The 70265-nt window shown below is 37.0% G+C and overlaps 8 protein-coding genes, 1 long non-coding RNA gene and 1 pseudogene across 30 annotated transcripts; 3 read left to right on the top strand and 7 right to left on the bottom strand.

Annotated features, from left to right (window-relative positions):
- Positions 1-648: 648 nt before the first annotated feature.
- LOC126802234 (uncharacterized) lies at positions 649-3030 on the bottom strand. 6 transcript variants are annotated; one of them, XM_050529828.1, is made up of 7 exons: positions 2969-3030; positions 1896-2440; positions 1619-1796; positions 1453-1539; positions 1312-1351; positions 1040-1120; positions 649-967 (listed from the first exon to the last, which is right to left on the bottom strand). In XM_050529828.1, the coding sequence occupies exons 2-7, from the start codon at positions 1975-1977 to the stop codon at positions 923-925; spliced, it is 513 nt and encodes a 170-aa protein (XP_050385785.1). In that variant the 5' UTR covers positions 1978-2440; positions 2969-3030; the 3' UTR covers positions 649-922. The 6 variants fall into 6 exon arrangements, 3 of the variants coding, with proteins under 3 accessions (XP_050385785.1, XP_050385786.1, XP_050385789.1); XM_050529829.1 differs by lacking the exon at positions 2969-3030 and having other exon boundaries at positions 1896-2025; positions 2323-2938; XR_007672914.1 differs by lacking the exon at positions 2969-3030 and having other exon boundaries at positions 1040-1141; positions 1896-2938.
- Positions 3031-3671: 641 nt separating this feature from the next.
- On the top strand, positions 3672-6076 carry LOC126802233 (caffeoylshikimate esterase-like). Its single transcript, XM_050529827.1, has 6 exons — positions 3672-3790; positions 3941-3973; positions 4065-4194; positions 4307-4453; positions 4569-4699; positions 5286-6076. Exons 1-6 carry the CDS (start codon positions 3788-3790, stop codon positions 5784-5786), a joined length of 945 nt encoding a protein of 314 aa, XP_050385784.1. The 5' UTR covers positions 3672-3787; the 3' UTR covers positions 5787-6076.
- Positions 6077-16079: 10003 nt separating this feature from the next.
- LOC126802527 (uncharacterized) lies at positions 16080-25305 on the bottom strand. Of its 16 annotated transcripts, none has more exons than XR_007672971.1 (13): positions 25121-25305; positions 24941-25015; positions 24179-24245; positions 23657-23840; positions 22507-22560; positions 22218-22290; positions 21633-21720; positions 21012-21062; positions 18918-20898; positions 18723-18780; positions 17541-18047; positions 17206-17299; positions 16080-16435 (listed from the first exon to the last, which is right to left on the bottom strand). It is a non-coding gene; the product is annotated as an uncharacterized LOC126802527 (long non-coding RNA). The 16 variants fall into 16 exon arrangements; XR_007672974.1 differs by lacking the exons at positions 16080-16435; positions 17206-17299 and adding an exon at positions 16464-17167 and having other exon boundaries at positions 17541-17640; positions 17990-18047; XR_007672973.1 differs by lacking the exon at positions 16080-16435 and adding an exon at positions 16464-17167 and having other exon boundaries at positions 17276-17299.
- Positions 25306-25542: 237 nt separating this feature from the next.
- LOC126803714 (spliceosome-associated protein 130 A-like) lies at positions 25543-29985 on the bottom strand (annotated as a pseudogene).
- Positions 29986-31377: 1392 nt separating this feature from the next.
- Positions 31378-32719, top strand: LOC126802760 (dirigent protein 24-like). Its single transcript, XM_050530454.1, has one exon. It carries the CDS (start codon positions 31422-31424, stop codon positions 32616-32618), a length of 1197 nt encoding a protein of 398 aa, XP_050386411.1. The 5' UTR covers positions 31378-31421; the 3' UTR covers positions 32619-32719.
- A 5029-nt stretch (positions 32720-37748) lies between these two features.
- LOC126802977 (dirigent protein 25-like) lies at positions 37749-42992 on the bottom strand. The gene is given in 5 exon segments (XM_050530702.1): positions 37749-37935; positions 37937-37966; positions 37968-38122; positions 41652-41659; positions 42716-42992. Coding segments are annotated over 5 exon segments (657 nt in total).
- Positions 42993-43900: 908 nt separating this feature from the next.
- LOC126802663 (uncharacterized) lies at positions 43901-47356 on the bottom strand. 2 transcript variants are annotated; one of them, XM_050530315.1, is made up of 4 exons: positions 46946-47356; positions 45039-46309; positions 44730-44913; positions 43901-44597 (listed from the first exon to the last, which is right to left on the bottom strand). In XM_050530315.1, the coding sequence occupies exons 2-4, from the start codon at positions 46251-46253 to the stop codon at positions 43975-43977; spliced, it is 2022 nt and encodes a 673-aa protein (XP_050386272.1). In that variant the 5' UTR covers positions 46254-46309; positions 46946-47356; the 3' UTR covers positions 43901-43974. The 2 variants fall into 2 exon arrangements, with proteins under 2 accessions (XP_050386272.1, XP_050386273.1); XM_050530316.1 differs by lacking the exon at positions 46946-47356 and having other exon boundaries at positions 45039-46312.
- Positions 47357-49342: 1986 nt separating this feature from the next.
- On the bottom strand, positions 49343-50610 carry LOC126803715 (protein PSK SIMULATOR 1-like). Its single transcript, XM_050531468.1, has 2 exons — positions 50258-50610; positions 49343-50168 (listed from the first exon to the last, which is right to left on the bottom strand). The coding sequence occupies exons 1-2, from the start codon at positions 50608-50610 to the stop codon at positions 49343-49345; spliced, it is 1179 nt and encodes a 392-aa protein (XP_050387425.1).
- A 4500-nt stretch (positions 50611-55110) lies between these two features.
- Positions 55111-56633, bottom strand: LOC126803111 (uncharacterized). The gene is made up of 3 exons (XM_050530866.1): positions 56444-56633; positions 56184-56289; positions 55111-55565 (listed from the first exon to the last, which is right to left on the bottom strand). The coding sequence occupies exons 1-3, from the start codon at positions 56477-56479 to the stop codon at positions 55420-55422; spliced, it is 288 nt and encodes a 95-aa protein (XP_050386823.1). The 5' UTR covers positions 56480-56633; the 3' UTR covers positions 55111-55419.
- Positions 56634-64566: 7933 nt separating this feature from the next.
- LOC126803716 (disease resistance protein RPV1-like) lies at positions 64567-68597 on the top strand. The gene is made up of 5 exons (XM_050531469.1): positions 64567-65060; positions 65330-66431; positions 66611-66886; positions 67028-67891; positions 67947-68597. The coding sequence occupies exons 1-5, from the start codon at positions 64567-64569 to the stop codon at positions 68595-68597; spliced, it is 3387 nt and encodes a 1128-aa protein (XP_050387426.1).
- Positions 68598-70265: the final 1668 nt, after the last annotated feature.

Below are 70265 nucleotides of genomic sequence, written 5' to 3' on the forward strand. Positions count from 1 at the left end.
GATTATATCCAATAACCAAGAGTAACACATAGAAAACCTTCAAAGAGAAACCATAACAATGAAACACCCAAAATCAATAGAAAATAGAATCACAAAATGACTCAAAATCATATGTTCAGTCTCACCTTAAGTGATTGAGTGATCATTGACTGTGATGTTCTTTTTCCCAGTTTCTTTTTCCCACTGAGTGTGATGTCCTTAGCTTTTCTTCTTTCATATGAACTGCAAATTGAGACGGGTGAATTTTGATGAAAAAAATAATATGTACACCTATTGTATCCCACGTCATAGCTTGAGGTCGTGCACCAAACCGACAGTTGTTCGTCCTCTTCATATGGAGATCGTGGGACATTTGTTTCCTCTACTCTCTTTTGTTCCTTTTGAAATGTACTTGCATGCGGAACTTAACACACAAAAAAAAGATTATTTTTTAGGTGTTTCCCCATCAGGCTATTGATTATTTATTGGCAAGTTTATCTTCAAAACTGTTGGTTTCAACAGTGAAAGTAAATTGGTAAGTCATGTCCATTCCTTAATTCATTTTAAGATGATTTAGTTGTAATTTTTTTTTCGTCAGAAAATATTTCATTTATGCTGAAAGCATGAACAGAAATCCCCAAATACAAAGGTAGAAGCTACAGAGGAAGAAACTGCAATATGCTACTATATACAAACCAATTTAACACCACAAACATCTAGGTAGTAGACACTGAAGTTATCCAAGGTCATGCTAGCAAGACTAATGAAAGATGGTATAATGAAATTTTGAAAGGTTAAAGTAACTAAGACAAACAGTATACTGCTGTAACATGTTTTACTTTTTTTCCTATACACATAAGTTGTAAATGTCCTCCAGCAGCCAACTGTATCCATGCCAGGTTCCTTTTTGTTTTTGAAGCATATGAAGTCCAAAACGTTTTCATTAAGTCCACTTTAGCCATCCGTTTTCTTGCACTCGATCTTCAATCTACAATTGATTGTAGGAATATAAGATTGGTACTGATTAAATAACTAACTGAGATAAACTTTGAAAACGTACCAGCACATTTGACATTTTTTTTATTGCAACAGCCTTGCTCCAATTGTTGCTTAAATTCTGAACAGTCCGTTGCATGTAGAACTATAACATCAATGACCAGAGCTTCAAAATGGCAATAGGTTGATATGGAACCAAATGCAAATCAGGTTTCATTAAAAAGTGTGAATTCAACAGGCATAAGGAACCAAATGCAATTTAGGTTACATTAAAAAGTGTGAATTAGGTTTCATCAAAATTTCAGGGTTTAATAGTTTGGTTTAATAGCTTAATACCTTATCGAGGAAAGATGTATTCATACACTGCATTTTTCTCCTGGTGGTACACGTTAACATTATTATTCGGTATAACAAATCGGAAAAATAAGATAAAGATGTAATTTTCTTGATACATTAAATAAGGCACGACAATGATACCTAATTCGTTGTACTTTTCTCTTTGTTCGTCTAATGTAAGAAATCGAATGAGACATCAACTCTTGATGTGCATTTTCATACTGATAACTGTGGGAATCACGTATAAATAATGTTAAATACCTTTTTCTTTAGTAAATTTAATGTAAGAGAGAATAATAAAACTTACTGCTCTTCTTTCTTCTTGTTCCATTCTTTCAAAATCACTTTCCTAAGATCATGACTGTTCATCTTTATTGATATTCCCATTGGCCAAGCAGGTGCACGAATTGAGATAGATTTCTGTTTTTCATATATTGTCCTGCGCCACCCGATTGAATACAACGAAACACTTTTGTTTATGTGTCCTACAAACCAATGAAAATGAGCACCATTAAACACGTAGCTCCAAATGAAATTAAGGTTCTAAGTAGAAAATTTTAAAGTTTTGAATTCTATCTCCATACTTTTAGTGCTCTCTTTCCTCTGTGCTTGATAATGTGCATATCTTCTTGCCAAAATTTGTCTTCGTTGTAAGTATGCCATCATTAGTTGAGTGGATTACATATCATTTTTCATTGCTTGTAAAAACTAAAACTAAAAAATGAAACAACAAAAATAAATTTCAAATTTGTAAACAGTAGGAAGCATCTTAACAAATACGCAGATATAGAAGTTAGCTCTCACACGATAAAAATATAAATGGAAAAGGAATGAAATGAATGTAAATCATATTGTTGGTGGCATGAAAAGTAGATGAACAATTACATATAATCTCTTTTAAACATGAAATGGAATGATGGGATTGGATATATCAGGTTGATTCAATGCTAACAAACACACACAAATTCAGATAATCTTTTTCATACTGATATTCTGCCCTGAGTGACTTACTGAAGGTGTAAAGCCATCAAATGAATTCATGGATTCCTTTTGAATCTGCTAATAGTTCTCTAGCAATTTTGATGTATGATGCCAAACCACATGGATAGATTGAATTGAACCGAGCCACCTGTAATGAATTTTCATTTGATTGAATATTGCATAGATAACTGTGTAACAAAATCAATCTAAGAGAGTGATGTTATGTAGCATAAATGGAAATTCAATCTTCATATCCAATCCCAGCATCCCAAATACGTGCAGCAAACATAGAGCTTATCTTTATCAATTTGCTAAGAACTGAAAAATAATTAGTGCTAGACATGTACCTAGAAACAGTTGAAGATCAATAATCATGTCTACTCAAATTACAATAAAGATCAAATCTCACATTAAACTACGCTATAGAAGCCTAAAAATGCCAAAAGTTACAACATAAGCATCTCATTCATCAAGAAACATACCAAAGGATTTGAGAGAAGCCAAAAACAGAGTTGTTTTTTCTTTAGAAGTAAATTTATTAAGGCTTGATGACCTGCTATGGCAAAGGCCTCCCTACACATTCCCTGTGATCATCAAGATTACATAATACAAACTACTGAAGATTTTACTTTAAAATTGAACCATACAATTTACAAACTAAGGAGTGATCAGAAACCTCCACAGTTGCTCCACCGTGCCAATTCAAACTACCCCAGAATCAAACGAAGGTTAATAGTCTGAAATTATAAAAAGAGAGGAAAAGATTTAGTGCGGAGATCAAGAAGCACTTACGAATCAAATTGAATATGAGATAAAAGAAATTACAATTACATTAGGGATTTGAAATAGAAATCGGCAGCCAGACCCGCAGACAATTGCTTTCCCTAAGAAATTGAAAGAAAACCCAGAATATCATACATCAAGAACCAAATCGATAGATATTAAATACTTATTTCTCGAATAGAACTCGGCAGCCTCACCTTAGTAAAAGTGATTCTGAATTTGGTTGATTCTTTGTTCGGTGCCTCCTTTTAAAGGAACCCATATCAATTCCGATAACCTCCGACATCGTGCCATTCCTTTCGCCTCCCTCGTTCTCTGTTGATGTGTGGCAGTTTTTCATTTATGCACCAAGCTCTCAGAGTTGAAATTAGTATCCCACAATCCCACGTCCCCATTACAATTCTCTGATCTGATATATTTTCACTTTACTGCGTATTTTACCATACTACCCCATTATGTGTTTTTGTTTGCATGTTTTTTCTTGTCTGGACATGGGTATTATAAGGAGTTTGAAAATTTGGTGAAGCTGTTGACACCAAAAGATGGCTTCCAATTATAGTAGTGGAGATGTAAAACCTCACCACTTTCCTACACACAAAAAAAACCATCCACTTCTACAAGAACTTGTATTCCTATATATAGTCTTCAATCTCTATCTTTCTCTGCACTAATTCTCTCACTCATTCACTTCTTCGGTTCTTCCTGATATATTATGGTACCCTTCTCTCTCTCTCTCTCTCTCTCTCTCTCTCTCTCTCTCTCTCTTTCTCTCTCTCTCTCTGTCTCTCTCAATATTATGTTGATTTTTATGTGTTTGTTTGTTTTCTGATTTGTTTGCATGTGTTCTGGTTATGATTTTCTGCAGGACATTGATACGGGGAATGTCAAATATGAAGAGGTTAGCCCAACTTCTGATTCGAGGTCTTATTTCTTTTCCGAAATATTGCTGTCTGTCTGATTCTAATGGTTCGATCATCGTTGTATTGCAGGAGTTTATCTTGAACTCTAGAGGATTGAAGCTTTTCACATGCAAATGGCTCCCAGAAAACAACAAGCCCCCGAAAGCCTTGATCTTCATCTGTCATGGATATGCCATGGAGTGCAGCATCACCATGAACAGTGAGTACTACTTATTTGGATCAACTACATACACTCCTTCAAATTCTGATTTCCCCATGCCATCAATATTATCTAAACTCACGATCGATCATATCTATGGTTATGTATATAGGTACTGCAATCAGACTAGCCAAAGCAGGCTTTGCCATATATGGTATAGACTATGAAGGCCACGGAAAATCCGCAGGCCTTCAAGGCTACGTCCAAAGCTTTGATGATGTTGTCGATGACTGCACCTCTCACTTCACAAACATTTGTGGTTAGTAAAATTCTCATTCTCAGCAGCTAAATAGAACAAGAAACAAGCACTACCCTATTTCTTGGTGGATATTATGTTTGTGTTGGATATTCATGGTTGAATTTTCACTGATCAGAGAGCAAAGAGAACAAAGGGAAGATGAGGTATCTGTTGGGAGAGTCAATGGGAGGAGCTGTGGCTCTGCTTGTTCATAGGAAAAAGCCAGAATATTGGGATGGTGCGGTCTTAGTTGCCCCCATGTGTAAGGTAAAGAGCACTCACCCTAATAATGCCTAAAATCATTTCGCTTCTTTTTGTTCGTCTCCTACCCCTCCTTTCTTGTTCCCACACGTTTTAATTGGATTTGTTGTTGTTGGAGTTTTCTCTGATTAAAAAAATAGTGGCCGGGTGAATGGATGTTTAGGTACAGTCCCTCGCGGATAGATGTTTTCCGGGTTAGATTGTCCTTGTCACTTGGAGTCTAGCATATTTTCACTGAACCAATCTCACTAGGTTCTTTAGAGTTCGGGATTGCAGGTTTTGAGTAGCTTTTAGGTTAACGGTCGTACATACACCAAAAATACACGGTCATGTTATATTACTTAGTTTTGAAAAAATGTATTTGTTGACCAGATTCATATGTTAATCACAAAAACAAATGGTATCTTGTCGATAATTGTTGTCAAATCTGGTTTAATTTAGTATAATAAGCATGGTCCAGCAAATAGTTTGAATCAGTCCACAAAAGCATACGCAGCATACAGTCAAATTTTAGTTCAAGGTTTGTTTGTTTGTTCTTGAATTCCTTCAAATTTCTAACGGAAACTAATTTAATCTTTTTTTGTAAGAACAGATTGCAGATGAAATGAGGCCTTCTCCTATTGTGGTCACTGTTTTGACACAGCTCTGTAGGGTTATTCCAACTTGGAAGTTAATCCCTACAAATGATGTCATCGATTTTGCTTTCAAAGTACCCGAGATCAGACAACAGGTTAGGGAAAACCCCTACTGTTACAAAGGCCGGCCTCGTCTGCAGACCGGCACTGAACTCTTGAGGATCAGCACAGACCTTGAGCAAAGGCTTCAAGAGGTCACATTGCCGTTCCTAATCCTCCATGGCGAAGATGATAAAGTCACCGACAAATCGGCTAGTAAACAACTCTACGAGGTTGCGTCGAGTTATGATAAGACATTGAAGTTGTACCCGGAAATGTGGCATGGTTTACTCTATGGAGAGCCATTGGAGAACATTGAGGTTGTGTTTTCGGACATAATCAGCTGGTTAGACAAGAGATGTTCCATGGCAAATTCAAGGTTGGAAGGAGAGTTGAAGATGGAGAATGACAAACAATAAAAACAAACCTTGTTAGAAGTTTATAGCAAATACATACTCGGCAAGAAGTAAACGATATTATATTTGTTTATTGGATTTGTTTTTCTGTTTCCTTGTATTTCGGGAATTACTTTGTGAAAGGTTTTACAGAAAGTACAAAACACCACCAGTATAATTCATTACACAAATGATGAAAGACATGGTGCTCCACACTCCCCATTGTGAAACTAGATCAAAACCAGGCAGTGTGTTTTAGTCGACACTGGATCCAGTATTTTCAATAACGATTCTCTTTCACCAACTCAGTTGTACCCAAGCGCTATTCATATAACCCGGTCTATATTGTGAAGCACAGAAAGAACAATAAAGAAAAACTTAAATGGATACATGGGGCAAAGATGCAAGTTACTTATGTAGTTCTTTTATTCATTCATTGGCCAATAGTATCTCAATACAAGCTCTTTCAAAACGAGGAAAAGACTTGTGTAACTAAGATGATCAGCAAAAATCCATGCAAAACTGACCCTGTGAAGCTGCACAAATGAAAGTTTATCAAGCATCCATTTGATAAATATAATGACATTCCTTCAGGAACCAATGCCAAATTCACAATGTATGACAAATATCAGGAGGATGATGACCCATACATAATGTTAAACAGGAAGAACGGGAACGAAAAAGAAAACTGATTACCAGAAATTATAACATAAAAAGGTGTCTACAAGATGCACATCTTCTTTTGATAACATTTCTGGTTGATCCAAACATTTATTTGCCATATGCGTCTCAAAATTGACCTGCAAAAAAAAAAAACCGAATTCTCATCAGTATCGAACATCTGTTTGACCACCACCAAAATTGATGTAGGGATGTTAAATGCACTAGATAAAAGCCCCGCGCGTTGCCGCGGGTGATAAGTTGATGTTTCTAATCTAGAAGACACTTAGGTTATTTCTATATCTTTAGATTATGCAAACTTAAAGTTGATTGATAAGTATATCATTTGAGATAATTGTTAGTTCATTGGACTACATTGCTCCAACCTTTGCGTCTGGTAAAAAATCTAATAAGGAGATAAAAGAGATAACCACTTTAATCCCTTTTGGTTTCTTGTGCTCCCTCATTTCTCTTATTCTTTCCCCTGAATTCCCTTTCTAGAAAGCAGCATCTGATTCCTATAGTTATTAATAAAAAATAGAGGCTCGGTTTCAAATTCCTGCTCCCTGACTCAATTATAAAGAGACTAAACCATACATGTGAAACTCTTCATCACACTTTGCCTGCCATGTTGCTCATCAAAAATAGATCAGAACTTATAATGTGCACATAATATGAGCATTATTTATAAACTCAATACTAAATATCCAACCCTCACTAAAACCGATTTCCCCAGTCATTAAATATTAACAATAAGATTTGTTGGACTAAAATCTAATGCAAATATAATTTCATCAACATGGTGGTATTCAATCATATTTGGTAATAGTAAGAATAAAAAGGCTTACAAATCTTACAGTTCATGGTTTTAAATTAAATTAGCTTGCTCAGACTTGAATATAGCTAAACCCTAAAAATGATATTTTTTTATGCTTCTATTTTATCAGTTGTTAAAAAAGGGAACTCTAAATTTAAGAGCGTAGTTTCATTGTAATCCTACTCAAAATTAAAAAAAAATGGCTCACCTCATAGTTACACAGATATCAAGTATGTTGAACTCCTAACAATACTTAATGTCAGTCATATATTTTCCATCAAACAACTATTGTTCACATCCCTGCCTAACCTATGCAATTCCACACAAATCAAGTGATACGTGTAATTCAGCTTTGTTTATTTATAGTTAATATTGGTTTAGTTAGTATGATGGACTTCTAGATATACTTGTAACACAACCATTCAAATTCCTTGTTGCGGCTGAAATTCATTACATGATCTTCTAAATATAGCAGCTTTAGAGATCTTAACAATTTGCAACATACCCGTCCACCGCCTCTGACGAAAACGTAACAACAATTTGAAGATTTTAACAACTTGCAAACCAAGAAAATACCAATTGATACAAATTTCAAGTTAAAAATCAACAATAGCTGAATTTACCACCTCAAATAGTAAATTAAGAACATACAACAATTTATTCTATTCATAACAGTAAGACACACTATTCCCACACATAAACCCAAAAAAATCAAAGATCATATGCGATTGTTAAACCCAAATTGACCTCAACCTCATAGCAAAAAGATCAAATTACTCCTTAATGACATAAGCTTTGGGATCCAGGGAGGGTTGATTCTTTTCTACCCCTGATAGAAAATAAATGGCTGACAATAAGTATTGTTAGGAGTTCATCAACTTGAAATCTGTGTAATTATGAGATGAGCCTTTTTTTTATTTTGAATATGATCACAATGAAACTACTCTCTTAAATCCAGAGTTCCATTTTGTAGTAACTGATAACATAAGCATAAAAAATCTTTTTTAGGGTTTAGCTATATTCAAGTTTAGGCAAGCTAATTTAATTAAAAACCTGAACTGTAAGATTTGTAAGCCTTTTTATTTCTTACTAATTACCAAATATGAATCCCACAATCTTGATGAAATTATTTTTGCGTTAGATTTTGTCCAACAAATCTTATTGTTGTTATTTAACTACAGGAAAATCGGTTTTTGATGAGGGTTAGATATTCAGTATTGAGGTTATAGTGCTCATATTATGTCCACATTATAAGTTTTGTTCTATTTTTCCTCGGCAACAGGGCTGGGAAAGAGTGATGTTAATTATTGACATTAAGGAAGTTGAAGGTGAACATAAATAAGAGTACTGACAAAATTTGTTCTACCCCAAGCTATTGTCACCAATAGTTTCGAAGTTGACTGAGAACTTTAAGCTGTTTTTGAATAAAACACAGGTTTACCTTACAACTAAACATTTCACAAAACATTTCACAATAGATGCAACCAAAGATGTGGCAGACCATATATTTTGAATAAAACCCAAGTTTACCTTACAACTAAACATTTCACAAAACATACAAACTATAAGAGAATGCAATATCATAGGAAGTTATACATTGACATGACAAAAAGCAACACACTATGAAAATCATACCTTGAACTCAATTGATTATCCTTTTTCCAATACCTCTGCCATCAAATGAGAACCATCTTAATAAGTAAGGGCAACAAACATCTAAACAAACACTACGTATAACTAAGTTGTAGACAAAACTTTGCCTCTGAATTGTCTAAAACTAATGTCATTGATGGTAATGAAGATAATGGCTTTTTAAAATAAACTCATCTCAATAATATCGATAAACACCCTAAATCTTAAGCCCTAAACCAACAATCCCAAGAATAAAAACAGTCTCAATAACCAAAACTAAATAATAAATATAACACAAATAATTTTTAAAAGAAAAATGTGTTACAAAGAAAGCAGAAGAAGAAACACACCCCGTCATGAAAGATGCAATCATCTTGTTACGATTAGTGACTATGATCATGCCCTGATGACAGTGAGCAAAAGAAGCCACTTATGTCCAAATTTGAGATCTGCAAATTTCATACACCTATTATTTGGTAATCTCTATCGTTGAGAGTTCTCCTTCTGAGAATTATGATGTTCATTCTTGGTCTCAGTTGTCATCACTTGTTTCACTACAAAGCTAATCAAAAGCCTCATTTACTCTACAAAGAGCATTTAGAGTTGACAAATCAAGGTAGAAGACTTAAGGAAGAATAAAGAGTAAGTCTCAAGTGTAAGAGGAGACAATATCATAGTAAGTTATACATTGACATGACAATCAACGCATGGAAGAGTAACCCAAAAAACAGACTGCAACAAAAAGCAACACACCATGAAAATCATACCGTGAACTCAATTGATTATTATTCTTCTAACACCTTTGTCATCAAAAGGAGAACCATCTTAATAAGTAATGGCAACAAACATATAAACAAATACTACGTATAACAAAACTGTAGAGAAGACGATTGTGTGCCTACAAATTGGAGCAAAAGGGAAAAAGATCACTCTGCCTCTAAATTGCTTAAAACTAATGTCACTGATAGTAACGAAGACGATGGCATCTTTGAATACTCATCTTAGTTATATCGAAAAACACCCTAAACCTTAAACCCTAAACCAACAATCCCAGAAATAAAAAGTAGTCTTAATAACAAAAATCAAATAATAAACATAACACAAACAATTCTTAAAAGCAAAATGTGTTACAAATAAAACATAAGAAGGAACACACCTCATCATGAAAGAAGCAATCTTCTTGTTACGATTATTAACTCCGATCATGCCCCGATGACAGCAAGCCAAAGAAGCAACTTATGTTCAAATTTGAGATCTGTAAATTTCTTACACCTACTATTTGGTAATCTTTATCATTTGATGATGAAGTGCAAATCAAATAAAAATCGACCATATATATAGTTTTCCAGTTGCAGGGATTCAGACAAAAGCAGTACATATGAAATATGAAGCTGCACATTCATTGAAATATTGAAGACCTTCAGTTTCATTTCATACTTTCATTCTAGGCTAATAGCTACGTCTAATACCATATGGAAGTACCAATTGTTTCTAAGGTTAGAACAAATTTTACATATTATTAAACTGTCATGGTTGTTTCTAAAATCGAGATAAACTATCGACAAAGATGTACACTGTTTTTGTGTTTTTGTTTTCAAAGCATTTGTATGGTATGACATACTTGATTACTCAGGAGTCAGGAGTAAATTTAAGGTACACAATACTATTTCCATTGCGCTGCTCTAACTTATGGCCAATCCAATGCTCTAAATTATATTTAAGTGTTCGGTTTTCTTCTAGCAAAAGAGCTTAGTGATGCCTGCTGATTGCTGTGATGTTAGAATCATAGAATAAAATTATGATTCAGATGATTAAGTATATATATATATATATATTATAATTTTAAATTAATTGGTTAAATAATTTTATTTTTAAAACGTAAGCCACACCAACTAAATAAAGATACCAATTAATTGTATATTATTGTTCTTCAAATGACAATCTATTTATCGCGACAATTGTGGTTGTGTATAATTCCATGTAACGACTGGTTTCGTTCTGATTTTTTGGACGATGAACTGGGTTCCAAATAACTATTTTAAAAAAAAGAGTTCTAAGACTACAAAAGAACCACAGAAATATCAACAACAAAATATGAACACAAAAACATCTTAGAACACAAATTATTTCAATCCTAACGTCTTTTAGGTACTTCAATCACATAAATATCAACAACAAAATAATACAAATTCAAACACTGTTAACTGTCATACTTCAAGTATTAATGATACATAATATCCATTTTCTCTATATATTAGAAGTTGGTCCAAAACTACTTCAATCCTAACGTCTTTTAGGTGATTATTCTTATAGCTCACTTAATGTATAAACTATAAAATTAGTATCTCATGCCCCTTCAATAGGGAAGCTTTTTTTTTCTAGAAGCTGACATAGGAACTAACAGTATCTTAAAGATCTCATTTTCTGTAAAGACTACAAAAGAACCACATAAATATGAGTTCTACTACTGAGCTAACTGTGATTTTCCTCGAAGCCCAATGCAATAATTAAATTATGTACTGGAAATGCCCTGTCAAGTTTGATGGACCGAGGCATAAAAGTAGTTGTGCAGGTACATTGGCTCCCTATTTGTTAGTGTGCGCATAAGACTCTACTCATGTATAGCCTCATTTTAACATATTGGGCTCCGATAACTATCATCTTCAGTAATATTGTGGTGTCAGGACAAACAGTCGCACAACATCCATATCTACCTTCAACATGAACTCTTTTTGTACAATCATGGTAGTAAGTATATAAAACCTACTACCAACACCAATAGCTAATTAAAATGCACTAATAAACAAATTAACAATAATCTTATTAACAATCCAGACATGCTACTTCAAAGAGGTAAACTAAAATCTGGAAAAAAATAAAGAAACATAAATAAAAACAAAATTTGATAAAATCCTTCATAATAAAGTAGGACCTTAAAAAAAGATCAGTCATTAGTATAAATCATAAGTAAGGGATTGTGCAACATGACATGGAATCATACCCTGATCACAATCAATGACCCTTCTTTCTACACCAGTGCCATCAAAGGGAGAACCATCTTCATTAAGGCAACATACATGTAAACAAACACGACGTATAACTAACCTGGGGTTATAGAGAAGAAGATTGTGTGCCTACCAATCAGAGCGAGAGGGCAATAGATCACTCGTCACTGAATTGTTTTAAAACTCACGCCGCTAATAATAATAGTTTCAAATACACTCATCTTAGTATTATTGATAAATACATGAACCAACAATTTCACCATTAAAAAAGAGTCACAATAACTGAAATTAAAGAATAAAAGTAACCCAAACAAATCCTAAAAGAAAAAGAGCTACAAAGAAAACAAAATGAGAACATATCCCTTCATAAAAGAGGTAATCCTCTTTGTTACTATTACTGAATTTGGTCATGCCCTAGAAACAACAAACCAAAGAAGCTGACTTCTCCAAATTGAGTAACCTACTACTCAGTGCCAATCTATATTACTGGTAGTCCCCCACATGAGATTTTTGATCTTGTTCACTCCCCTCCCTCTTGGTTTAAGCCGTGATCATTTGTTTCACTACAAAGGTGAACAAAAGCATTATCTAACCTACAAAGTAGGGGTGGACACGGGTCCATTCGGTTCGGTTTTGGACAAAACCCATAACCCAACCCAAATTTTAAATTCGGTTCGGTTCGGTTCGGTTTTTCTATTTTAGAGACTGTGACCCACAACCCAACCCAACCCGTACGGTTCGGTTCGGTTCGGTTTTTTTTCGGTTTTACCCGTATGTAAAATACGTAATATTATATATTCATTTTAAAAGTACAAAATTTAACATAAAGATGAAAAACTAATAGTCTAACGATTATTTCATACCTAATTGACTTATGCCTCATCATTTAGCCCGTTGATCTGAAAAGCTCATCGAGGCCCGCAAGCCCGATGGGTTTTTACCCGAAAACAACACTATTATGTCATAAGGGAAGACCCATTACCAATATGCGAACACTAAAAGTCGTTTGCATATATGAAATCACCTAATTTTTGTCACCGATTGTGTGCGGTCGCACCAAAAAATTCCATTTGGTAAAGCCCCGGTCAATGAGGATTTTAATGTCAAAACACCTTTTTTCTTGACCATAAGTATGGACGATCAATCAATATCCAAATCGGACAAAATTTTTACGGGTTCCCTAAATATATATACTGATCACATCTGCTGGTGTCGATCGACCATATATCGAACTGGAGTTATCGATTGCTGAAGTGTCCACTAATGTATCATACCTTTATATTAGATTTATAATAAAACTATCGCATTATGAAGCGACTATATGAAGTAAACTTTTAGGGATCGATCGACACCATCCGATGTGATCAGTATATATATTTAGTGACCATGTAAAAATTTCATCCAATTCGGACCTAGTTTGACCGTCAGAAATTCCGGTAAACTGAAAACACCACTAATTTGTCCTAAAGGAGAATCCATTACAAAGATGCGAGCGCCGAAAGCCGTTTGCATATCTGAAGTCACCTAATTTTTGTTACTTATCATGCGGGGTCGCACTGAAGAAATCTATTTGGCAAAGCCCCGGTCAATGAGGTTTTATTATGTGAAAACGCCTCTTTTTTGGTTGACCGTAGATACGAACGGTCAAACCATGTCCAAAATGGACGAAATTTTTACGGGGTCCCTAAATATATATACCAATCACATCTGCTGGTGTCGATCGACCATATTTCGAATTAGAGTTGACGATCACCTAAGTGTCAACTAATGTATCATAACCTTTATATTAGGTTTAAAATAAAACTATCGCATTATGAAGCGACTATATGAAGGAAACTTCTAGGGATCGATCGACACCAGCCGATGTGATCGTTATATATATTTAGTGACCCTATAAAAATTTCATCCAATTCGGACCTTATTTAACCGTCGGAATTTTTAGTAAATCGAAAACATCACTATTATGCCATAAGGGAGAACCTATTACAAATATGCGAACGCCGAAAGCCGTTTGCATATATGAAATCACCTAATTTTTGTTACTTATCATGCGGGGTCGCACTGAAAAAATCTATTTGGCAAAGCCCCGGTCAATGAAGTTTTATTATGTGAAAACGCCTCTTTTTTGGTTGACCGTAGGTACGAACGGTCAAACCATGTCCAAAATTGATGAAATTTTTACGGGGTCCCTAAATATATATACCAATTACATCTGCTGGTGTCGATCGACCATATTTCGAATTAGAGTTGACGATCACCTAAGTGTCAACTAATGTATCATAATCTTTATATTAGGTTTAAAATAAAACTATCGCATTATGAAGCGACTATATGAAGGAAACTTCTAGGGATCGATCGACACCAGCCGATGTGATCGTTATATATATTTAGTGACCCTATAAAAATTTCATCCAATTCGGACCTTATTTAACCGTCGGAATTTTTAGTAAATCGAAAACAGCACTATTATGCCATAAGGGAGAACCTATTACAAATATGCGAACGCCGAAAGCCGTTTGCATATATGAAATCACCTAATTTTTGTTACTTATCATGCGGGGTCGCACTGAAAAAATCTATTTGGCAAAGCCCCGGTCAATGAGGTTTTATTATGTGAAAACGCCTCTTTTTTGGTTGACCGTAGGTACGAACGGTCAAACCATGTCCAAAATTGATGAAATTTTTACGGGGTCCCTAAATATATATACCAATTACATCTGCTGGTGTCGATCGACCATATTTCGAATTAGAGTTGACGATCACCTAAGTGTCAACTAATGTATCATAATCTTTATATTAGGTTTAAAATAAAACTATCGCATTATGAAGCGACTATATGAAGGAAACTTATAGGGATCGATCGATACCAGCCGATGTAATCTTTATATATATTTAGTGACCCTATAAAAATTTCATCCAATTCGGACCTCATTTAACCGTTGGAATTTTTGGTAAATCGAAAACATCACTATTATGCCATAAGGGAGGACCTATTACAAATATGCGAACGCCGAAAGCCATTTGCATATCTGAAATCAACTAATTTTTGTTACTTATCATGCGCGGTCGCACTAAAGGAATATATTTGGCAAAGCCCCGGTCAATGGGGTTTCAATATGTGAAAACGCCTCTTTTTTAGTTAACCGTAGGTATGAACGGTCAAACCATGTCCAAAATGGACGAAATTTTTACGGGGTCCCTAAATATATATACCAATCACATCTGCTGGTGTCGATCGACCATATTTTGTATTAGAGTTGACGATCACCTAAGTGTCAACTAATGTATCATAACCTTTATATTAGGTTTAAAATAAAACTATCGCATTATGAAGCGACTATATGAAGGAAAATTCTAAGGATCGATCGACACCAGCCGATGTAATCGGTATATATATTTAGTGACCCTATAAAAATTTCATCCAATTCGGACCTCATTTAACCGTCAGAATTTTTGGTAAATCGAAAACACCACTATTATGCCATAAGGGAGGACCTATTACAAATATGCGAACGCCGAAAGCCGTTTGCATATCTGAAATCACCTAATTTTTGTTATCTATCATGCGTGGTCGCACTAAAGAAATATATTTGGCAAAGCCCCGGTCAATATGGTTTCAATATGTGAAAACGCCTCTTTTTTAGTTAACCGTAGGTACGAACGGTCAAACCATGTCCAAAACGGACGAAATTTTGACGGGGTCCCTAAATATATATACCAATCACATCTGCTGGTGTCGATCGATCATATTTCGAATTAGAGTTGGCGATTTCCTAAGTGTCAACTAATGTATCATAACATTTATATTAGGTTTCAAATAAAACTATCGCATTATGAAGGAAGCAAGACGGCTAAATAATGCGCCTCTTATACATTAGGTCAATTAGGTTAGAAATTATGTGCGGCTGTGAGGCCGACCACACTATTTTTTTTATTAAAATAATAATAATAATGTAAAATTATAAATATGACAAAATGATGTCGTTTTGTAACGTTGACCATTGACTTCGGGTTGTTCGGGTTGTTCGGGTCGGTTCGGTTTCTAAGGGACTGAACCCATAACCCAACCCAAATAGAATCGGTTCGGTTCGGTTTTTTTATTTTCGGTTCGGTTTGATTCGGGTTTCGGTTTGTTCGGATTCGGTTTGGGTTCGGGTCCGGTTTTTTTCGGTTTTCGGGTCAGTTTGTCCACCCCTACTACAAAGAGCATCCTTAATTGAAAAATTAAAGCAGAAGTCTCAGGATAGGATAAAGAGTACATTACGTTTGATATAAGTCTCAAGTGTCACATAACATGCCCTACAACGAAAAAAAAAACAATCTTCTTGGTTACTATTAGAAACTTTGGTCAAACCTTGACGGCTTGACATCAGCAAGCCAAAAGGCCTACTTATGTCCCGACTGCAGTCTGCAAATTTGTCCCGACTGCAGTCTGCAAATTTCTCGAGCTTACAATTCGGTGCTGCTTTATATCTTTGTTAGTCCTCTTTATCTTTGAGATTTTCTAATTTTATTTTCCATCAAGGGAAACTTTGGTCCGGCTTTGTTAGCTTGTCTCACTACAAACGAAAACAAAAGCATTAGCATCCTTGATCAAAACCAAGAAAGAAGCATCAAGAGAAAATAAAAATTTGAATAATGTATGTCTCAAGTCTTATGGAGCAATAACTACATCAATCTTTTAGATGTGATGCATCAATCTTTTAAAGTAGCAGCACCCATGCTAATGAAAATGTTAATGAAAAATCGATTTGCAATAGCTCTTTTGCCTTCTTCTACGACACATCCTCCCCTCAAAACACCACCCATTATATGAGGCCAAAGACTTTTTGTTATTAGACATCTCAATTAAACTAAAAAACGATTACTAAGGGAAAAAAAGAATTAAAATCCAAATACCTAGATCCTTAACACCAAACTACAAATTGCAGTATTCAACTTAAAAGATTCAAGCTATTAGTAAGTAATATAGTGATCTTTGTTTTTGTTACTCCCCATTCGTTTTATTGTGGTTTTAGTCTCAAAAGATAGATCATAACCGAAACTTTTAGAGACAAAGCATTCAACTTCATGATATTCATGTATTATAGAGGCACAATCAAACGATATTCTTAGCAAAGAAGATAAACAAAAACCAGAATGATGATCAGAATGAGGAGAGGGCAAATTTGTAGATGATTACAGACAAAAACAAAAGAAAAAAAATAAAAGGCTGGTATCATTAATTCATCGTAGCTATAATTTGGCAATCACAATGAGTTCGCTGCTATGCTTCTTGTTTTTCTGCAAACCTGAAAACAAAAAAAGCAATCAAAAGCACTATCATCACCTAAAGATCGTCCAAGAACCCATATGCACACCACATCATCAAACACCCATAGATACAAAACCCAAGTAACCTTAGTTCTTATGATTCTTTGCAGCTGCGGAAAGAACAAACAACAAACGTGATGTGTCAATAACCCAAAGTCCCAAAGCATAGAAGCCAATCTAGGAAAGAGCAAATATTAATTCCATACAAAGAATATAAAAACCTCATAATGTAGACTATCTTGCCTGTGTTATCTAACTAAAGACCAATAGTTGATAAAAGAACACAAACTAAAAACATGATGGACCATGATCGAGGCCACCAATTGAAAGATAGCAGGAGAAGAGAAGTACCTCAATCTTACTTGACTGAGCTTCTGCTTGTCCACCGTCGAGGTTGACCCAAGCCTTAACTCCTGCAATATGGTTTGCTTTTTTTTTTTGACAACAAAACCTGAATATAGATCAATGTGAAAAGAAGTATATCCAATAATCGCTGGTCATGTTTGTACAAACTAAACATGCATAAACCTCCAAATGTAATCAATAGATTAGCAACACATAGAGTAAATTTGAAGTGTAAATCGATATTGCTACTTTCCAATTTCCAATTTTCAATATCCAATAAGTATTTACTTATACAACTGGTGTTCCATCGAGCAACGATAAATCGTTGATATACGCCTCTGCTACAACAATAATCTATCTTAAATTTAATATTATTGATTGTTATTCCAATCAAATGATCATCTTATAATGCAAGAAAATCACCCATAGAAAAGAAATAAAAGAAAAGAACAAACCTGATGTATCTTTCCTTTTGACCACTGACATATTTCCAATTTAACAGGTTCCGCAAACCTGGAAAGAAAATTAAAATGCCGTAAGATCAAAAACACAAATATAAAATTAAACCAGTAAAATGTAACCACAACTAAACATTGAGGCATGTTGCGGTTGTCTTCCATTGTTCCAAGAAAGTCCAATGAATAAAGAAGAAAAACTTTGTTTAGAGTAGCACTTGATTCATTTTTTTTCAGAATTATATTTGTATTTGGTTTCATTCTTCCTGTTAATCTTTATACATGATCTTCATATTTGTTTATTCAAATAGATATTGCTGAAAACAGATAAGAGGAATATACAATTTTAGTTTGTTAACTAAAAATATGACGGTAAAGAAATCATTGGAGGATAAAAAAGAAGAGAGAGTGATCTCAGCAAACCCCAAAAGCCTCATTATTTGCAGAAGCTTTCGTGTTCGGCTTGTTTTTCTTATAAAACAAAATGAATTTGCAAAAGCTTTCGTGTAAAGCTAAAAAATTTGCGAGCAAACTATACATTTTCTCAGCTTAACGAAAACCCTTGCCTATTTCAGAATTCATTCTAAAAACCAATGATTAACCCAAAATCAATTGACATGCACAACAAAACGCATTACCATTTAATCCTACAACGGGAAGAGGAAGTATACATGTATTAAGCCAAAGGGAACAGATGAAGGCAATGACCTAGTAATTCCCTACTTTCACTTACCATTCTCCCAGTGTTCATCCAAGTAAGCGTATAACATGTCATATTTCACTGACCATTGCTGAGATATACACACAAATAATCAGTCAATAAGTATTAAGAATAAAAGAGGAGGGTAGTTCAAATAAATAACTTCCAAACTTGGTTAAAAATATTCAGCAGCCATTCCTGTTCAGGTAATAGCAATTCCACACGCACCCGCCGTCTTGCATTAGTGAGAGTTGGTTGGTGTCGTTGGTCTATTTGAATTTGGGGTACTTGATTGACTTATTCTTGTAGTTGTTGGCCTACTTGCAAGAGCTAGATCCAGACCGTAAAAGTGAAAACCGATGAGGTGAAACTGTTAGCATATCTGCCAATAGCAAACACATCATAATCAGATTGTCACATAGGGAATTCATTATAAAGGTGTCAATTTCATAATGTCCAAGATGGGAACTCACCTAATTCTTTCTCGGGCATGCTAGATGTAAATGAAAATGGTTCCAGAATATAGTTTCATTGATTCAAGCTTTCATAATATCTAAGGTTCATTTTCACTAAGAATTTGTAACTCATAAACACTTACCAAGTTAACTCCTATCATGCATTCATGTGTTTGGCAAATGCAATTTATCTTCGACTATGACAAACCTATCTATTTGGATCGTATCACAGTACTGTCATTAAGTTACGAATCAAGAGTATGAATTTCCAACTAACAACTCAGCAACAATTCTAGTAGAAATAAAATAAATAAGGGCAAAAAGAAAATTGCACTACACGGTATCAATTACAACCAAACAAAAAGAAATCCAATCTCTGCTTCATTAGAAGCTCAATTATATCTATACCCACATAGGCACATACATATATAGATACTGAAACTATAAGATTCTCCTCACCTGAATGAAACAGAAACAGAATTCCCGTGCTTGTAGAGAATTTTCAATGTCAGCCATAAAATTAGAGAATCATCTCCATACTTAAGAGCCAATAAGAGCATAACAAAATTAAAATGGATGATCGTTTAATAGATGCAAGAAAAAATACCTCAAGTTGCAAACACATTACAAAAAATACAAAAAGTTACCATTCGAACAACCAATCTGATGATGCCTAACTCAGGGAATAATACACACCTTGAAGTAGAGTATTTGCAGAAGCTTAACGAAACAAACAATATCAAGCTCTTATCATTCATATAACTACCATTCAAGTGACAAAAAATATTGACCATTTCCATTTCAAATACCTCACAGAAATCATCCCTCTGAAATTCAGAGTTCATCAGAAAAAAGGAGAAACATATTTACATTTCAGTACCTTAGTGAAAATTAATATTGAAAGCAAAAATAAAAGAAAGCTTGGATAAGCTCCATTTGTAGTTCTTAAGAACACAAAACCTGAATTATCAGTTCTTTAATTTCATCTTTTTTAGGTTCTTCTCACGTTTGATTTTATGTCAAAGTGGTATTTCACCTGCCATTGTTTTGTTGTCAGATTTGTTCCAAAAATGTCAATTGCATTTCATCGAACACCTTTACGTATTCATACTGGGCTAGAAATTCCCAATAGCAATTTGTTGAACACTTCTCATACAGTATTTTGATATACATATATTTATATACCTGACCTTATTCACTTATTCTCTACTATATATCCAATGTCTCTACTCTTGGAGCAGTAGGTGGGGGATGCTAAAGGCGTACTATATCCTTTACTATTTCGTCCTTGGTCTTATAAGAAAATCTTAGCAGCATTTCATCGAACACTTTAAAGGTGATAGTCATTTGCACTCCACATTTTAACTCTCTCTAAATCCAGAGAGTCATGCGCATCTTTCTTATAAGTCAATTTTATTTTTCTTATGTTAATTGACCCATAATACTATTGTTTACCAAATTTTTACCGAAAAAAAAAACCTGACATGAATATAACTTCACTAATCTATGCATTCTAACCTTTTCTAGGGGAGGGTTGTCTTTGACGCACCCACATGAAACCTGCCAACATATGAATATTAGAAACTTTCAATAGGCTATGTAATCTAAACTTCTAAAAGGGAAAAATGGAGGAGAAAAGTTGACGAACAGAAACAAATAGTATTTTAATATATACATTTATCAATTTTAAATTAACTTATAAATACAATTACAAACCTTCAATTCATAAACAAATGACCTACGCCCTTCACAACCTACACAAATAAAAACCATGATAAAAAATCATAAGTTCCAATTCCCATTCACAATGTTATTGCATACTATCAATTGCATGTGTATTTCTTAAAGAATTAATCAAAGCACCTACCAGTATCAAATTGTTACTCCAAGATTCCAATTTCCGCTATTATTTCACTACCTAAAACAAAAACAAAATAGCATTAAAATCAGAAGCCCAATTGAAAAAAAAAAAACAAAAGATGCAAACACGTCAACACCCCAACACTAATAGACTTACCATTATTTTTAAATAGTAGAACAGTGGAGGGCAGAGATGTCTAGAAACCGAAATATGAGGGCACACATAAGTTCACAATATCTATGAACAGTGCAGGAAGTGTTGAGCTTTAATTTTGAAAAATTAACCTCATTAATTGATTTCAGTTAAACAAATATCAGCTAATAGATCAAATCCCCACCAATAACTTAGATTACTTGGGCTACCCTTTTTGATCCCAAGGGACGGAAGAGGCTAAGTTTGTCAAAATATGGTTGTCAGTTCACTACCCTAAAAAATTAAATATAAAATAAAAAGCCATTGCAGTGCTTTTAAGTTATTAAACTTAAAATCAATCCTAAAACATCAAGGTTAAATTTAAAAAACAACATGATCATTATGTCAATAAAATCTTAAGAAACAACATAACTAACCCAACATATTATAATAGTGTTTTTGATTACATTTTAACCCCAGTCAACCAAAGCTCACCTATTGTGTTCAGCAGTCCATTATTATCCACTGGATCACAAACTCAACGGTTTCATATCTAGTGATTTTGGCCTGTACCCGGCTGTTCCTGTACAAATAAAAATGATGCCACTGTCAGTTCTAAAAGATTGAAAAAATTAGATAACCATAAAACACAAATTTGATTGTTTAAATTAGTATAACCAAGGGACGAACGGTATAATGAACATCAACCGATTTTTCATAAGCCAAGCATATATATTGGATCAAAATATGTATCAAGAAATAATAACAGCAGTCAACATAAAAATACTGCACCATTGTATAATCCAATAATAACCCGCACCAGGTTAACCAAAAGTGGTAGCGTTCACTTATTACTTGGATTACTCCTGAATTATTACCTATTATTGAAGCACCTCCATGGTACTGGGTTGCTTCATGGATTGTAAATTATTATTCCAAGTAAAGTAGTGCCATGATCTCTGTAGACTGAAAAATATTCTAAATTAATGACAAAACTATATGTTTATCCACAAACCACCAATCCATTTTAAACACAAAACTATGAAAAACTGGAAATCCGTATAATTTTAAACGGCGTACCTCCAGTATCATCAAATAAGTATCAGTGACATTCTGATGAACAACTTCCATGAGTCGTCCTCACCTTTGCAACCTAAAACATAAGGAACATGACGCAGGGGTTAATCTCAAGTGATAGAAATAGATTCAAATAAGTCCAAATTTCTTAAATATAAAAACCATCCAAAACTTTCATTAGCATCTCACTAAATACTTTGAAAAAAATCAATACCATAATCAAAGTGGAAGCTAAACAAAGCTACAAAAAATGAAATTCCCACTAACACACTGGTAAGTGATAACTGATTACCGGGATCGGTTTGTCCTGAAATTCTATCTCACGTCTCTGATTCTGCTATTAATTCTGAAAATAACATTTATTTGGCTAAATTTAGACCAAGTTAAAGAAAAACACACCTAAATTAAACCACAGAAAATAATACAAATATATGTATCATGCATTGTCTGTGTAAAATGAATATTAAAATAAATACTACAGATGACCAAAGAGAAATTGAAATGATCTACACATTGATTTATAGCTATTGTTTATTCCTTATGGGTCAATTCATTCTCTAAGATTATTCTATCAACCCCAACCCTGGAGAAGAAAAACATGTAATTATCAAAATCTATGATAGACTAACTCCAAAAAAGGGCTAAAAAAAAAAGCTAAAAGTAAAATAAAATTCCTACAGGGAATACCTAATAGCAAAAACACAATGACACAGATGGGTCGGAAGGGATTGACGACGGTGATCCCAGGGGAGGTATGAAGCAGAGAAAGAGAAAACTGAATCAATCTTACAATTCAAGGACTCAAAAGATGGCAAATTTGGAAATGAAGAGAGTGATGAATTTACCACACGCAAGCAAAGGAGCCCGAACATTAGGAGCCCGGTCAGACCTTCGACAATTGCCAGAAAAGTTCAAGAACACCATGTACGACTGGTCTCTCCCTCCAATTTTGTAGAAATCCGACTTGCATGTAGGATTTCAGGGTTAGGCAGAAGAAAGAGGAGAGATTAGCGAGGAGGACCAACTAATTACAACTTCTGGATTTGGGGCTAAGATCTTGTCTCTGAAAACCCTCGTCTCTGTATCCCCTCTATCTAAACCAAAATAATCGATACCCAAAGACACACCCCAATAGAAGACACGATGTGCTTACATGGAGACACGGAAACTGCATAGAGACACTGATCTAAATCAATGCTAAGCTAAAAACCTTGGTGTTGGTTATATCCAAAATTTGTGCTATATTTTTAAGAGCGTAGCCACAAACTGAATTGATTAATCAATACTTAAGCTTGAATTTGATTGTTTGTAAGGCTAGGATGCTTATCGACTTGTCATAAAAGACCATCCTACCCCAAAACCAATCCTACCAGATCTCATCGATCTCAAATTACACTCACCAATCTCCATAATGGCAAAAAAAAATTACATTCAACACATACCTTCCTATTCTTCCATGAGCAAAATATCAAAACATATTTTCTTCATCAATAAGCAATCTGAAACAAAACCAAACTCCCTAATGAATGCCCATAACAAACCACAGCAAATCAAACTCACCGTGCCAGTCAAATGATCTAAACAGCTGCAGCAACACAACACACTTGCTTTTATACTCTGCATACACTTGAAAATCCAAAAAATAAAATTTATCAGCAAATGAACAAAATCCACCTATCAAAAATAAATTTAAACATGAGGAAACTTGTAATTTATGGGAGAAAAAGAAACCTCTGGCCAATAAAAAGTCAAAACAACATCTGATGCGAAAAATAACCCTAAACATTTTAATTTAATTAGATCATGATAAAGGAGTCTTCTTACATAAAGAAGAAATATATCCACACAGTAAACCAGCAGCAAAATAACCCATCAATCAAAATTGAAGAATAAACAAAAATTCAAAAAATCTATAAATTTTTCTTCACTTAAACACAATGAATAAGAGAAAGGGGAAAAATTACCTATCAACTGCTTCCGAAATGTCTACAAAACCACTCCCATGAACATTAGTCCCAGCTTTCCTCCCTCCTGCACAGGATTGAGGAATATGAGATGATTGATGGACATAACTTATATAAAAGAAACCAATCAATTAAGATAATACAATTAACCATTTTAGTTAATCAACATGTGCCAGCATATGTATCTCATGATGAATAAATGACCTGATAATTTAGAGTGAAAGGAAAAGGAAAAGTAATTTAGAGTAAAATACAAAAGAAAGAGAGGAAACCCACCATTTTTGTTTTGTTTGAAAAAGAGAAAGAGAATATGAGAGTTTGCTCAATATCGTCAAGAACTAAAACGCATGCATGCATTTGATTTGTTCCCCCCATTTTTTGAGATAACCCACATAGTAATAGAGAAATGTACAGAAACTCTAGACTATAATCGAGTAGGTCAAAGAATACGAATTCTCTGAGCTCAAGCAATACAAAGAATTATAGTTTCTTTCTAAAGGGCTCATATTTCTCATCTGGTTTAAATAACAACAGAAAAGCCAGACGACCATCTAAGGACCAAACTGAACAAAAAATGGTAGCAGATCGATCACAGATGCTGAATCTACAGAAACGTTTATCTTACCCCAAGTTGTAATCCATGCAGCTACCAAAACAAAGCAAAAAACAAAATTTATTGAAATAAATTCAATCATGAACATACTCAGACAATTCAGTGCAAACAACACCGAACAAAGACCAGAAGTCCTGAACAATATTTACCTCAAATAAAAAGCTGAATTCAAACCAAATCCATTGTTGTGAGCTGAAGGAACGGGGCAGACCTCGAACATAAAACTAAACCCAGCAAAAAACCAAGATGATAAATCAGAAAAAAAACCCAATCAAAATAAAAAAAGATAACATCAAAATACCAAATGCGATGACCAAGAACCGTAATACCTGTTTGTAAAACCGCGCCGCCTCTACCATTTCTTCCTCTCCGTCCGTCACAATTCAGGTGAAGTCTCTTTAGTGAAGGGTGGGAAGAGGAGATCGAGCAGGAGGACTGAGAGAGAGAAGAGCCCAGCAAACATAATAAAACCTCAAACTATTTACACCCAAGCAACCGCTGGATCAAGGGATAATTAAACGACGACACGCATGCATTCGCTAGAACCACCACATCACACGCGTCCGAAACACACACGAAATCAAAAACGAAAATAACCGAAGACATAAGGTCAAAAGAGTCCGAAAAACCCAACAAAAGGGTCCTGTGGTACTTACACCAAAACAATGAACAGTGCAGGAGCTGTTCTGCTTTAGTATATAGAATAAGGTATGAAAAAGAACCAGGAGAATCCTGTCGAGCTTATTCTTTCTTAAATGATCTTATTTCGAATATCCTCAAGTTTCTTTAGTATCTCTCCCGGAGTCCTATCCTCGCAATTTTTCTCTGTACATCCATAGGCAGTGTTGGGTATTGCTCGCAAAGATCTCCATCAATTACATTCTTGACCGGGAAATAAGCTGATCTATAAGCCATGTGATCTCTCCCACACAAGGGTGGATGTTTCTGTCTCATATACATCTCCAGGTGAGAAAAGAAGTCGATGTCATCATGGGAAGTGAATGCACACAATGCACCCAAGCTACCCATCACTGTCCCATAAATGATGCACTCAGCACCACCTGGAACCAGAGACGCCTTCTGCAAGCAGCTGACTACATCATCAACATGAAACTGAACTATCTCATCTACTTTGTTTGGGGCACCATTCAACTTACCCTGCTTCCATTTTATCATCCCCCCAGTTGGATCTTCTTCTATCTCATATGAAACATCATGTGGTAACCATACAAAGTACACATTCCCAAACTTGTCTGCACCTGCCATGGTGTCAAAATCAATATGAAATGATGTTGTCAGCCATCTTGGAACTCGATCATCAGCAAATATATACAGCTGATTCTCATCCCGCCTACTCTTGCAGTAGTGGAATGACTCTTGAATGTCACCTACATATATTCGATCACAATAGGCGTGAATGGATATGATATCGTTGGGAAACAGCTTATTCTCACATTTCCTGAGCAATCGTTTCCTCCCCGAATCATAGTCTGAGAACTAGTCCTATTCCTGCTAGTAATCTTCCCTGGAACTGGCATAAAGCAAGAGGAATACCATATACTTCTGTCTTGTGCAAAAGTTCAAGGGACTTTCCATCTTCAAGAAATCGATATATATGAATATATCCGCTAGTTATACTTTTCTTGGGCCAAAATTGAAGTCCCCTTGTGGTTCCGACCGCCAAAAGCATACCGGCATTGTCATTAAAGTTCACTGTACATACACTGATTGCAGATTCATTATCAATCTCCAACAAACAAGTTGTGGTTGCTGTCTTTGGGATAACAATTCTAATGCAAGAAACCCATTTGTCAGACTCTGCCTTGGGGTAGCCATACTGCTCATCAGAGAGGCGATCATCCTCATTATCATCAATTTCCATCTGCTCCACATTACCATTTCCTTTTTCACCCATCTCTGCAGCCTCAGAGTATTGTTTTGGTGGAGAGAGATCTTCACCACCATTGTTACTACCCTTTGTACGCTTCATTGCTGGAGAGACATCTTGATCTACATCCTTTCTAGTTTTTCTTTTTGCAGCTTCACGCTCTTCTGCGGTGAATGCTCCTTTATCACTTTCGATAATAACCAAAAGCTTTTGTTGCGTTTGCACTGCAATCTTTCTAGGGGTATACCTCAGAGGAATCACAGTTTCATTAAATGTTTCTCCTAGTCTTTCAATAGTAAGAATCCTTAAGGACCTGACAGAAACAGCAATTACACCTTCCTCACAATAAGCAGATGAGAATGAGGCAGCATATTCAAGAGTCTCATAAGATAAGGGTGCTAATAGAAAATTTCCTTGATAAATATAACCAAGCCAGGGGTGACTTGATAAACAGAGCATAGCATGCTTGCCTCTTATATTAATAGAAAATAGCTCCGGAGCTCTCAGTCCAAATAATCTGTAACGGGAATCAGAAAGCTGACCTGTCACCATATCCACCACTGTTCTGAACAAAATCCCAGTTTGTAAACCAGCATTGAGGAATAGGTAGGCAGAATGATTGACACAATCCACACCACCAACTGATGCCTGAATCTCGAGAAATAGGAGAGATTCTGGAACTGAACAGACACTCTGAACACTCAGAACCTGCATACAATCATCAGGATCCAATGACAATACACGAATAGTATTGTCATACGAGCCAACTGCAAGGAAATGAGATCCCTGTCTCCCTTAAAGTATTGGGGCAATGTCCAGACAAGCTACTTCTCCAGACAATTCATACCTCTCAACCACCACCAGTTGACCAGTCATATCAACCTCAAAGTATATAAGTTCTCCTCCGCTCAATGCAATAACCACCTGAAGTCTATTAGTGCTGACCAATAGAATCTCTCTCTTCCCAGGAGTCTTCCATTCAATGAAACGTCCACCTTCCCTAATATGACTAATGCCATTTGGGTGAACTTGCATGAGAGCATCATTACCTATCAAAGACATGGCAAGTGAACGGGTGGTATCAAGAAATCCACTGTCATTAACTTCTTCGACTGTCTCACCAATCGACAAGACAATAGCAGCACTTGCAAAAGACACCACAATGTATGCATCAGACTCATCACTCACCTTCTTTTTCACTGTCCAGACAGCTCTCAGTGCTTCAGGAAGATCTGACACAGTCATCTCAGTGATAGACAGGCCAGGTATTAGTATCCTGCGAGATGAACGAGGACCCCGCCCGCAAAGCATGAATATTTGAGGTGTTTCTTCTTTTTCAAACAGATTACAAACCTTCATGTCCATCATCGGCATCAAGCTCCCAACCTGATCAATCCACACAAGGTTTTTGAGTTTCCTAGGCAGGAAACCCTCTTCACTTTCCATCATCGAACCCGAGGACTCCACATCAGGATCTTCACCTATTGTATGCAACTGATACAAAGCATGATCCCCAAACTCCGAAGCAGCAAACAACAACCGCGATTTCAACACACACATTGAGCTGGTAACCGGAATTGTATCAAAGTACTTGATTTTCAATCCTGAGACAACATTCTTATCATGCTCCAAACTCACCTTAAAGACATCCCCATACTCAGTCTGCACAAGAAAAAGAACATAGACTTCATCCTATAAGTAGCTGCCGAAACTATAAGCGTCCCACGCTCCCTAGGCAAATCAGCAAGCCTTGGAATCACAGCCCTCACCTCTCCCCCTGGCCCTGATTCTTATAAATCACAAAATTCTCAGCAAAAACTAACACTCCACCCGGCCCATCGCCACCTCCTGGAACAATACGTAGACACGAGAAATTTAATAAAGTAAATCATTTTTATGAAATGATTAAATCGACTAAGAACCCGACAAAATTGCACATGTGGCCCAAAAGTCAACAAAGTTGTGCGGATCCGAATAAAACTCGTGTCAGCACATAAACGGATGATCGTAATTGAAGCTACGTGATTCTGAATTGCATCGGAAAATTGAATGTCATTGACGATTCGAAATGGTAATCGGACATTTGATTAAATTAATAAATTTCGTAACGGTCATAATTAAGTCAATTATTTTCTGTTTAATTTAGTTATGAGAATAACTAATTTTAAATTAATCAGAAAATACATATTGATTTAATTATACAATTAAAGAAATTTATTATTTTAGTGTCATTAAAATATTCTACAAAATAGAAACCTTGACACTATAAATACCCCCTTCAACATGAAGGAAGGGGAAATTGGAGAAGAAGAGAGAAAATCATTTGAGCAAGATCACTCTCGACAAATCCCGAAGTCTCTTAAGTCCACGAAGATCATCAAATCCACAAAGAATCGTCAAGTGGCCAAATCGTTCGTTCTTCATCAAATCCAAATCCGAACTCAAGTCCACGAAGAATCGTCAAGCCACCAAATCGCTCGTTCTTCATTAAATCCAAATCCAAATCAAACTCAAATTCTCAAGATCAAGTGTACGTCACCCTTGAGCCAAGTCATATACGGAGATAGAATCAGAGGAGTTCACAAAGATTGTAACCTCGCGCTTGATATTCAATAAATCACATTTTTATTTGTACACGTGTCTGCATTCTTCTTTGTTTTCAGATAATCGTTCTACACAACAACCAGTAAATTCACGCCGATATGTTAAGCCCCAAATCAAGCTCATAAAATGTCAAAACACTTTCGAGCATTGCGACTCGAATCCAAATCGGAATAATCAACCTCAATAGCAGCAAATACAGGATTATCAAAACCACAATCAAGTCCACAAATCGAAAACACTATAGTATGAGACTTATGAGCCTCCAAAGGCGACGATATCGTCAACCTATTAGCAACATCCCTATTCAAAACGTACATCAGCTTTTGTTTCTCCGTGGCTCCAATCATGACCGCCCACCCTTTCGGACCCTTTCGAGTCGACGGCCAAGTACTGACCCAGAACAATCCGGCGATAACCAAATTTTCCGAAAGTCTCCTGGTGAATTATTAAAGACATTTCTATCCTTGTTGTATTCGAGGATTATGATTCAGCCGGAATCGGGGCCGACAACAATGTAGTCTTTTAGGGAGCCGGTGAGCCTAAACGGAGATAAAGACCTAATGGCGCCGAAGATTTCGGCGGAGAGGAGAGTGTGGATCTTACCGGTGTGGGGGTCGGGGCGGAGAAGGTCGAGGATTTTTGATTCTCAGGTTGTATTATGTTTTCAGTTATACATAGCCACATAGGAATGATGTTACTCATAATTGGTTCACACTCCAGACACCAAAAGCTTCATGAATTTAACTACACAAAATTGGAAACAGGCTTCTTTTCAATTATGATACCTAATTAATGAAGTAAAGATAACGTACGGTTTACTTAAAGCATCTCCAACAGTTTTGATATTTTAGAAAAAAAAAAGAGAAATTTTAGATGATATTGAGTTTTCACTCCAACAGATTATGCATCTCATTCTCTAAAATAGAGAAATGTAAATTCTCCAAATTTGCAGCAACCTGCATTTTTTTTTTTACAGAAACAAGAGCATTAAATGTTACATTTTCTCCAATAACTCAAGTTTTAATAACAATCAATCAAAACAATTAAATGATTATATAATATTTTATTCACTTGTAATAAATACATAAATATGTAAAATGAAGAAACTGTTGGAGTTTAAGTATAATGTTTTTATAGATTTTAGCATTTATTTTTCCATTTTAGAGAAATTTTGTCAAAACGGTTAGAAATGCTTTTAGCCACCTAAATTTATCTTGGCCCGTAGATTGATATGCATATGTGTCGATGAGAATTAAACTCACAATTATGATTATGAAAACTGAAGCAAGGTAACTTTTGTGCATAAAATAAAACATTCCACCGCAAGATGCTATATCCTTCTGCAGTTTTTGTTCAAGTTTGACACCAATTAGAGTGAAACATTATTAGGACAGCTCCACTATACGAGTTGTTGGAACTTGGTAAATGACTACTAAATAGTGATGACTGCCAACTTGGGTTTAAATCCACTGTGACTTTATAGAACTTGATCACTAATTATCACATAATGGGGTTGATATAGTCTTTTCTGGTTCCAAGAATCACTTGGTCACCAGTATGCAGAGAGCTCCGAATGATTTCTTTTGCTTACCTGATGCTAGGAAGATAGAACTCAAAATCTAAAGGTATGGAAAGACCGAAGGAGTCTGCAGGAGAGTTTCAACTGCTTCACTATAGAGTTTTTAATTTAACTGACACTTAATCGAGTATACTTCTATAGTTTTTACTTTTAACTAATATATGCGTTTGATAAAAAAAAACTCATATATGCATTATGCGGTTGACTACTTATATATACTCTGCTCTATATGTACAGCTGCGCCAAGGTAAGGTTATGCCAAAACACCAGGCTGTAGTGGACAACACCTAATCATACACACTCAATTACTCATATACCAGTACCACCTTAACAACTCAAAAGGAGTGCCAATTCCATCTTATGGGAGTTGGTTTTCTCAACCAAAGACACCCTGCAGAGAAAAAAAAGGTACAACAACTCCCATCACTTGGGAGATTTGAGAAAACTAGTGTTGCTATATAAAACCATTTCATCGTTCAAACATAACTCACTCAAAATCAAATACATTTCTAGTCCCTCAAGAGTCTAAGCATATACTCTTTAGTTCTTCACAAACCAAATGGCCTCCAAAGTTCTCAAGGCCACATTCTACATATTGTTCTTGGCAATCATCACACTTGGATATGCCAACTCAGCTAGGATCCTTGATGAGGCAACCAGTCCCCTCCCGACAACTGTCCTAGCCTCAAACAATCCCACCACTCCGTTGCCAAGTGGCCAAATCCCTGCCACCGCAACAGTGGATGACAATGTGGACAACAGCGAGGTACCTATCCCCAACGTCGATGCCCCTGTTGATGATGTCACACCACCCGTTGATGTGCCATCACCCGTAGTTCCTCCTGTCATCCCTGCGGTGCCAGAAGCCGACTCGCCGCAACCCGAAGAACCTGTCCCTACTACCGTGCCAGCACCTATAACGGGCCCCACCATCCCCTCGGCAACCGCACCAATTCCTATTGCGGGCCCCGCCATTCCGGCACTACCTGCGCCTCTCCCCGTGGAAACACCCGTGGCCGTGCCCGCTACCACCGTGGCACAACCCCATTTGGCCTTCTTCATGCACGACATTCTTGGAGGATCACACCCGTCCGTTCGGGTGGTGACCGGGCTCATTGCCAACACGGTGGCCAACGTCCCCTTTTCCAAACCAAACAACAATATTTTCCCCGTCACCGGTGGCACCCCCATAAACAACAACAACCTCAACGGCTTCCTCAACAACAACCGCAACAACCTCCCCTCCATCGCCGGCCTCACCGGCACTAGTACTGGCCTTACCAACTCCCAAACCAGCACCGTCATCCAAAACTCCGGCAACAATAACATCGTCGACGGCGGCAGCAACCAGCCCTTCGTCACTGCCGGCCAGCTCCCAAACGGCGCTACCCTCCAGAAGCTCATGTTCGGCTCCATCACCGTCATCGACGACGAACTAACCGAAGGACATGAGCTCGGCTCCCCTGTGCTTGGAAAAGCTCAGGGTTTCTACTTGGCAAGCTCGTTGGACGGAAACAGCCACACAATGGCGTTCACTGTTCTCATGCACGGCGCACATGACGTGGAGGATACCATCAGCTTGTTCGGGGTCCACCGCACAGCGGCGCCGGTGTCACACATTGCCGTGATCGGCGGAACCGGGAAGTATGAGAATGCGAATGGCTACGCGGCCATTGAGAGCCTTGTTCAGGAGGATCAGCACACAACAGACGGTGTGGATACCATCATGCAGATCAGTGTTTACCTCTCCGAGTAAAACTAGTGTTTTTATTTGGTATTGTGAGCTTGACAGTATCAGTGTTGGATTTACTGTATCTATTCTCCATGCATCTTTAATTGAATGAAAAATGTCTTCTGTTTCTTCACATTCTTTGGGATTAACAGTTAATGCATACAGCTTGCTACTGAAATATTAAGCCACAACGATTGAATATATAGTTTGAAGCTTATTCAGTTATTCTTAGGGTAGAATTGTTATATTTTCTTTCCAACTTCGGTCTGACTTCCGCTAGGAGATGAAAATCTGTACTCGGGTTTGGGCCTAACGTACGTTTTGTTAAGACAACCTATTTGTTGAGGGCCGCATGGGCTATCCTGGTAAGACTAGGAATTGATTCCAATAAGCTACTAAGTAATGATTTCCTTTTTGCTTCAACAAGCACTTTGATGTGTTTGAACTTTGAAGTGTCGTTTCATGTAAATGTTTTAGTGCTACGGGAAATAGTCTAGAGTACCAACTAATGAGTTACTCATCATACCAAATAAAAACAAGTTTCACAAGATAGGTGGTTTATTAAACAAGGCGTGGAAGTTTTTTTTTTCTTGAATAGGCAAGGAGTGAAAGTTACAAATGAAAAACGATTAGAACCGGGCTCGACAAGAGTACTACAATCATTAATTAGAAATATAAGTTTGTCTCACTAAAAATGTCAAATGCCAAAACTAGAACTTTATCCATAGTGAATAACTCTTGCTTGCATTAATCTTTACATGCATTATACACTGTTTTGATTTAGGGTATCGAGGTCATTGATTTGATGCTTAAATTACTTTGATTACTCCATCATCATCTAGTCTTTGTTCAAATGGTTATAAATAGGAACCATGCATGACCAATAATGAATCGAAGAACCCATTTACAAACTCGGCCTAATATCAATCTTTCCATCTTTGTTGCTTGTCCAAATGGCTTTCAGGTTGACACCAAAGCTCACTATGAGTATATCTCTTCTGTTACTTTCGTTCATCTTTGCATTTTCTGTCGAAGCATCATATTTTGGACGGCAAAGGAGGACGGCCGTGATCATTTCCGGCTTCTTCTAGAATAATGTCCACGACCCATTTGGTATTATCACTAACTATTCTTTATATTCACGCCCAGACATAAACTCTGCGAAAAAGGCCGTGTACCGAGGTGGCCAACTGAATACGAGTCTAAATGAGCTATTTCTTTTAGGAGAGTTATCGAATGTGAAATGTAATAACCCGATTTTTTGGAACAATTTATTGGTTTTTTTTTAATTTATAAAGTTTGTGAAATTCATTAAACGTGGTTGTTTCGCTTTGCGACGTCGGAAATCGAAAACGGAACCGATATCGGAAATGTGAATTAGAAAAACGTTACGTTTCTACGACGTGAGAATCGACTTTTACTTCGTCGTTCGTTTGTGAAAACTTCCTTCACGAAAGTTGCAGAGCTTGTTGATACGAGTTCGTGGACACATCACGCGTCCTAATCGGACGTCGTACGTGAAAGTTATTAACGACGGAAGTTAGTTTCCGATTTAGAAAAAAATGTATAAAAGGGAATTAATGGAGCTAGGGTTTCCATTTTCGGAAACCCTCACCCCCGCCTCCCTCTCCCATTTCTCTCTCTTCTCCCTCGCTCTCTCCCCGATTCTCCCTCCCTCCCTCAGCACTTCACCGGCGATCTCGTCGACCAGCCGTCCGTGTCTCTCACCGCCTCGCCCAAAAGCCTCACCAGGACCACCGCACACGACCCCGAGCTAGAGACACCACACCTCGCCGCCGTGAAGTCGCACGACATCCCTGAGCCCCTGCGAGGTTTCTGTTGCCGTTCAAACCCCACGCCGCCGACGCAAGCTCTCGCCCCTCATCCCCCTCTACCCTCCGATGCCGCCTACGAGTAATTGGAACTCGAGCCACGACACGCCCTCCACGAGGAATCGACCACGATCGGAGATCCATCCCTCTCCGACAACTTTCCGAAGGCTCCACCGTACAATCTAGGTATGATTTGATGTATTTGATGTTTGTGTGATGATTTTTGGATCGATTTGGGGAAGATTCGGAGGAGGAGGAGATGGAGGAGATACCGCCGCCTAGGGCGGCGCATGTGAGTGCGTGAGGAGGTTTGGAGGCGGCCTTGGGCCGTGTAGGGGTGGAGGAGAAAGGAAGGAGCGGTTTGGGGGCGGCGGTGGCAAGCCACGTGGGCCCTACGCACGGTCGCCGGAGGTGGCTTGTGTACCCCACGCGCTGGCACGTGCGGCGGCGCGTGAATAGTGTTTTCGAAACAGTAAATCTGTAAATTTATTTTTACGTACGGTGAATGTAAAAAGTAATTTACGTACAGTAAATGTAAATTTATTTTACATACGGTACATATAAATGTAAATTACGTACAGTAATTGTAAAAGTAATTTTAGAAGAGTAAATCGGTAATTATTATTTACTGAGACAATATTTACAATTGAATAGTACATGGAGGTATAGAAATACGTAAATACTATGTACTCATACAGAATTACGTAAATAATATGTATTTGTACATGAGTACGTATTATTATGTATTTGTATAGTAATACATGAATAGTAACTATGTGAGCAGTAATTTCGTAAAAACCATAAATTTGTTGGACAGTAAAATATTATTATTGTTTCGGCATTTATGGTTTTACGTAACGATTCTAAATCCACTTCTATCTATTTTTAGGTGATCGACACATCACGTAAAAGATTCACTTTCGGAATCGTGGAAATTACGCTCGAGATTATAAGGTAAGTAAAATCTCACAGTGACGAATCTACCCTTGCGGAGATTCATGATTACGATTAATTAAAATGAATGAACTATGATATGTATAAGATAGTGGATTGTGTATGTGTATTGGTAAAATAGGTACATATATACGGTTTGCTATATTATATACGTTCATAAATTCCGTATACGAATAAGTTCATTTGGTGTTGAGATTTATTTATTGAGCATGTTGATTCGATTTGTACAATATAATGTGATGATTATTGTATGTGGTTTTAACATGGAGTTTATTAAAACGTTTTTATCTTCGGACGTGTTTATGTCTTCGGACGTGTTTTTCTGTCTTCGGACGTGTTGACATGTCGGAATCTAGCCTTGGCTAGACGAAAGTTACGATACAGTTAGAGCTCTAGTCTGTCTGCCGGGATACTGCATAAGAGGTAACAGATGGGTTATCGGCTTATGAGTACCCATATTTTGGATATTGGGTAACAGGTGGTTGCCCAATGTCGAAGGCGTACTATCATGAGGGGTAACATAGGTGTACCAGCGCTCATGAGTACCCGTATTATAAATGCATTTGGGTAAACAGAGGGGTTGCCCAATTTCTCATGAGCATATACATTTTCATTTTATTAGACAACCAGATTGGCCGTCTAATGACTCATGAGTGCATTTATGATTGATATTTTGTGGAGTTTCGTATATATTTTTACGCGAGTTATAATGTTGTTTTACTCATACGAGCTGCAAGGCTTACCGGGTTTGTGTTTACATTCCTGGTGCACCTATTCGATGGTGTATGGGATAATTCCGCAGGTGTGGATTAACGGAAATCGACGGACAACTCTGAAGACTTGAAGTTGTTTTTATCCTATCTTGTGGTGAGGATTTTGTGAGGATTTTTACATTTCCATTTGATATAATGTTGAATTATAAATTTGGTTTGTAATAATCAATTTGTCTGAGTTGTACTATGAACTCAATAATGATCCACTGTAACATTAAAATGATTTTGATTTATTGAGATTGTTTTAGAGTTGTCATGACTTCGAAATTTGAGTTTCATACTCGAAATTTTGGAATCGTGACATTAAAGATGACTCGGGTAACCGCTACAACGGATCATTTAAAATATAGTGTTGCTAAATGTACTCGACATATTTCTCATTATACCCAACAGTATAAAGAATTCCGGTATTACCCTTTAGTATTATAGAAAAAGAAAAATCGCACTGTTTGATTGAACCAGCATAAGAAACCCAATTCAAGGAGAAGATGAAGGTTTATGGATGATCCTCTATCTGCCCAATTTATGATCCTCTATCTTTCTACCCAATTACACAATGTTCTCGTTCTTGCCCAATTCTTTTGTTCTCGTTTAGTTTCTTCCATCTATCTATCATTCTTTCTTTCTGATATATGATCATCTTGCATGTAGATCGATTTCTCCAAGTGGGAATTGTCATTCATAGAAATTGGTTCAATCCTCATATTCTTAGTAGTGAAATGAAACCGGAAGCAATTTCAAAGAAAAGGAAATAGAAGAGGAAGAACTTCCAAACTGGAAAATGAAACACAACAATTTATGTCAAATTCAATTACAAATGATAAGAGTGCATAAATGAAACATTAAATTCAAAAGAACTGGGCAAAAAGGAGAAGATGAAGTTGGGATATCATTGATGTTGGAGAAGGTCGTGGAAGGTTTGGATGGGTTTCTAACCTTTTTTCTTCTAATTTTCTAAAATCAAGGCTTTAAGGGTGATACTGGAAATGTAAGGAAAAATATCATAATATTGGATACACTTATAACTTTGTTGGGTACATTTAGCAGCACCCTTTACAATACTAGGGATATGGAACAAATCCGGGCCAGTGAGTTGGATTATGGTGGTGTCAGGTACCGGAGACTTTCACAATGTTACCGGAAATTTTATTCTACATTCCTGGCGATCCTTTTACCAAGCTATATTTAATTTGACTTTGGGACGATAATTTGGATGCTAATGCACTAATGCATGTTATTCAATATACACTAATACTGAATAATAAGGCTTAAGAGTTGCCGCACATGCCCTTACTAGAAATTGCACATTCAATATGGATATGTATGATCGAGTATAAGTATTTGCTGTTTTATGTGGCAGCATATCGCTTCATATTAGTTCAACGAGTCTGGCCCATAGTTCATAATTTCATACCCTCGATGATATTGACGACCCAAAAAGGATATGCGATTCTGTATTTAAGGTGCAGAAGTTTCAATTTTGCATAACATTATGTTACAGAAAACAAATTGAAATCATTTCATTCTCTAAATAACAGGCAATGCAAATTACAAATGTTGTTAAACTTGAAAATGAAAAATACAGATCACATAAACTAGTATGTAATATAAATAGTGAACTGCAACAAACTCTGTACTCCATCGGTTTGTTGCTCATTGGTAGCCGGGAAGGTCTTAATGATGGCAAACCTTTTCGCATCAACCTACTTTCCGTTGCCACCCGTAATGGCCAAATGAGACTCTGAAACAGCCACACGGTGCACCCCAGAGAAGCTAAGGCTAACCTCCACTTTCAAACATAGCAGTGAAAGCCAGTCTGACTAGTACCCTCTTCAGCACTCACCACATAGAAATCTTGTGCCTTGCCAACCAAACCAGACCCTAGCTCATGCCCTTCAGTCAGCTGATCATCAAACACACTCATTGTGCCAAACATGAGGTTTTGGAGTGAGGAGCCTCCCGGAAAGAGCTGTCACCATTGATGACATTGTTGTTGTTATTGTTTGTTAATATATGCCTTGAATCATCAGGTTATATTAGGTTATGGTTTCCTATTAGGACTAGTATATGGTTATGGTTTCCTATTAGGACTAGTATATCGGATTTAGGGTTGTATATAAACAACCTATTGTGTGTTGTGTACATGCAGTTCTGTGATTTTCCTCAACATAATAAAACTGTTCTTCTTCTGTCCGTGGACGTAGCTAACACATCGTTAGTGAACCACGTAAATCTGTGTTCTTTCTTGCACTAGGAATAACAAACTGGTATCAGAGCCAGATTTATCTGGCCTGGTTGTGATTTCCGCCAAGAAAGATGTCTGGTTTGAATGTGAAGATTGATAAATTCACAGGGAGGAACAGCTTCAGTTTATGGCAGATCAAGATGCGAGCCTTGTTAAAACAACAAGGGATGTGGGCGCCGCTGGTTAAGAAGTCAGGGGATCAAGAAATCGCTGAGATGGCCAGTCTGGAGGAGAAGGCACACTCGACAATTCTGTTGTGCCTTGCAGATGATATAATCACCGAAGTCGCAGAGGAGGAATCTGCGGCTGGTCTGTGGTTGAAGCTTGAGAGTCTATACATGACGAAGTCTTTAACCAACAAGTTGCTTCTAAAGCGACGTCTGTTCGGTCTGCGTATGGAAGAAGGTACATCTCTAAGAGATCACTTAGATCAGTTAAACACTGTTTTATTAGAGTTGCGTAATATCGATGTTAAAGTTGATGATGAGGATGCTGCTCTAATTCTGTTGGTATCTCTACCTTCGTCGTATGAGAATTTTGTGGATTCTTTTATTGGTGGGAGAGATACTCTGACTCTGGAGGATGTTAGATCATCTTTACATACTAGAGATATGCGTCATAAGGCGACCGGTACTAGTTCAGACAGTCAGGCTGCAGGGTTGGTAGCTAGTGGAAGTTTGGGACAAAAAGGTTCGGGAAAGAAGAAATATAAGAATCTAGTTTCAAAGGGTTCCAAATCCAATGATGTCTGTAACTACTGTAAAGAGAAGGGACATTGGAAAAAGGAATGTCCAAAGAAGAAGAAGCAGTCTGAGAAAGCATCAGGTACTGCTGTTATAGTAGAAGTTGACACCACTTCGGAAGAAGATCTGGCCTTGGTTGCAGATGCACACATACATCACAGGGATGTGTGGATTTTGGATACCGGGGCGTCTTATCATATATGTCCACGCAGAGAGTGGTTTTCAACCTATGAGCAGATAGATGGAGGCAATATTTCTATGGCAAACAGTTCTGCAAGTAAGGTGGTTGGAATTGGCTCAATAAAAATACGGACACATGATGGTAAATTCTGTACATTGAATGATGTTAGGCATGCTCCACACATGACGAAAAACCTGATTTCTTTGGGTCTTCTAGATAGCAAAGGTTTCAAGTACAAAGGCTCATGTGGAATTTTAAATGTCTACAAAGGTACCAATGTGGTTCTGAAAGGTGTCAAGCGAGGTACTTTATATATTCTGCAAGGTTCAACGCTGTCAGGCTCGGCTGCTGTTGCATCATCAGAGGTTCACAAGGATGATATGACCAAGCTATGGCACATGAGGCTTGGTCATATGAGTGAAAGAGGAATGCAAATTCTGTCAAAGAATAATCTTCTTGGTGGCCACAAGGTCAAGGATTTTAGTTTCTGTGAACATTGTATCTTTGGGAAGCTACATCGCAGAAAATTTCCTAAAGCGATTCATAGAACTAAAGGCACGCTTGATTATATCCATTCTAATTGTTGGGGTCCCTCTCGCGTTGACTCTTTGGGAGGTCACAGATATTTTGTGTCTATGATTGATGACTACTCAAGAATGACTTGGGTGTTCATGATGAAGCATAAAAGTGACGCCTTCAAGAATTTCAAGCAGTGGAAGGCATTAGTTGAAAATCAAACAGGGAAGAAGATCAAGAGGCTGCGAACTGATAATGGTCTGGAATTCTGTTCTGCTGAATTTGATGATTTCTGCAAGACTGAAGGTATTGCAAGGCACCATACAGTCCGGAATACACCACAGCAAAATGGTGTAGCAGAACGTATGAATCAGACACTTCTGGAGAGAGCTAGGTGCATGCTCTCTAATGCTGGATTAGAAAGAAGGTTCTGGGCAGAAGCGGTGAATATTGCTTGTTATCTGATAAATCGTGGACCACACACAGGTATACATCTCAAAACACCTTATGAGATGTGGTCTGGTAAGTCTGCTGATTACTCCAATCTGAGGGTTTTTGGGTGCTCTGCTTACTATCATGTAAGTGAGGGTAAGTTAGAACCAAGAGCTAAAAAAGGAGTGTTTGTAGGCTATGGAGATGGGGTTAAAGGTTTCAGAATCTGGTCTCCATCTGAAAGGAGGGTTATACTGAGTAGGAATGTAGTATTTGATGAAAATTCTATGTTTAACCCTACTATGAAGTCTGTGGTTGTATCCGAAAATTGTAGTGTTGAGAAACAGGTGGAGCAACAAGTCACTGAAGATGTGAGTGAACCACAACAAGAAGATCAACACCTACATTCAGAATCAGAACAAATGGTTGCTAATCAGCATGGTTTGGCTCATGAGCGATCTAGGAGACCAAACTTTGGGAAACCACCTACAAGGTATGGTTTTGAGGACATGGTGGCTTATGCACTACAGGTTGCTGAAGAGGTGGATCCTCATGAGCCGTCCACCTACAAGGAAGCAGTTACAAGTACAGAGTCAGCTCAATGGCTTGCTGCAATGGGAGATGAAATGGAATCACTTCAGAAAAATCAGACTTGGGAATTGACCAAACGACCTGATCAGGGGAGAAAGGTTATTACTTGCAAATGGGTTTTCAAGAAGAAAGAAGGGTTGTCATCTGCTGAGGGCATCAACTATAAAGCTCGAGTAGTTGCAAGAGGGTTCCATCAGAAAGAGGGAGTTGACTACAATGAGATTTTCTCACCTGTGGTCAGACATACTTCTATCAGGGTGCTACTAGCCATAGTTGCACATCAGAATCTGGAGCTTGAGCAATTAGATGTGAAGACAGCGTTCTTACATGGAGAATTGGAAGAAGAGATTTACATGACTCAGCCAGATGGTTTTCAAGTCCCCGGAAAGGAAGACTATGTTTGCAAGTTGAAGAAGTCCTTGTATGGACTAAAGCAGTCCCCTAGACAGTGGTACAAGAGGTTTGATAGCTACATGATAGAGATCGGCTACATCAGGAGTCCGTATGATTGTTGTGTCTACTACAACAAGTTAACAAATGGTTCCCTCATTTATCTGGTCCTGTATGTAGATGATATGCTGATAGCTGCAAAAGACAAGTCTGATATTCAGAAGTTGAAGGGTCTCCTCAGTGCAGAGTTTGAGATGAAGGATTTGGGAGCAGCTCGGAAAATTTTGGGAATGGAGATTTACAGGGATAGAAGTCAGAAGAAGCTTTTTTTATCACAGAAATGCTACATCCAGAAAATATTATCCAGGTTTGGTATGTCTACATCCAGATCTTTAGATACTCCAAGTGCTGCAAATATTCATCTGTCTACTGCGTTTGCACCTAAATCTGCTGAGGAGAAGGAATACATGTCTCGAGTTCCTTATGGTGCAGTAGGAAGCTTGATGTATGCTATGGTTTGCACTAGGCCTGATCTTGCACATGTTGTTAGTGTTGTCAGTAGATTTATGGGTGATCCTGGAAAGGAGCATTGGCAGGCTGTGAAGAGAATTTTTCGGTATCTCAAAGGTACGTCTGATGTTGGTCTCATTTATGGAGGTGATACAAACTGTTTGGTAACAGGCTATTCCGATAGCGATTATGCTGGAGATGTTGACACTAGGAGATCTATGACTGGTTATGTCTTTACTCTTGGTGGCTCTGTTGTTAGTTGGAAAGCTACTTTGCAGCCTATAGTGACTTTGTCTACTACTGAAGCAGAGTACATGGCTCTGACAGCCGCTGCAAAGGAAGGCATATGGTTGAGGGGACTGGTCAGTAGTCTTGGTTTGCATCATGATCAGGCTATAGTATATTGCGACAGTTTGAGTGCAATATGTTTAGCTAAGGATCAAGTTCATCATGAGAGGACTAAGCACATTTATGTCAGGTATCATTTTCTGAGAGATGAGAGCATAATTAAGGTGAAGAAGGTGGGCACTGCTGACAATCCCGCTGATATGTTCACCAAGTCGGTTCCACACAACAAGTTCCAACATTGTTTGGACTTGCTAAATGTTACAAGCTGTTAGTTGCCCTTTGGGGGCGACATCTGGGGCAGAAGGAGTTTTCTGTACATCTGGCATCACTATGGTGCATCTGGTACATCTGTTATTTGTGAGAGGATTCAAGTCAAGGTGGAGATTTGTTAATATATGCCTTGAATCATCAGGTTATACTAGGTTATGGTTTCCTATTAGGACTAGTATATGGTTATGGTTTCCTATTAGGACTAGTATATCGGATTTAGGGTTGTATATAAACAACCTATTGTGTGTTGTGTACATGCAGTTCTGTGATTTTCCTCAACATAATAAAACTGTTCTTCTTCTGTCCGTGGACGTAGCTAACACATCGTTAGTGAACCACGTAAATCTGTGTTCTTTCTTGCACTAGGTATAACATTGTTATTATTTGTTACCACATTTTGGGTAGCTCCACTAAGTCCAGTGAGAAAAGGAATGTTGTTGTTGCTTAGAATACTGTTGTTTTTGTTGTTGCTGTTCTGGGGTACCCTATTGTTAAATGGCAGAACTGCTCCATTTGGTTTGGGAAATGGTACTTCACCATTGGCTGCAGGGCTATTGACTATCCCTGTCATGGCTCTAGCTGAGGGGTTGGTTCCCCCTAGAATGTCATGCATAAATTAAAGAAGACTAAGGAATGATGATCATATATCAGCCAGTGTGGCAGGCTGTGTAGCTGAAGCTGTGACCACTGGTGCAGCATTGGTGGAAGGTGAGCCAATCGTGTTCAACACCACCGGAGGGACTACAGGAATCGGTGGTTTCTCCTCGAGAGTTCGTGTTGAGGTGGCAGAGAAAATGGTTAGGGTGAGGAATAGTAGGTAGGTGACAGATCATTTTATGAACTTCAATGTGACAATGTGAAGGGAATGAAGATGTGAGAGTTGGAACGTAATGTTCTTGTTTAGAGTTTTGGATAATGGATTGAAGGATGTGTTTCTGTAGATTGAATGGAATTGGTGCTGATCTTTCCTATTATAGTGTTCTGATTAGCTATAGGCACCTTTATGTTGTCTTTAACACTTGAGACCTAAAGGCGTTGAAATTGAATATAGAGGAATGGTTTGGAGTTGAATAGATGTTTAGGTCAGCTAAAAAAGATCTACTCTTGCTTTCACAAGGCTCAGATACGCACCAGAAATTGGTGTATAAGAAAATTCTGTAATTTCATTGTCTGCTGTAAACTATCTTTGTGGTTCTTAAGCTGAATTAAAACCAGGAACTCAGGAAGAGTTGAAATCCACACGACTCTTTTTGTTGATTTCTTTTGTTAAAAACTGGTGATAACATATGGAACTGATACAAAGATGAAAACAAGTTATCAGATAGAACCTTCCGGTTAGCATCATCCTGTGATTTATGTTAATTTAGATAGAATGAATATTGGCTGATACAAAAATGAAAACAATTTAGGAACTCATCAGCACCAAATCTGATTTCACTCATGTATAAAGAAAATGTATTTGATTGTATACATATATGATATATCTTTCTCAACTCCTTCACTTGATCAAAACTGTAGCTACATCTACACAAATATCATTTCTGTAACTCTCTTAAAAAAAGTACCGGAAAAGAAAACAGAAATTAACTGCTATTTCAAACTCTCAGTGCTAAGTTGCTGACGAACTCTTCTAAAAGCTCATCAATCAACCACCTCTCTACTTCTCTACCAATAAAATCAATTTCATCACCTAAATCTAACTTTCCAAGTCCACTCCCCAGCAGTTTCTCTTCCATGTTCTTTCTTGCTTCCATTCCTTCCTTCTCTTGGATTACAAGCAACATCCACAGATCTTCCTCTATCATCTCCTGACCAGACTGGGTCCTAATTCTTCTAGAAACAGGATTTTTCCATATGAGTTCACCCATAGATGGCTGGAGAATCTCTATTAGCCCATCATTTATACGATCAAACAAATGCCTCCGCTCGGACCTATTCCAGGACATCTGTTGACCAAACTTCTTCTCCAGGCTCTCAAAGACATAAAGGCTCATCGGGCATTCTTCAAAACACCAGGTATCACAGTCCATTTCTACCGCCCGACTATAGAAACCTGCCTCCACTAACACATCAATGAGGTAGGAAAAGTCTCTTCTTTCTTCAACTTTGAACAATCCCACAGAACTGTTTTCCTTGGTGTCGCTCACAGATCGCTCGTTAGTATCATCTTCGCTTGATACAATCATTCCAGAACCTTCTGAGCATGTGTCGGAGTAGTCTGATTTCAGAAATGAAGTTGCATAATCAATTTTAAAACGGATATAAATAGAAAATTTCAAAAGAAACACAAAACAGAAGCATGTCACAAGTTATGCCGATATAATAGAGAAAAGGCTTCTGGTAAACTCACCACTGGTGTCAACATTGATCCTTGCCAAGCATTCTGGTGAAGGTGGATTCTCTCTTCTAAATAGTGGTTCCAGAACTGAAACTGGGCTAGGCTGGTAAACTTCCTCCAAGCTCGACAAACAATCTGACGAGGTGAAGCAGTGCAAAGGGAAAGTGCTTTCTACCTCTATTCCCTTGGACACGTCCTGCAGTTTTACCACGTTTTAGAATGCGTCACAGGACATCATTAGTAACTATATGACATGTACATTATTGCAGAAATATCACAAACAAGGACATAATACTATCTTCTAAAGAAAAAACACCGGACCTTCTGGACTGAGATATATTTGGCGTTACTGTCTTTCTCCACAGTTGTATTCTTCAGATCATTGTGAACCACACAAGTATTTTCTACCGTAAAATTACCTTCTGATTCCAGGGTAGGAATAGAATGAAATTTCTTATTGTTGGTTCTCAACTTTACAGGTCTTGAACCATCCTTATGGTTAAATTGGTACTCACATGACCAACTCTTCGCCCAATTGACCGACCTTTTAGGAATGAAAGGCCACTCTCTACAGAGAGCTTCATATCTATCATGATGTTCTTTAAACTTACTGAGGTTCAGATCCTTCATATCATGCCTAACAGTCTTTTTTTTTGGTTGAAAATGCACACCGAATTTGTAATTTAAATTTCTTAGCCCTATTTCCTGGACAGGCACGGCAAGCAAATCCCGAATGGTGATGCCTCTATCAGCCCTTCCGTACTCATTAAGCTTTTCCGTCATCTTCCATTGTTCCGAGAGTTGGTCCTTGGCTTCCCTGACTACATATGATTTATCTGAAAAAGACAAAGACTGGTATTGGTTCCTCGGATCAGAGAAATTCAAGGAATGAGACCCCACGAGTTCAGATGCCATTGCAATGGAGTTGCCACCTCTGGACCTTGGCCTTGATACATTTCCAATAGGTTCTATTCGTTTAACGTGTATCTTCCTGTTCCTAGGACTAGAAAACCCAGCGCACTTCTCATCAACTGACTGATAAGCTTCTAATGAACTCATTGGAGGGAAAGACCTTGCAGAACTGTTGCCGCCCTTTCCATAATTTGGTGTCAAAACAACTCTGCTACTGGTGGAGCATCCTTTTCCTTTTGACTTCAATGGAAACCTCGAAAATTTGTGTAAGCTATTAAGACCATCTTCGCCTTGTAGACATTCATACTTTTCTGATGAAACTTGAAATTCCTCCTGCTTTGAGACATCTGTCTTCGATTCTGACAATCCTGTTCCCTTATGAACTGACAGGTTGAAGTCAGTATCCGCTTTTAGTGGACTTACAACTTCAAAGACATCCTTATAATCTTGATGTTCCACTACCAATCTCAATGAATGCCATTTCTCTCTGACGCCTATAGAAGCAACTCTGCGGAAGTAATTCTCAGATAGTACTCTTCTTTTCTGGACAGGCTGCTGTTGTGGCAATTCATCAAGACCCATTAACTTTGCTACAATACTTGGTGAAACTGGTGTGGTTTCCATTTCTATTAACAACAAAGATCTGAGACAATTAGAAGACTCCTAGCTTTCTGGACCTCCTTTTATGCATGAAAAATGATTCTAGGATACTTCAATCAATGTGCAATACGATTATAAGCATAGCACAATCCAACCAAATAAGGAAAAAGAACTTGGTCAATAGAAACAGATGCACAGAACCAAAAATAGAAACACACTAAATGAAACCAAAATAGAGACAAAAGAAACAGATTCACAGAACCCATTTGAAAGGTTCACGCATCTCTATAACCCTAAACAGAGTCTATGCAGAACTAATAGCTACAGTGCAATGAAGCTAGAGGCAGAGCCCCAATCACAAAAGCAGCTCCTTCTGCAAAACAATCACTGGTACAACAGAGGGTCCAAGCTTAAGTGAAAAATGGAGCCAGCAACATTATTATGCAACACAATTTCAGACCTGTAAACCTCAAAAACACACACTGACAACATAATCATAGCAACCAGTACAACTACAACAACCCCTCCAAAATACAATAATACAAAAACCAATAACAGAATCATTTGAATAAACAAAAGCATCCATATTTGACAAAAGCACACGCAAAAATCAAAACCCAACAAAATTATGAACATTCCATCAATTTTATACCAAAATAAGAGAACAAGCCCAGAAAATTAAGAAACATATTAAGAGGGCTAATCAAAGGGTTTACCTTTAAACGATGATTAGGAAACCCAAAATCCAATTCCACCATCAAAAGCAACAATCTTTACTTCGTTTCAGATACCAAGTTGATAAAGCAACAAACTTCATGTCTTCATCACTCAACTTTCTGGGTTTCTTGTTGGAAATCAACTATGAAAATGACACGCCGGTATGCTCCTAAAAACTGGGTCAACAAAATATTAAAGGAAAACAAACAAAGTCAAAGCTTTTGCTTGTTTGGACAAGGAAATGGTTTGAAGCTAAAAATCTGGGTTCTTGTTGTGGTGGATTATTATGTATTTGGATTCCAACATGAAGCTGAAGAATCAGAGTGTTTTCTTGGCTTTGATGCAGAAAAGAGAGAATTGATTACAGAGAAATGATTGGGAACGAGAAAACAGAGAGAGAAAACGTTGTGTTGGTTGGTGCGGGGTGGGCTCGTTTCGATATTTTTTGTTTCGAAATTTGTATGTTTGCTTGTGGAAATATTAGAGATCAATCAGTAATATTGTCTTGCTTGCGTAACTCCCGCCAAGAAGATATGGTTTGTAATATTGTCTCTGATTCAAAATGTGAAAATCAGAAAATGTGAAAGCACTGAAATTGTAGAGGAATATTGGTGTTCATTCCAAATATATTGTAGAGGCAAAAATTGTTTTTGATCAGAAAAATTTATTAAGTTCACTTTTACTGGGTTAGCTGTTCCGGGCTTATTGGAGCTTGTTTGAAAAATTTACAAGGGATAAATTTGGCGTTTGGGGTTTTATAACAGTGCAATTAATCATTATGATAGCTGTGTGTGTGATTACTACTGTGATAACAAAGATTAGTGGGGAATAGTATTAGTATAGGTCAATCGTGACATTGTACGACATCTGCGCTTGAGATGTCCTGAAGATAATAAGGTCTTCATCGAGAAAGATATCAAACTATGATAAAGAGTTGACTTTCTGGTAATAGTAACGAAATAGATTTGGTCTTCAAAGCAACAATTTTCTTAGGAAGTGAACTTCGATCTACCATTATAGAAAAATAAATAGTTAGACTAATAATAACTTGTTGTGTGAACTATTATATCTTAGCAATTAGCATTAAGATCGATTACAAATGATATCTAAACTCTGTAGTTGATCATTGTTCCTTCTCTATTGTTCGTCATAATTTTACACCGCTCGAATGATCCATTAGAAAACGATAAAAAAAACAAAATCGAGATTTGGGGTCACAAGGCACTGTGACAAAGCGTACCCTCGTGCTTTGAGGGTTCAATGGGGATCCAAGGCTACTCTCTATATAGACAATCGATCACTATTTCTTATGGTGATCGAGGTCGGGTGTATCATGAAATGATTCAAAGCCGTGGGATTGTTCATGTGGTTGAATTGTGTTACATTAGAGTTTCTTGTGAGATATGATAATTTTGAGCGTATGTTACAAAAATACTGATGTCTTTATGTTGGTATAAATGTGTAATGAATTCGTAAAGAAATTGATGATTAAATATGGTAGGATTTGAATTTACAAATGAAAAATAATTTGATTCACATTCAAAAATATTTATTCTTTTAAATTTTTTTCAACATGAGTTTGAGTCGTCTCAAATGAGTCAAATCTCAAGGGTCCCTTTGGGATAAGAAGGATATAATCCAAAAATGCAACAGTTATGTTAACATGGTACACACACTTGAAAAATAAACTGAAAAGTTGAATCGAATCAAATGTATCACTCAGTTGAATCGACTGCCCAAATAAGCTGCATATTGTTTTAATCCCTTCACAGACGTGTTCATACTCATAATGTCTAAGACTTTAGCCAATCCAGACCTCAACTCAAGCAAAGGTGGGTTGTTGTATATTGATCATAAGAATTCTCCATCATTTCATCCCCTGCCTCTTTCCAATGGGATCAAGGAGTTGGATTCCCCGAAACGCATTGATTACATGTTGTATTAGCAAGGTGAAACTCCAAAAAGATACAAACCAAGATCTAAAAGTAAATGAGCAAAGCCAAAATCAAAGTGATAACTGATAAATGAACGTGATGCAGCATAGTAGTAGAACCTGAAATCATACAGTTCCTGGGAACAGTTTACTTCTAATCAAGCTCATAAAATAAGTTCCTAATTGGCATCTGATCACCGTTAGACAACTATGTTCCAATAACATTCACCATATTCCATAAGATTACTCGTACAGTACCAGAGGAGTGCAACGGTCCAACAGTATTCATCCTGTTCCATAAGAGAAGCCCTCAAGCATTTTCTCGTACAGTACCAGAGAGTACCGGGTCAGATTACCAGAACCATTTTTCTTAATTACTTAAACGGACTCCTAATAACACTAGATGTGACTACTACACATAATTAACAGACATTTTACTTTAACACTTAACATACAACGTTGATTAAACTGGGATCGAGGCTTGCCTTAGCATTTGGGTCATCAGCGAGGCTGCTTTTCTTGGCAGTCCTCCTAGTGTGGAGTCAACCTCAGACTGCCAGCTATACTGCAAACCAACAAGAAGTTCCACAATCGTTCCTTCTGTCTTCTGTTGATTTGCAAAATATAGAGTTTGTACCAGAAGCAAGTGGCTCCGGCTCCTGGAAACACATGCCTTATGTTGACAGTGCCTCTTGGAATGCATTTTCTTTGTATTATGAGCAAGTGGTGCTAACCATTCTAAACTTTCAGCCGTTGCCACCTTCTGCTTTGCTGCAACATCTTTAAGTACTGATGAGGTCATGTCCTTGATGGAGGGCAGCCTTCTACTTAGCTCAGCTTTCACATTTGCTGGCAACATACCATACAGTTGTTTTCTGGATTCTGCATAAGTGTGTAGACACGGATATCCTCGTAAACGTTCAATTTCGATGACAATATTTGCATAGTGCAGTTCTGAGGCAGCAGCACCAAGTGTGCCGGACGGAGCATCCAACAGCTCGTACTTGCTGAGATCTAATGGATTAGGACTTGTGTGATAATAATCTTTGGCTTCTGCATCTGCCATCAGTTGAGGAGCTCCAAAAACAGACTTGAAAAGACTGATAATTGTGAAGAAAGATCTTGCCAAAAGGATACCTACATAATCAAAAGTCACATTCCACAAGGAGCCCTCCTTGAAATTCTCCACCTCCAGCCGCTTCAGCTCTACCTTGTTGTGAAACTCGAGCAAACTTGGACCATCCAAGGTGGCAGTGGTGTCTTTCAAGGTACGTTCGAGATCATAAGAACTTTAATCTTGTCATGCAAACTATCATTTATTAAAATGAATTGTTTCATCACCTTGGCCTCCCTTTCCATGTCCTCAGATAAAAATTGCCATTTAAAATGGTCAACACCATTGGTGATCCAATCATTAAGAGCAAGCTCAAAATCCTTTAACCTAGGATCAGAACAATGATTCTTGCCAAGTCCGGCCACATATTTTGTTAAAGGAATCATATCCTCAAACAATTCTCTGAGTATGAAACCTCGAATGATATCCTCATCCTGTGACACAAGCTTTTTTATCCCCACCAAACCTGAGATATATTTCATGAGGCTATCAACTTGTTTTGGACTCAGGGATTCCCATAGATGGACCAGCTTAGACATCACCCTTGCAACTTCAAAGGCAAAAATTCCAACTACTGGGTCCTGCTGACTCGTTTTAGTCCTGAAGCCTTCCACCATCTCTAACACACCCACCCAGAGAGTAATAATAAATTCTGCATTAAATAAACAATTAAAAATCAAAGCAGTGAATTACACAAAGAAAAAATAACCCTAATTAGCTTTTCTCCTAGCTGGTGCACGATAGAACAGATCACCAGGATTCTGAAACCCTAACAATCTTTCAATTCAAATCCCCAAACCAAAGTTTCAGAAGCTTTTACTTGTTCGTTTTCTTGATTGATTATGTATTTATCTATTTGCATTTTCCAGGTAAAAGAGGTGGGTAAATTGCACAACAAGTTCAGAACCTTTTCTACATCTAGAACAACAAAACCCAAAGAAGCAAAATTACACACGCACGCGCACACACACACACACACACACACATGTATTTGAAATGAACCTTTAAATCCAAGTAGCTGCAAGGATGGGATCTAAAACAACGAAGAGGCTGCCTAACGCATACGCCACCTCGCCTTTGAGCATAGAGGGCCTTGCTACTTCTGTTGTCGGCGTACTCAGCTAAGTTGGTTTCTGCACACACTACTCCACAAAGTTATATACCTACTTATTGTTCCCAAAAAACAAAAATGTAAATATCTACAGTACGAAGAAACAGAGTGAGAACACAACATAAATCATAAATGTAAGAATGAAAGCAAAACTTACTTTCAATCTTCCCATTGAAGAAGTTGAATCACTGAAATTAGTTGGGTCAGAAAGGAGGCTGCGTCGAAGAAGGGTGAAGAGGTTTCAATATAGGTTTCAATGAGAGGCTGAGACTGAATGAAGGAAATATGCAAATCAATAAGAACACAAGCTTACATAATATTCTTATTAAAGATACAGCTCATAATTCACAAACTATATATCTACCGTACGTACTCTCCCAAACCTATTTAAGTTTACAAATCCCTCCTTATATAGCTGTTTTTCCCATTAGTGTCAAATCAAACCACATTTTAAAGCTATAAAACAGAATGATCAAATCCAATTATGACACACTTATCAAAGTGTCAAACCAAGGTTTAAACTCAGTTCTTTAGCTCAATTAGAGCATCTCCAACAGCTTCTCCATAATTTTTGTAAAATAGAGAAGCAAAAATCGAAATCTCTAAAAAAATCATGCTGCAACTCCAACAGTTCCTCTATTTTGCATATTTTCTGCATTTCTTACAACTACATCCTTATTTATTATAACAATAAAAAATTATCTTCTTAATTTTTCTAAACATGCGATAAATATTCTCTATTTAAAACCAATTTTATATATTAAGGGCTAGTTTCTAAGGTTTGGTGCACTAGGCGTCGCTTGATCAGTTTCAACTTCAGTAGTATATGTCTCTTCATAAGTAGAACCACTGGAATGGTAATGACTTGATGGAAAATTTGAGGGATGATCCCCTAGTGAGGAGGTCAGTGAAATTCATCTGCAAATCAAAATTGAAAGTACTGAAAATCAGAAAATCATATCAAAACACAAACATCAATTGAGTTACCAGCAAGCTGAGTTTTATTTTATGAACCAGAAAAAAATGAGTTACTCACAAAATGCAACCTTTTAATAAAATCAAGTTACGGTATCCTGTTTTGCTGGAGTCAACATTTCCTCATCCCTCTTTGCAAAAATCACAACTGGTGGGAAATTTTTAATATAAATACAGACTGATCTCTCACCGATTGACATCGTAACTAGGCTTCAAAGTGATTAACCCTAATATTTAAGAGACTAGCTAGCTAGCTAGCTATATTACCTATATACACTGAAACGGTGAAAGGAATAACCAAGTGAGGATTCAAAAGAAACATTAATAAATCTCATTATCAAATACCAGCTCCAATTAAAAAAAAAACAAAGACAAAAGGAAATACAATCAATGACTAAAAGATCAAACTACAAGCTGTTTATGTCAAGCATGCTTGTCTCGGGTTAACAGTACACTCCATGTTCTAGTGTATCTACTTCATTTGGGTTTTATCTAAGTATACAGACTAAATTCTAGGAATTGAAGACAATTGTAATCATAATATTTACCTTTTCTGATAATTGTAAACAAAAACTAATAGCTGATTAAAATTCTTAAAGCAGAATACTAGAAGCATCAAATTCATAGGCTTAAAGCTTTACACTTGACTTGTGACTTGGCTTAAAAAATAGGGCTTTGCATTCCAGCTTCGAGGCAACGTGTTGTTATAGAATGTACTGGGTCACAGAAAAGCAGTAAATAAATCAAATGAAATCTGATGAAGGTACCTGGGGTCGTCATCAAAGGACCAATTTTGTTGACGAACAAGGGGGCATTATCTCCGGCAATTCTCTAGCCGCGTCGAGAAATTGAGACCCAAACCCTGGTTTAATACAGAATCAGATTTATGCAACAGAGATCGGAACCTGGGATTCTGAAATTGGCCTTTAAGACTTGGGTTTGTGGCTTTGATTCTGCAACTGGTTTAAGACATGGAAGGAAGATTACTAATACTTGGGGATGATGGTGACGACAGGTCGTTTTGAGAGTTTTATCAGTGACGATAGGTCGTGCACTCTTTGCACTGGTTTTAATGTTTTATGGTTCCGGTTCAGCATGGAAATGCCAAAGATTGTTGAGATATTTTGATCAACAAAGTGACCATTCAATCTTAATCAATTCCAAAAGAGCCATTCCAGCCAATTTTCAATACAATACAAGCTTTCATTCTCATTCAGGATGAAGTTGGCAAGTCCATGATGAGCTACTTGGTTGGAAAGCTACACTTGTGTTGCTACCGCTTCTCAAAAGAGACTTGATTTCTTCTGTCAAAAAACCTTCCTCAGCCCAAGATTGATTAGGAGCATTGACCAACCTTGTAATAAAACTCTATCATCAGCCATGCTATTGGTATTTCTTGGTATTTTGGTAAGACTGCAAAGTCTGGAATTCTGGATTGTATATTTCTCCATCAGCTTCATCCTTTGTCTGGTATTAAAATGGGCCGGATCCCAATATTGGCAAACAACATGGGCCAATTGATCCCCAATGTGGCAATAAGCACTTTGGTGGCCATTTTCTGTTTTTGTATCCATTCTTCTCGATCAACCTCATATGCTTTTGTCAAGACGCTTTCAAAACTTATATATCTCAATGAGAGCTGCATCCACATCCAGTGTTGTTATTCGAGGGCATCTCTGAACCACAACCCAAGAAATGATGCGAACCAGCTTAAATTGGAACCCTATACGACACATTTACTATAAGACAAGGCATGAAGACAATTCAAATCATATTTGTCGAAGGCGAACTTTCTAGGTCTTGACCCACATGCACTCGACGATAAACTCACAAAAAGAGCTACAAGAGCACACACTACTAAAATGAATATTCGCCATACATATAGCTACGTAAAGTACTACCATACAATCTATACTCGTACATAATTATTCCATGACTAAGTACATCTTATCCCATCTTTGTTGATTTATGTTCAGGGGGGGATGATCAAATTTAGTTAATCGCATCAACTAGACATGATGTTGCCAGAAAACATCACGTAGTGATTAAATTCTGATTTCGCCACAAGGCATGCATGTAAAAGAGGAATGATAGTAACTATATATGTATGAGCTCGAAACATGAATATAACACATTTTAACAGTGAATTCAACCTGCGTTGTCTACTATTCTAGCTACTAACAGAAATGATAGTAACTACGAGTACAAATAGTGTAATTGTACATATGTACAATTAATATACTTCACATGTTAACGCACTGCTTATTCGATATATCACCACAAATCAAGAATCAATGTACGTACGTTTATGTAAAAAAAATGTATATATGTACAAATACTGGAATAGTATTCCAAAGCATTGAAATGTACGTGATCAACTAGTACAAATTAATATTATATATAGTCACTATAGTGTGCGTACTTATTGACTAACCGGAGATATAGTCTTTTAAGAATGAGAGTAAGGGCGATGCTAGCCTTACAAGTTACACCGCTTACCCCAAAAAAAAAGAGAGAATGATAACGAGTACAAATAGTATAGTCACTATAGTGTACAGAACGTGTTGTTTGTAAATTGTAATTGCATACGTGAGTCTTCTTCGAATATAAATTAAGAAGGCATGGCCTTATAACCACAGTAAATGTCACATATGTACAGTTTTATCAATAATTGCATGTATTTCACATGTTAATCAATGAACTTCTCCGGCCAAAAATTATGAAATCAAGAATGTACTTACCGACGCAAGATGTTATCAATGGTTCAGATTGTCGACATAATAACTCCAGCCCTAAATTTAACATCGATCGATGCTTCTAATCATGCAAGTAAATAACAAGAAATCAAGAACACATTTCATTATCAAACAAGTTCACTCTAACTTAGGAATATATATTACAAACTTGAATCCTTGTTTGATTCCAATAATATTGAACTCCTTGAAATGATAAGATCGGACACCGGGGCCGCAGGACTCAAGAGTACGTAGTGATTCGTTAATGCATTTTACATAATAAGCCTAAAAAGACGAATCGAAGCATGTGGGCAAATGGCAATGAAGCCTTATTTGAAGAGAAAAGGGAGGGACCAACCATGATATATACATATCCGTGCGCTTCCGTATTATTGTTATTTCGTTTGAGAATAAAAGTTATTTACGGGTAGGGGACCTCATGAAAATATGACTACATATACATGATCGATGGTGCTGTTGATCTTAATATTGGGTCGGGACATGTTGATACGAATAGTTTGGCTTCACATAGATAGATATGATATATATTGAAGGCTATCTACCAACCAGAAGCCAAGGTGAGATCGCTATCGCTAGCATGTTAGCTAGTCGTCTGAATCTTTGGAGGAATCCGATATCATCTTTTGGATCAATTGACTTGTCTCTTCCTCAGACATTTGATCTTTTTTGTTCTGCGACACTGCATACGCCTCGAAGAACTCCTTGTTCACTTTCTCCAGTTCATTCCACACTGCACATTCATGATGATCATTATTAGTACGACGTAAATCATCAATATCAGGGTCGATCACAACATATATATTAACTGTAAAAAGTTAATTAGATCACAGTCTTACGACCTCCACAGGGAGCTTGTTTATGCTATTCACCGGCCAAATATATAAGGAAAAATGAAAACGATGTGTTCGATTACTAGCGGACGAAATAGTGCGCATATTTGCTGAGGAAAAGTTTCCTCTTTTGAATAGCTCTCGTTGTTCAAACCCATATATCGCTTTTGATTTAGCTAGAGGATTCAAAACTTTTCGAAGATCACAGTTTAGAAGGGTTTAATGATTTTAGCTGATGATAATATTTTATTTTAGTGAAAAAAGTGGTTCTGCTTAGCCGCAAAGATTCTATAGCTCAAATCATTTACGTGAATATTTTGGGACTTTTGAGTCCTCGACGTACAGCTGATGATCATTACCCTAATTAGTAACAACCCAGGTTGCATAGTAATTACTAGCTATTTTTCTGGTATACCTTCGCTATTCCTCCTTCATGCATGTGATGATTTAGAAGGGAATTGAAGAAGGAAGATCAGAGCTGGAGACTATAACTATACAATAAAAAAATAAACACTAACCAGTGGAGGTGATGACAGGTGTGATTTTTGCATGCTTGGACAGAGCATCCATGCACTCTTCTTTGCTCATGTGGAAGATCAGACACTTCTCTATCAGGTGTTGCACCTGTTTTAATAATCGATCAGGTCAGCACAGTAGTTCATATACAACAGATACGTGTGTGCCCGAGCTAAAAAAAAGAAAGATCAATTAACCAGCAGAAACTAAGAGTACATTAAGGAATAGCCGTATCCGGTAGTGATCGATCAGTACTAGTTACCAGGTGTATGTATGAAGCAGAAGAAGAGTCTCCCATGATCGATGTCTCTGCTTGTAGTAGCTGTGTGAATCTTGATCAATCAGTAGAGAGAGCTCCGAGTGCAACTTTAAACGTAGAGGTGCGCAACAGCTGGGCGAGACTGTACGTGATCGAGACCGAGGATCGGGTCGATATCTGCAACTGTATGGGTAATCAGAGAGAGAAAGAGGGCTGTAGTATGAGTTAGAAAATAGAGAGCTTGGTGTAGTATGAGTGATAGTACTGGAGATCGATCATAGCAGGTGGAATAAAAAGGGAGAGGTAGTACAAGGAGAATGGTAGTAGGGTTAAAAGAGAATCGAGCTAAGATGAGAGGGGTGGGGGAGATGAGTAGACCCACGTGGGAGATGGATGGTCATTGGTTGAGAGGAGATTAGGGCAGATTGTAAATGCTATTTCTTTGTCTTGTAACAGTGCCACTAGGCTCCTATGGAGGCTCGTCCACGTGACGTGTGGGTTCCGCCTTAGTCAAATTCTTTTATAGAAGACAATCCCACGTCACATGCCACAGCGGCAGCATATCATTATCAATTCCCCCATTATATTGGCTCGCTCGATTTGTCATACAAATTACAAAGGAATTTTCAAGTGCAGTAAACAAAGCTAGGGTTCTTTCACTTCAAATGAATGTGATAGTAGAGTGCTGCGTTTCTCGATCATGTTTTTTCTGTTCTGTTTGTTATATAGGGGCTTATATGATTACAAGGTTTGCCCATACCATTGCATGTCATGCAGGGATTGGAGGAGATTGATCGAGCTAGATATCGCACCGGCCAATAATAATTAACATTCATTCCAACACAGACTCTTGCCAAGACGTAACCATTTGAAAGCGTTGGCTGAATGATTCTATATCTCTCTTGTTAATTACTATTATTCATAATTAATTATCTTATTTTAAATAGAACCGTATCTGAAAAGTAGATGAAATTGTGCTGAATAATGCTACAAATGGCAATCTAGCTATCTTGTTTCTTGCAAAGAGGGAGAGAACCCACACGTACTTCGGTGGGGATCGGATAACCAAAACAAGCTTTGATTTAGTAACTCATTAACTTTCAGATTTCTTATTTATGCTTCAAACTGATTGCTTCCTCTGCATGTCTTCCGATTCACGATTGATATATAGCTTTAATGACCATATATACATATATGTATCAACTCCTGGCCAGTTAAAACCAAGATACAGATTGATGCTTCAGATTAAGCATTATAAATAGGGACATTCATGTAGATATAAAAAAGTAACTAAATCATCTATCTTCATATGTGTTTGTGTGTATGTTATGATCAGAGTCCGAGAGGATCAATAATTGAGGCAACTAGTGTACGTAAACAGGTAGTGAAGATTCTTCGTCTTCAGCAAGTTCATCCTCCTTTGCAGATGGGACAAATATACTAATATAGCGTCATATATAGCAGTGTTTAGAATGCCAGATGTTTCATCAGAATAATATAGTTTTTGGGCAGTAAAACCTGATCATTCCGATGTAATTCTTTTACGATGTTTACTGATTTTAGAGGCCCTACATACCTCTCTTTAAAGACAACCGGATAAGTATTACCTTATCACTTCCTTGCACAAGGAACACAATTAAGGAAGTGGGAGTGATTGTACGTAGGTTTTGATCAGAAATATCTACGTATAGGTTCATGCAAGGTCTCGAAACATCATACCCAGTATCCGCTATATATACAGTCCTTTCGTGAATGATACATAGATATTCTTATCCATGTATGCACAAGAGGTGCTAGCTTGCATGTTTCTATAAGGAGGAAGATCCAGGGATCAATTAAAAAAAAAAGAAAAAAGGATCAAGTGGGCTAAGCTGCTATCCGTCAAGTGTGAACAACCCTGCAAGCAATATATTTATAGTGCGATATGAATCATATGATTACAAGTTGTATGTATATGATCTCCATTTAGATCCGTTTTGTCAAATGGTTTCAACTTTCTAGTTGGATGCGTGAACTTCTATAATCCGGACTTCCGGACTGGAAAGAAGGAGAACAAACCAAATTACGAACAGTATCACACTATCATGCTCCAAGAGCATCTCCCATCATAAAGCAAAATTGGTAAGGTATAAGTGATATATGGCTTACTATTTTAGTATATTCCTTGACATCTTTTATGTCTTTTGTTTTTAAGTTCCCACCATAAGGTATACATAGGGTTTTTGGAGGACAAACGGCTATTATTTGAATCCTGATTGAAAAAACGACTACTATTTTTTTTGTCAACATCTACAACGGGTAGTTAACGGACATTTTTGAAAATTCTATATAAACACATATTCATCATATCATATTTGGTGGAGTCTTTCATTATGGAGGAAATGGTGGCTCTGGAACAAGTGGTTCGCAAGGAGTCCAACGATTCAACGATAGCGGTGGAACCGGAACATATAGTAGATATGGACGGATGTCAAAACATGCAAGAGGTGATGATGATCTTTAGGAGTACTAAATTCAGTGATTAGTGACTTCTTTTAATATTTATGTATTATTTAGTTATTTTACTTTTCCGAGCTCGAAGGTCATCCCCGAGAAAGTTTTGAAGAGGCCGTTAATTATCGTTTATAAATCATAAGTAATTATTATGCATTAGAATAATTTAACTCGATCATATTAAATAGTGGGCTCATATGAAAGAGTTCACTGCGAGGTTCCTGATGGTACAATAGTTATTTGTAAAAAATAAAAATAAGCATGGTATTTTATGGAGAAAATTAATATGTAACTAAAATTAAAATGGATATAATTGGAATATTAGAAAAATTATGAGGATAGATTGGAAAGAAAATGAAAAAATAATTAAAAAAATATAACTCATTTACCTTACGGAATGGAATGTCATAAATATCATTCAACTGTTCACATAAGGTAAAAACAATAATGGGAAATGAGGGATACCTTATGATGGGAGGTGGTGGTAAGATATATATAAGGTTTTAACTTATGGTGGGAGATAGTCTAACAATGCTCTAGAACAGTAGTAGTTCTTTTTACTTTGAGTAGTGCATGTAATAGTATAAGGAGATAATCGCACAATCCTGCCCCAGTTTTTTGTATCCATATTAAATTAGGTGGCGAAGGACATAAATAAAAGTAAAAAAGAGAAATAGCAAACTCCAAATGGTCTATATGGATCAGACGTCATATGTGACAAATTTTGAACTGTGTTTACCCGGCCCACAAGTCCAATGTGCTTCTACCCGGCTCGGCCTACGAGAAATCCCACCAAATCCTGCTTCAGTTGGTAGAGGGTCAGACTTAGTTTAAACGTGTGAAACCCGGCCCGGTCCGTGTGTCCGGCTCGTCAAAATCTCGCAAGGCCTGGCCCATAAAAGTCTGCCAAGAAAAAAAATATTATACATGCATATAATACATTTTACATATATCAATTTATATGTCTTTTTTTGTAATAATTTTACATAAAATATTATATATGTTAATAATACTATATTTAAATTTATATATTTTTTATATTATAACTTTATACTAGGTTTAAAATAAAATTGTAGCATTATGAAGCAACTATATGAAGTAAACTTTTCAGAATTAATCGACATCAGCTGATGTTATCGGTACTAATATTTAGGGACCATGTTAAAATTTCAACTAATTAAGACCTCGTCTGACCGTCAGAATTTCCGGTAAACTAAAAACACCAATAATATGCCCTAAGGGATGACCAATGACTAGGATGTGAACGTCGAAAGCTGTTTGCATATCTAAAATCATCTAATTTTTATCACCGATCGTGCGCAGTCGCACTGAGGAAACTCATTTGGCAAAGACCCAGTCAATGGGGTTTTAATATGTCAAAATGCAGTTTTTTTAACCGTAGGTACGGACAATCAAACTATATATAAAACGGACGAAATTTTACGGGATCCCTAATATATATATCGATTACATCTGGTGGTATCGATTAACCATATTTAGAACCGGAGTTTTCGATCTCCAAAGTGTCTACCAATATATTATAACCTTTATACTAGGTTTAAAATAAAACTATCGCATTATGAAGTGACTATATGAAGGAAACGTTTCGTGATTAATCGACACCAACCGATGTGATCAGTACTTATATTTAGTGACCCTATAATTTTTTATCTAACTCGGACTTCGTTTGACCGTCAGAATTTCCTGTAAACCGAAAACACCACTAATATGCCCTAAAGACATACCAATTACAAAGATGCGAACGCCGAAAGCCGTTTACATATATGAAATCACCTAATTTTTGTACCTATCGTGTGCGGTCGCATTGAGGAAATCCATTTGGTAAAGCCCCGGTCAATGGGGTTTCAATATGTTAAAACGCCTATTTTTTTATTGACATTAGATACGAACGGCCAAACTATGTCCAAAACGGACGAAATTTTTACAAAGTCCATAAACATATATACCAACAGATGGGAAACGTGAAGAAGAAAAGTATAGATCACATGATTCACAAGACGGCACTCCGATCGTTCCCTAATTTTTGGCCTAGTAGTTTACAAGACGCGCTTTACTTATGTTGGGCTATTCACCTAGTTGCCAAGTTGATTTGATTACCAACAAACTTTGAAGTATTATTTTCTTTAGATTAGTATTTAGTCCTCTTCCTATATTTCATTTGATAGGCGCAAAAACACATACAAAAATACCCTATTATTAAATCAATTATATTAATGTAATAAATGGCAAATATGAGTCATTATCCGGAGAAAATTGGTGAAACTAAAACTTAAAAACACAAACAGACGCGTAAACCAGAAATCTGGCAGACTCGACTTAGGAGCGGAAACCTAATTAATTAGCTAATCTAGACTCAACCATAAATTACGAAATTAAATATACACTAACTAGACAAATAGCTGGACTACCACACAAATTTTAAGGGTATTCAGAATTAGTTTGTTTGGTGAACAAACAATAGGTAGGAACTTCTATCCACCACTAGATATGCTTCAATCACTCCAAAACAATGTCAGTAATTATAGATGAATGCACTCACAATTAAGCCAATGTTGTTAGGTCATTAATCGTATTACGTTCTCTTACTTGTCATGTTAAGCGAATTGTCGGTATCGACTTAAATATATTCTCAATTAATTGATCTATGAAATGTCGGTATCTAGACCAACATAATTAAAAGGCATAAATGCCGATTTGCACCCCAAACTTGGCTGAAATTGTCAATTTGCATCCCGAACTTGCATTTGAGTCAATTTGCCTCCTAAACTTGGTAAAAATTGCCGATTTACACCCCGAACTTGTATTTGAGTCAATTTACCTCCTAAACTTTGTACAAATTGCCGATTTGCACCCTATCTGTTAAATTTAACTGTTTCTATCCAATTTTGCGTCACATGTCATGCACATGAGGGTTAATGTTGTCATTTTCTATTTATATTTTTCTTAAAAACAAATAAAAATATTTTTTTAAATGAGGATTATTTTGTTAATCAAATTATTTATTTACATCTTTTTTCTACCTACTTAACCCTACTTTGAATTATATATTCAATATACCCACCCATTCAAATATAGTGTGTTGTGTGTATAAATATATTTTTATATGTACACATTGTTGGAGGATGAACAAAACGAGAATAATAACGACGTAATAGAACAGAACGTAACCGTTTATTAATTGATAATGAGGCCAATATATAGACATTACATAACCACAATCTCATAGGATTCGGAGTCCTAATCTATTACAGTGATGCGAATCTATCTCTAATAGGAAACATAATAAGGCTAAGACACACACAATGGTAAAATAGTAATTCTCTTGGAACACACATTTATTTTTAATTTTCAATGTATTTATTTATTTATTTATATTTTTTCTAATATCTTTTAACATACCATATCACATAAAATAATAAATATATAAATCAATAACATGTTTCGAAAAAACAAACATTGTAGCAAGTGTTCTTCTTAAGTAATTTTATTAATTTATTTCATTATTCAATATGAAGAAATATATAATGACAATACTACCCCTTAAATGCATGACATGTAACTTAAAATTGAATTGAAAACATTAAATTTAACAAATAGGCTGCAAATCGGCAATTTTTACCAAGTTTAAGAGGTAAATTGACTCAAATTCCAGTTCGGGGTGTAAATCGGTAATTTTTACCAAGTTTAGGAGGTAAATTGACTCAAATGCAAGTTCATAGTGTAAATCGGCATTTATGCCTAAATAAAATCATGAAGTTCTAAGAACGTTTGAGTAACAACAAAGAATCTAAGGTCAATGTCGGTAGCCTTAGATTACTAAGGAATCACTTCACACAAGTACTTGCAAAGAACTTGTTATCTCTCACAAAATATGCAAGGATATGTCGGTCATATACATATTTAAGATAATACAATTCTAAAACATGCATCAACGTATCGACCCAATGTGACATGCAATAGAATTATCAATGAACTATTAGTGAAGAAATCTAAAATTATATAAATCAATTGGAGTTTGAAAATCGAAGACATATTTAGAGCTTTGATTAGCCCCTAACTATTAATCAATTTAGTTACACATAATCTTGAATAAAAACATCAAAGAATACATAAAAGATGAATTAAAGGAGAAAAAACCGAACTTCCTTTTTCTTGTGGAGGCTTGATGAGATTTTGAGACCTTGTGGAGATGTGAGTTGTAGTTTAAGAAGATTGAAAGTGACTTCGCTTCGGCTCTTCATGTCCGTCTTCTCCCATTTCTCTTCTCTTCTTCTCTCTATTTTTTCTTTCCCCCTCTCTCTCTCTCTATTTCTCTTGGTTGGTTGTGGAAAAATGGTGTGTATGAAGATGGTGTTGATGAAAGTTTTTATAGATGAGAATGGTGATGGAAAAAGTAGATAAAAGTGAGAAATAATGATGTGGTGAGTGAGGTGAGTTATCATGGAATGAAGTGGAAGAAAGTTAGTGATCATGAAAGAAGTGAATGATCATGGAAAAAGTGAGTGATAAAGAAGTGAATGATCATGAAATGAAGTGGGTGATCATGGAATGAAGTGGAAGGAAGTGATGGACCTAGATGTGATGATTACACTTAAAATAAAATCAGATTTTTGCATAATATAGGTGTAGATTTTTCTTTTCTTCTTTATTCCGCTCCAAAATATATAAAAACAAATAAAGTTAATTTAAAATATAAAAACATACCAAAATAGCTAAGTAAAATAAATAATTAACACAATAAAAGTCACATAAATATGTGACTATCATCATCCAAACGTGACCTTAGTAGGAACGAATCACGAAGAATTAATTGTCGCTTGTATGAGGTTGGTACATGAATCCCACATCTGATGCAGGCCGAAAGAATAGTTGTGTTGTTCTTAAACACATGCATACAACTGATACAAGGGAGAATATGTAATTCTCAAATTTTCTACGGATTATACATTTATACTGTACGCGTTGGGCCGGTGGTAACAATTGCCTCGACTGATGGTGGGAATGAGGACATCTATGTGGTACACCACATTATTGAAGATTGTGGGACGTATGAACAATTTTCATATTTTCTTCCAATGTCGGTATATCTACCATGAAGCGGATTCCCTTTAATATACATATCGATCATGAAGCAAATAGTCTCTCATTTTACTTTGTTCGAAAATGAGAAAATGGTTGGAATATTCTTAGAAGAAAATGCAACAAAGAAAAGTTTGGCCTAGTGGTGAAAAACATAATAAGTTTGTTTGTTGGGCGAACGCTGAGATATTCTTAGTAATAAGGAGGTTTCAAGTCGATCATCCACGAGTTGAAAAACACCCAATGGAAAATGGTCATTTCACTTTGATATGCTTTAGGCCCGAAGTGGTTTACTTCTAGTCCACCATTTTTGTAACAAAAAAAAGCCACGTAGCTTCCTTTCTTTTTTGTACAGGGTCATCTTTTTGAAAATGCACCATTGCAAAAGTAAAAGAATTCGATGATTGCACCTTTTACTTTTTTAATAGAGAAAGCGAGGCCCATTCATTCTAAACGTCCTTCTCTTCTATCTATCTACAATTTTTTTTTGCCAGTGATTGTGTGTTTGGAGCAGAACTCTGATCACGAATCTAATGGCGTTGAGCACCCAAACTGGGTCTGCTGGTTCATCATTTCCATGGAAATACGACGTGTTTTTGAGCTTCCGAGGCGAAGACACCCGGAAGGGCTTCACAGATCATTTATACCACAAGTTGCAGTGGCGAGGAATCAACACTTTCAGGGACGACCCGGAACTTGAAAGAGGCACAGCCATCTCCCCTGAGCTCCTTACAGCCATTGAGCAATCAAGGTTTGCGATCGTTGTTCTTTCGCCAAACTATGCTTCTTCAACTTGGTGCTTGCTTGAACTGTGTAAGATTCTTGAATGCATGGAAGAGAGAGGGACGATCCTGCCCATCTTTTATGAGGTGGAACCCTCTCATGTGAGACATCAAAGGGGTAGCTTTTCTGTAGCTTTTGATGAACATGAAGAGAAATTAGGGGAAGATAGCAAGGAAGTGGAAGGATGGAGAGATGCTTTAACCAAAGTGGCTAACCTCGCTGGCTGGACTTCGAAGGACTATAGGTAAGCCTCTACCGGAGATTCAGATATCAAATGACACAAAAGTGCTTTAATGTCTAATGTTCGTAAGCAATGAAGTTTCGGAAATGTGAGCACTTAGATTATAGATCGTTTACACACTATGAATCAAATTGAACTATCTTGAACTACATTGGATGAATCACAGTACCACTCTTTTCGCGGTTCGGTTCAACCATATCGTTGGACTTTATATTTGATATGTTCATAACTTCATATACTTAAGCATTGGAACTGTTTTGTCCTTCTTGTAGGTACGAATCAGAGCTAATCAAAGAGATAGTGCAAGCACTGTGGAGCAAAGTTCATCCTAGCCTTGCAGCATTTGGTTCCTCAGAGAAGTTAGTCGGAGTGGGTACTAAGCTGGAGGAAATAGATGTTCTCTTAGATAGAGAAGCAAATGATGTTCGCTTTATAGGGATATGGGGGATGGGCGGGCTGGGCAAGACAACTCTTGCTAGACTAGTTTATGAGAATATCTCTCATCAATTTGAAGTTTGCATCTTTCTTTCTAATGTTAGAGAGGTTTCCGCAACCCATGGGATAGTCCATCTACAAAAGCAGATGCTTTCCCAAATCCTGAAGGAAGAAAATGTACAAGTATGGGATGTTTATAGTGGAATCGCTATGACTAAGAGATGCTTTTGCAATAAAGCGATTCTTCTAGTTCTGGACGATGTGGATAGAATAGAGCAATTGGAAAACTTGGTGGGAGAAAATGGCTGGTTCGGTTTGAGGAGTAGAATCATTGTAACAACTCGAGATCGACGTATACTAGTCACACATGGTATAGGTGAACCATATGAGTTGAAGGGATTAAACGATAAGGAAGCTCTCCAGCTCTTTAGTTGGAAAGCCTTTAGAAAATATGAGCCTGAAGAAGATTATGTAGAAGACTCTAAGAATGTTATTAGCTACGCTGGAGGTCTTCCCTTAGCTCTTAAAACTTTGGGTTCTTTTTTGTATAAAAGAAGCCCACAGGCATGGAGTTCTACATTGAAAACGTTAGAGGAAACTCCCAACAGAACAGTTTTTGACATCCTGAAAGTGAGTTATGATGGACTAGATAAGATGGAGAAGAAAATGTTTCTAGACATTGCTTGCTTTTCTAGATGGTATCAAAACAAGTATGCACTTGAACTACTTTACAGTTCCGATGTTGGCAGTCATATTGCAATTGATGTTCTTGTTGAGAGATCTCTCATAAGTATTTCATTGGAAAATAAAGTATGTATACATGACCTGATCAAACAAATGGGATGTGAAATTGTTCGTCAAGAGTCTTATGAAGAACCTGGTAGACGCAGTCGTTTGTGGCTTCCTAACGACATTGCTCATGTATTTACAAAGAATACGGTAATTTTTGAATCGACTGTAATTTTCTTTGACATGGTACATGCTTGATATTTGAATCGACTCATTTCTTACTTTCAATCACTTAAGGAACAGAAGAAGAGGATGCACTGTAATTTTCTTTGACATGATACATGCTCAATAATGAATTGACTCATTTCTTACTTCCAATACTTTAATAGGGAACAGAAGTGATTGAAGGCATATTCTTACATTTGCCTAAATTAGAAGAGTCGGATTGGAATCTTGAAGGCTTCTCTAAGATGTGCAAACTGAAGTTGCTCTACATTCATAATTTAAGGCTTTCTGTTGGCCCCAAATATCTTACTAATGGCTTGAGATTTCTGAATTGGAGTTGGTATCCTTCAAAATCTCTCCCACCAGGTTTTCGACCTGATGAGCTTACTGAACTTAGTTTGCCCCATGGCAATATTCATCACCTCTGGAATGGAAAAATAGTAAGTTTTAGTAAGTTTGGATTTTTTTTTTGAAAAGTAATAACGGTAAGTTATTGAATATCTGATATTGCTTAAATTTGATTTAATAAAAAATTCGTGCATGGATGATGATTCTTCTACCATTCTTTATGTTTTCTACAGTACTTGGACAAGTTGAAATCTATCGATCTTAGTTACTCCATAAACTTGGCAAGAACTCCAGATTTCACAGGTATTCAAAACCTTGAGAAATTGGTTCTTGAAGGTTGTACGAACTTGGTTAAGATTCATTCATCTATTGCAATGCTCAAGAGACTCAAAATCTGGAATTTTAGAAACTGCAGAAATATTAAGAGTTTACCAAGTGAAGTAGAAATGGAATATCTTGAAACATTTGATGTTTCTGGCTGCTCAAAGCTGAAAATGATTCCAGAATTTATAGGGCCAATGAAAAGATTATCCGAGGTTTCTTTGAGTGGCACTGCTGTTGAGAAATTGCCTTCTTCATTGGAGTATTTGAGTGAGAGCTTGAAGAAGCTTGATTTGAGTGGAATTGTTATAAGAGAGCGGGCATACTCCCTTTTTGGCTTATTTCCAAGAAAGAGTCCTCACCCTTTGCTTCCTCTGTTAGCTTCCTTGAAGCATTTGTCTTTTTTGATGAAATTAAATCTGAATAACTGTAATCTTCATGAAGGAGAAATTCCCAATGAGATTGGTTCTCTGTCCTCCTTAAAGCACTTGGAACTCGGAGGAAATAGTTTTGTTAGCCTTCCTTCAACCATTCATTTGCTTCCAAAGCTTGAAACTATTAATGTGGAGAATTGCAGAAGGCTTCAACAATTGCCAGAACTTCCATTAAATGACACGTTACAGCTCAGAACTGACAATTGTGCTTCCCTACAATTGTTTCCAGATCCAGCTGATTTGTCCAAATTATCAGAATTTACACTCCTCTCCATTAACTGCGTTGGTAGTAATCAAGATTCTTGTTATTTCTTTTATTCAGTACTGCAGCGGTTGGTTGAGGTACTCTCTCTCTCTCTCTCTCTCTCTCTTTAATATGATGATTGGTATGGTGCAGGAAAACCCTTATTCTTTTGATCTTTTCCGTTTTGTAAGTCCTGGAACTGAAATTCCTGAGTGGTTCATTAATCAAAGTGTGGAACACCGAGTGTCTGAGAAGATACCTTCATGTGCAAGTAATAGCAGCAAGTGGATTGGGGTTGCTGCATGTGCTCTTTTCGTACCTGAAGACAATCCGTCTGCCGTTCCTGAATATGATGGTTTATGTCCTGATTCTTGTGACTTTCGCTGCCATTGGAACGGATATCGTAAAGGTGTGCTGGATGTGGGTGGTTTCACAGTAGGATCAGTTGTTTCAGATCACCTTTTCTTCGTAGTTTTGCCCAGTCGCTTCTTGAAACCTGAGAACTGTCCTGAGGACACATTGACAGAGGTTAAGTTTGCTTTCTGTAGCATTCGATCTGTAGGTAATAACAGATGCTTCAAGGTGAAGAAATGTGGGCTCCGTGCACTGTACGAGCATGACAGTGAAGAGCTTATCAGTAAAATGAATCAATCCAACAGGGGAATTTGTGTTTACAAAACCATAAATTGTGATTTAGGCAAATCAGCATATGAACAAGGTGGTGCCATCGTTAAGGGCACACCCAAGGGAGCACCAAGCATAAGTGGAGGCAGTGAGGATGAATACTACTCTGCTGAGGATTGAAGAAGATTTTGAAGACATGTCTTGCTTTGAAACAATCCTGTGCCTCAAGGCAAATACTGCTATTCTATGTATTTGGAGGTCGTATCAAGTAAGTGACCATCAATCTCTGTCTATCGTATACTTCACGAGTTCATGTCAATTAATGACACATTTCGTCAATGCTTTACCATTTTGAATTCTTGATCATTAACACGAGTGAGATGTTATAATGAAGTGTACACATGAATAATTCCTGGTAACATGATGAAGCAACATAGCAGCATGATAGCTAAAACATAAAAACCATATTGTATGATTTTAGAAAACATATCTTTATGTATAAATAATGTAGAGTGGTTGAAGTAGTTAAGCTTAATGATAATGTCTTGGAATCACAAGGATTAGAAAAATAATTAACACTACTGATCACTACAATGGTGATAGACAGACAGACCGATCGCCAAGTCAAAGTCGTCTTCTTCTTTCTCTATTATTTCCAATTTTTCCTGATAGATTTTGTACAATCGATTGTGCGTTTGGAGCAGAACTTTGATCGCCTGTCAATCACTTTCTGATGGCATTGAGCACCCAAGTCAGAGCCTCCACCGGTTCGGCTGTGCCATGGGAATACGACGTGTTTTTGAGCTTCAGAGGCAAAGACACCCGAAAGAGCTTCACTGACCATTTATACGACAAGTTGCAGTGGCGAGGAATCAAGATTTTCAGGGACGATCCGGGACTCGAAAGAGGCAAATCCATCTCTCCTGAGCTCATCTCAGCTATCGAGCAATCCAGGATTGCGATCGTCGTTCTTTTGTCAAATTATGCTACTTCCACTTGGTGCTTGCTTGAACTGTGTAAGATCTTGGAATGCATGGAAGAGAGGGGTTCAATTCTGCCGGTGTTTGACGAGGTGGAGCCGTCTGATGTGAGACACCAAAGGGGCAGCTTTGCTGAAGCGTTTTTGATGAACATGTCGAGAAGCTTGGGGAAGATAGCAAGGAAGTAAAAGGGTGGAGATATGCGTTAACCAAAGTGGCTAAGCTCGCTGGATGGAACACAAAGGATTACAGGTAAGCTTCATTTAGAGATTCAGAGATCAAGTGACTTTTTATGTTATAAGTATGTACTTAAATGTTGAAAAGATCTATATGTTAATATATTCAGCATGGAATTTGTTTTCTCTTTTCTGTAGGTATGAAACAGAGCTTATGAAAGAGATTGTGCAAGCACTGTGGAGCAAAGTGCATCCTACTTTAACCATTTCTGATTCCACAGACAAGTTAGTTTGAATGGATGCTAAGTTTAAGGAAATAGATGTTCTTTTGGACAAAGAAGCAAATGATGTTCGCTTTATAGGGATATGGGGGATGGGTGGGGTGGGTAAGACCACCCTTGCTAGAGTGGTGTATGAGAAAATCTCTCATCAGTTCGAAGTTTGCATCTTTGTTGCTAAAGTGAAAGAGGTTTCTGCAACACTCGGTCCAGTTCGTCTACAGGAACAGATTCTTTCCCAAATATTTAACGAAGAAAATGTTCAAGTATGAAATGTTATTGATGGAATGAATAGGATAAAAGAGATGCGTATGTAATAAAGAAGTTTTTCTAGTTCTTGACGATGTGGATGAACCAGAGCAACTGAAAAACTTGGTGGGAGGAAAAGACTGGTTTGGTTTAAGGAGTAGAATC

Source organism: Argentina anserina, chromosome 7, assembly GCF_933775445.1.
Source record: "Argentina anserina chromosome 7, drPotAnse1.1, whole genome shotgun sequence".
Classification (NCBI taxonomy): domain Eukaryota; kingdom Viridiplantae; phylum Streptophyta; class Magnoliopsida; order Rosales; family Rosaceae; genus Argentina; species Argentina anserina.

Coding starts and splice junctions, on each gene's coding strand:
- LOC126803715 (XM_050531468.1), bottom strand. CDS start 50,610: ATGGTGGAAGGCTTCAGGACTAAAACGAGTCAGCAGGACCCAGTAGTT. Junction 50,169..50,257: donor GGTGTTGACCATTTTAAATG/GCAATTTTTATC, acceptor ACAAGATTAAAG/TTCTTATGATCTCGAACGTA.
- LOC126803716 (XM_050531469.1), top strand. CDS start 64,567: ATGGCGTTGAGCACCCAAACTGGGTCTGCTGGTTCATCATTTCCATGG. Junction 66,432..66,610: donor ATGTATTTACAAAGAATACG/GTAATTTTTGAA, acceptor ATACTTTAATAG/GGAACAGAAGTGATTGAAGG. Junction 67,892..67,946: donor TACTGCAGCGGTTGGTTGAG/GTACTCTCTCTC, acceptor GGTATGGTGCAG/GAAAACCCTTATTCTTTTGA.
- LOC126802233 (XM_050529827.1), top strand. Junction 3,974..4,064: donor GGAATGTCAAATATGAAGAG/GTTAGCCCAACT, acceptor GTTGTATTGCAG/GAGTTTATCTTGAACTCTAG. Junction 4,195..4,306: donor GTGCAGCATCACCATGAACA/GTGAGTACTACT, acceptor TTATGTATATAG/GTACTGCAATCAGACTAGCC.
- LOC126802663 (XM_050530315.1), bottom strand. CDS start 46,253: ATGGAAACCACACCAGTTTCACCAAGTATTGTAGCAAAGTTAATGGGT. Junction 44,914..45,038: donor AATATATCTCAGTCCAGAAG/GTCCGGTGTTTT, acceptor GTAAAACTGCAG/GACGTGTCCAAGGGAATAGA. Junction 44,598..44,729: donor GATCAATGTTGACACCAGTG/GTGAGTTTACCA, acceptor TTCTGAAATCAG/ACTACTCCGACACATGCTCA.
- LOC126802760 (XM_050530454.1), top strand. CDS start 31,422: ATGGCCTCCAAAGTTCTCAAGGCCACATTCTACATATTGTTCTTGGCA.
- LOC126803111 (XM_050530866.1), bottom strand. CDS start 56,479: ATGGGAGACTCTTCTTCTGCTTCATACATACACCTG. Junction 56,290..56,443: donor CTGCTTCATACATACACCTG/GTAACTAGTACT, acceptor TTATTAAAACAG/GTGCAACACCTGATAGAGAA. Junction 55,566..56,183: donor ACCTGTCATCACCTCCACTG/GTTAGTGTTTAT, acceptor ATGAATGTGCAG/TGTGGAATGAACTGGAGAAA.
- LOC126802234 (XM_050529828.1), bottom strand. CDS start 1,977: ATGATGGCATACTTACAACGAAGACAAATTTTGGCAAGAAGATATGCA. Junction 1,797..1,895: donor GAGGAAAGAGAGCACTAAAA/GTATGGAGATAG, acceptor ATTGGTTTGTAG/GACACATAAACAAAAGTGTT. Junction 1,121..1,311: donor ATACATCTTTCCTCGATAAG/GTATTAAGCTAT, acceptor TTGATGTTATAG/TTCTACATGCAACGGACTGT.